This window comes from Papaver somniferum, chromosome 1 (genome assembly GCF_003573695.1).
Source record: "Papaver somniferum cultivar HN1 chromosome 1, ASM357369v1, whole genome shotgun sequence".
NCBI lineage: Eukaryota > Viridiplantae > Streptophyta > Magnoliopsida > Ranunculales > Papaveraceae > Papaver > Papaver somniferum.
This window is the reverse complement of record NC_039358.1, coordinates 93655696-93727784: the sequence shown is the minus strand read 5'-3', so window position 1 is coordinate 93727784 and position 72089 is coordinate 93655696. Positions and strand designations below refer to the sequence as shown.

The 72089-nt window shown below is 36.6% G+C and overlaps 1 protein-coding gene and 1 long non-coding RNA gene across 3 annotated transcripts; both read right to left on the bottom strand.

Annotated features, from left to right (window-relative positions):
• Nucleotides 1-43626: 43626 nt before the first annotated feature.
• Nucleotides 43627-46430, bottom strand: LOC113294678. 2 transcript variants are annotated; one of them, XR_003332675.1, is made up of 2 exons: nt 45348-46430; nt 43627-43886 (listed from the first exon to the last, which is right to left on the bottom strand). It is a non-coding gene; the product is annotated as an uncharacterized LOC113294678 (long non-coding RNA). The 2 variants fall into 2 exon arrangements; XR_003332674.1 differs by having other exon boundaries at nt 43627-43903; nt 45348-46429.
• A 4231-nt stretch (nt 46431-50661) lies between these two features.
• On the bottom strand, nt 50662-51243 carry LOC113347652 (nucleolar transcription factor 1-like). Its single transcript, XM_026591328.1, has 2 exons — nt 50905-51243; nt 50662-50808 (listed from the first exon to the last, which is right to left on the bottom strand). The coding sequence occupies exons 1-2, from the start codon at nt 51241-51243 to the stop codon at nt 50662-50664; spliced, it is 486 nt and encodes a 161-aa protein (XP_026447113.1).
• Nucleotides 51244-72089: the final 20846 nt, after the last annotated feature.

Sequence of the window (72089 nt, the reverse complement as noted above, 5' to 3'; positions counted from 1 at the left end):
CAGTGTTGATCACGGATGTGACGAAGAATCGATGTTTTAACGCATCCCCTACCATTATATCCATCCTGGCAATCATCAAATTTTTTGAAAGGGCAGTGCACCAACCTGTCATCAGGTGAATCTGTGCACGGTTCCACATTCTCCTCAGCATCTGATGGGTATTGTTCTCCGGAATATGATAGGCGTGTGTTTCTCGGCATTGCATAAACTTCAATAACTGCAATAACCGCTCGAAGAATTTCTGGGTGAACGTCAAAATAGGGAAAAATCGATATCAATCTGTTGGGAGAAAGATGGGGAATCGAATACTGAACAGATTGAAGGGATTGTAATGTGCTAGGATGAAAGGAGGAAGAAAAAGGAATTCTCGGCTTTCAATCGCCAGAATTATCGCCAGAGCCCCCTTATTATTATTATTATCATCATGCTATTTTGGAATTTAATGGTTCCAACTTCCAACAAGACCAAATCTACTAACCTTTTTTTTTCAAAATAAAAATTCATTAAAAAAAAAAAGACAACAACATGGAGAGATGTTAGATCCCTGTTCACTCGAACTCGCAAGGTTTGCTATCTCAAGCTTGTTATCAATGTTAGATGTACAAAACCATATCTTGATTTATAGTCTATTAAGTCAAGTCTTAGACTAGGATTAGAGCATGGTAGTTGAGTATCAGAAATTACCGAATTCCCTTGAAGATTGAAAATTGAATGACAACAAAGACATCAATGAGGGATTCATCAACAAATGTATGTGGAGACTGATTTCATTTGGAATTCTTGTTTAATTCTACCTTTCTAATCCATCAAAACAAGTGCTCACTCCATGAAGCAATTCCTATGATGGTATATATACATATATGTATAGACTCGAGGATGTTTGAGCCCAAGAATTTAGTGAAAATGACCTTTATCCCTGGAAAAGTCCCCATGTTATAGTGAATGAGCATATGAATTCAACGAGCGAAGAATCACTCAATTCCGAGTTATAATGAAGAAGTTTTTAGTGATTTATTAAAGCAACACTCATTATGTGTTTCAGTTCGTGAGTAGGAAAAAATCCATGAATTGTTTGTTACGGTTCACAGACTAAACCGTAAAAAAGTGACTATATGCCTTGAAATCCACACACGATTGATTATCATATAGTAAAGTGTGTTTGATGTTTTGAACTCCTTCCTAAGTTGAATTGTAATTTATTTACTAAATATACAATTTATGCTAAGTAATTATTTATTTAACTATTTATGCTAGAGCTGTAACTTAGGAAAAACTCTCAAAATAAGGAGAATCTTGTAAAAGGAAAATAGTTCACGAAGTTGCTTAGGATTCAAGCAACCATTCACTATAAATAAATGGTTCATTTAGGCTACACAAACCATCCCTTGGAAAATTTGCGTTTGTGCTTCATAAGGTTGTTTCCCACTATTTCGCGGTTCTTCAAGAACAAGAGTGAGACAATAAGATTTTGCTTGGGGATCGCGAAGCACAAGTTGGTAATGATCTTCTTAGATAATTACTGTTAGAGCAGTACTCGGTCAAACTCGCATACTTTGTTATCTCAAGCATGTTTGTCAATGTTAGTGATCAAAACTATATGTCTTGATTTCTAGTTTACTTATGACTAAGTCTCGGTCTAGGATAGTTAGGTATAGTTGAGCTCCAGACTCCATGGAGAGTATCTTATGAAGACGAAGAACTACTCAAGGAACCAGTGGAACTTCATCCTACCAAAAGGTATGTGGAGACTTGAACTCATTTGTCACTCAAAAGTCTATTTAATCTATCTCCTACTCTTGAGACAAAAGTCGTATAAGTATGATAGTTTTCATACATACACATTTGCTATCTCGAGCCGAGTTTACTCGCCTATCTTTTTCTCGAAATATGTGTTGGTAAGATTTTTCTTTAGCCATTTTCATATTTACCCGTGACGAAAGTCATGATGACGTTTCAATCATGAAAATAGCTTTGATGATGATAGTCGATTCTTTTTGTCTAACGACTATTATAACATTATAGAAGAATGTTTCAATGATTGAAATGTGGAGTTGAGATTACGTAACCAACTATAGATATAAGCATATATAGTGTGTTCACACATTAGTGTATAAATTCATGTGCCGGAAACCAAGTGCGTGCATATGTGTGCATGCGGTATTGGTGAAGGAGACAGGTTAGGTACGCGTACCTGTACGCGTACTGGCGGAAGTTTTCATACCGAAAATTTCTGTTGTAGTTTGTGAAGTTTGCAAACTGAAAACCAGTCATACAGGTATGCGTACCCGTACACGTACCCACAGAAGTTTTCAAACCGAAAATTTCTGTTGAGTTTCCAAACGCAAGTCAGGTAGCTATGGTACACGTACCCGTACGCGTACCTAAGATGGTTATATTTCTCAAATCGGAAGTTCATGAACTTAAACAATAAATCAATAAGGAATGCAATCTTGGAAAACCGTGGCTATATTGTTCATGAATTGATTCAAGTGAATCAAACCGATTTTGTTTCAATTGTGTCTATGTATAAAGACCTAAGCAGTTGAACAACTCTTAAACTAGTTCTTATGAGTCATTTGAACTAGTTATGAGAAAGATAAATACGTTTAATACGAAAGTGCTCATATGGATAACCATTGGTTAACTATTTGTGAACCAACCCAATGTACACGTTTAGGTACGATTACTCAAACCTAAATGAATACATTTCATTTGTGTGTGTGACAAGCTATGTTTTGATCTAACGGTTGAAAGATATTAGCTTGGATAAGTCAGGTTTTTCATCTAACAGTGAATATTGAATTCTTTGTTACCAAGGTAACTTAGATTGCAAACCCTGATTTGAAAACTATATAAGGGAGACGTCTAGCAACTGGAAAAACTAATCCCCACACCTCCTGTGTGTTACTATTTGGTTTTCTAGAGTCGATTCTCCTTTAACCGTAGGTTTCTTCTCGATACCCTGCCGGTTAACGACTTAAAGACTTCATTGGGATTGTGAAGCCAGACGAAACTACTTCTCTTGTAGTTGAGCGATCTGATCTTGCCACTTTCTAGCGTACGATTTAAATTTAATAATTGACTTGAGATTATATCTCCGATAGGGCAAGATAAAAAGAAATCACGTACGTTTTCGTTTCATCATTTGTGATTCCGCAATATCTAGTTTCGCTACCATACGATTTGGATTATTGTGAGGTGATTGATAATACTAGGTTGTTCTTCGGGAATATAAGTCTGGTTTATCAATTGGTTCTTGTTCACCTTAATTTCTATCAAAAGACGGAACAAACTTGTAGGTTTATCTGTGGGAGACAGATTTATCTATTATTGTAGACTTTTCTATGTGATACAGATTTGTTTATTAAAGTCTTCGACTTTGGGTCGTAGCAACTCTTGGTTGTGGGTGAGATCAGCTAAGGGAATCAAGTGCATAGTATACTGCTGGGATTAGAGACGTAAGGAGCGCAATTGTACCTTGAATCAGTGTGATATTGATTAGGGTTCAACTACAGTCCAGACCGAAGTAAGTTTGTAGTAGGCTAGTGTCTCTAGCGGCTTAATACAATGTAGTGTTCAATCTGGACTAGGTACCGGGGTTTTTCTGCATTTGCGGTTTCCTCGTTAACAAAACTTCTGGTGTCTGTGTTATTTTTATTCCGCATTATATTTTGTTATATAATTGAAATATCACAGGTTGTGCGTCGTATCGATCAACTGTGAAATCCAACCTTTGGTTGTTGATTGGGAATTGATTGATCCTTGGATAATGGTCTTAGGTACCATCCAAGTTTATATCTCTCTTGTATTTGATAAAAACTCGCAGATTTCTATTTGCTTGAGTATAGATCAAATCGAGAGATAGAGATATTAACTCCTCGATATACTTTTCTCTAGATTGAGTCTGACTGTCTAGTTGTTTCTCTAGAAGGTATATTGGAGTTAGTCCATACAAATTGTTAATCGAAATATTGGGTGTGGTTGTTAGACCCCCGCTTTTTCAATTACGAAACTTGTATCTAAGTTAATTCAATAATCCTTGTTTATTCTAAGGTCCTTCTCTTCTGATATAAGGTCATTCAAGGATTGTTGATCATAAATTCTAGACTTGACAGATTTCTATCTAAGATCGTATATTGACACAAGTTGGTCGAAATCTGGATTAGAAAGAAAACTTCATAAAGGCGTCGCATAAATTCTTTAAGAAGTTTTACAAGAAATATCTAGATGTATTCTTGTTGTTCTCGTTGTAGAATAGATTAGGTATCTCTGCAAGTTTTGAAGAGTGTAATCCTTAACTCTACAAATTTTTTGTTTTGCTTTTTACTTTTTACCTAGTAAATATTCAAAACAAACATAAGATTTCCAAAACCTTGATCTGGATCTAAAGAGAAATCAAATCGGTATTTTGTGGAAAAAAGTAATCAAAATGCCCTCACTTAGGCTGAAGCAACTCTTGAGATGTAAAGGACGCCAGCTAAGGGAATCAATTACGTAGAGCCTTGCGACGTTTAAGAGACATAATGAGCACGACTGCAGCTGAATTGTTTGGAGGGTGAATTCTATCTCAACTAGATTCCAGTCCGAAGTATGATAGTACGCTAGTGTCTGTAACGACTTAATACAGTTGGATGTTTAAATATGGAAGAGGTCTCGGGTTTTCTTTTGCAGGTGCAGTTTTCCTCGTTAACAAAACTGAACCTAACTATATATAGGAATCAAACCCAAGTGTTTGATTGACGTACAAATAAAATTAATTTATTATAATTAAAGCAATAATTATAATACGACAAGTAAAGTAAAATCACAACACTTAGATTTTTTTTAAGAGGAAATCCCAAACTCATAAAAACCCTGGGACCTAGTCCAGTTTTGAATACTCTTAGAATTAAGCCGTTATACAAAAAAAACTACCAACTTTGTATAGTTGAGACCAAGTAAACTAACTCCAAGTTACCTAATTCCTTCAGTATCCCTGCTCCTGCAACCAAAATAGACAATGCACATGAATCCTAAGATAGAATCTTTTATCTTAAGTTGCTTCACTTGTTGTGAAAACTTATTTCACTCAACTCTTTTGGACCGTATTCTGAAACTGCAAAGGACTAATCTGTATTCCGTAGCTTCTTTATCAATTTCAAGAATAATCAGAGATGTGTTGAGTTAAACAAAGGCTCTTTTATTTAAATAATAGAAACTTCTTTGTTTGGTTTAGATCAACCAAGATCTTAATTATCAAGATAATCAATTCTAGGTTCACAACCTATCAGATTCAGATCCTGAAGAAAACCACCAAATGATAGATCGTCGATTTATGCGACAAGCTATAAGATGTCTATCAAATATAAACAAAGCCATGTCGGATCCCAGCCAATCAAGTGTGTGCACGAATTAAATCACAAAGATTATAAACCAATAAGAAATCTTCTTGTCTTCAAATCTTCAGTCTTCAATGTACCCGCACAAACAACTTGATTTCCTTGTGATCGATCATGCACAAAATTAAGTTTGTTAACAATGGATGATCACAAGCCTATCGTGAGATATAAAGACATATCTGAATTTTGTAGATCCTTGATCTAGTTTGAGTAACCTAATGTCAGAAGAGAAGGATCTCAATAATAATCAAACTAGGTGCAATCAAGGTCAACCACCGTTATTCAATCAAATCAATAATCGAAAGCTAAACTAACAATACGTTTCTAGTTTCCCACATAGAGATTCTCGATCCCACAGAAGACTTTAAACTAGCAGACGTAAGAGATTTCGCCTAATTAGTATACTCTCCAAAATAGTATCACAAGTAATACTATTAGTCGGCTACTACTCTGACTAATTGAAGTACGAGTGTTAGGACACCAAAGAATTTTCATAAGCGAAAATATCAAAAGATATGTAATAAAAAAATTTGGATTTGTCTAGTTTCAGCTAATATGCAACTAACAAATCGAAATCCCTCATGGATAACAAATCAATATTAGCTAGCATGCCAGTATACTTTACTAATATATCTTCCAAAGATATGTTTTACTTATTAGGAAATAAAACATATTGTTAGAGTATTTCTCGGTCGAACTCACAAGTGTTGTTATCTCAAGCTTGACGTCAAATTTAGTTGTTAAAACTATATCTTGATTTCTAGTCTATAATTAGTTAAGTCTCGGACTAGGATAGAAATCTGGTTGAGAAACAGAGGATTACAACAGTCATCATTGCGTTCTACCGTTTGAAGGCGAAGATCAACCGAAGCTTTTGGAGAACTTCATCGACAAAAGGTAAGTGAAGAATGAACCACCTATATCTCAAGTTATATTCACTTTCTATCATTTGAGACGATGTCGCATAACTAATAGACTATTATGCATAAACAAGAATTTCGAGTCAAATTTATCTTGATAATTTCTCGAAATATAATGGCTAAGCTTAATGAACATTTGTTCATACTTGATGAATTTCGGTTTAGGATAATTTATTTTTCAGAATCAAAATTGTGAATCAAGTTTATCATTCGGAAATAGCGTGGAACTGTGACATGTGTCATTGATGTTATTCATGAATATTTTGAATTGATTTAGAGAAATATAGAACTACTATTGATTCAGATACAAGACAGTGGTATCAGTTTTACTGGGAAAACTGTTATAAGTCTGAACCCGTATTACATGTATTCGTACAAGTGGCGGAGTATCTATATACATATCGACTTACAGATTAATGGTAAACTTAAAAATTTGTGTGACTCGTGGACCAGATAGGTGTACATACTCGTATGCAAACCATTCTTGAACTGCGGTTGCGAACCAGGGGTGAGTATCCAAACCGGTACGCAAGCTAAAACAGTTATGTGTTCTGAAACTCGGTAGCGTTTCCAAACCGGTACGCAAACTGGTACAGTTCTGTGAACTCCGAAACCGGCAACAATCTTTGAGTTTCCAAACCGGTACGCAAACCTTAAAAGTTCTGTGAACTCCGGAACTTAGGTTTGGTGGAAAGTTTGCAAACTGGTACGCAATTCTAAAAAGTTCTGTGAAATCCGGAACTCGGTTTTGGTATAAAGTTTCCAAACCGGTCTGCGAACTGTGACTGAACCGACTCACGAACTACTATGTATTTGTATTCGTACATCTACTAATCATGTCGATTATACTTTCAAGTATGTTTAAATTATTTCTTCGAGATAATTAACATTTGATTAATTCTCTAAAAATACTAAACTTAATTGATCATATGTTTGTGACTCAGAGTTAATGTCTTATGTTTTCATGAAAATGAAGATTAAGTTTCTAAGCTCAAATAGGCTAGTTTCGGCTAACCATGTTGAACATAGTCTTTTTACACGGTTCGGTTACGGTCTCACCTAACCAGAGTGTATAGTTTGTTTATGCAAATCATATTCAAAGTTTCATCTAATGGTGAATATTGTTTGCTTGGTTCCAAAGATATCTTAGCTTAAACCTAAAGCAACCTATACTTTGAATGTCTATAAAAGGGAAACTCGAAGCAACTGGGATTTTTGAATCCTGACACTACTTTTTGGTATGTCCCAGTTGTATCTAGAGTCGTCCTCCCGAGAAACCCTTTTAGGGTTTTGCGACTATAAAGATTTCATTGGGATTCGTGAAGCCATGTCCAATTATTTTTCCTTGATAACTCGAGTATCCTGATCTTCGTTGTTTCTAGAGTTTGCTCCAATGATCAAGATAGATAGTGATCATAATAGTTCTCTTCGTATCAGACTTTGTTGATTCCACAAGTTTTATACTTGTGAGGTGAATAATAATCTAGGCTGCACTTCGGGTTGCATAAGTCCGGATTTTGAGGATAGCTAGACTTCTATCAAATTGCTAGCGATTTCCATCACCTTGATCATACGTTTCGATCATAATCAGGAAATCAATTATATAGGCTTAGTTTGTGGGAGGAAGATTTGGTTTAAAGTCTTCAATTGAGTTGAAGCAACTCTTAATTGGTGTGACGTCATCTAAGGGAATCAATTGTGCGGAGTCTTGCTGGGATTCCAGAGGCGTAAGGAGCACGACTGTACTTTAATCGGTGCGATACCTTTTAGGCTCAAATACATTCCAGTCCAAAGTTAATTGGTAGTAGGTTAGTGTCTGTAGCGGCTTAATACAGTTTGGTGTTCAATCTGGACTAGGTTTCGGGGGTTTTCTGCATTTGCGGTTTCCTCATTAATAAAACTTCTGGTGTTTGTGTTATTTCTTTTTCTGCATTATATTGTTTATCTTTATAATTGAAATATCACAGGTTCTGCGTTAATCAATCATAGTAGAGATGTCCGACCTAGTTTGTTGGATACGACTTGATTGATTCTTGGACATTGGTCTTTGGTACCGTCCAAGTTACCTATTTGTGATTAGGTTCACGAAATTGGTTATGTTAACGTTCTAAGCGCAAGAGATAGAGATACAACTCTTAATACTATTTCTTTATTGAGTTTTACTCTCGGAGTTGTATTGAGTTTGTCCATACAACTTGCCTAAGAAAAAAGTGGTGGTGTATTTTGGTACCCACGCGTTTTCACATATAAATTCGAAAACCCTAATTAAAAGATTCTCAAATATTTCGATTTGGGATCTCACATTGAGTATCAAGGAATATGTTTGATGTAGGACATCGATTATTTAGGTTTCTATTTTTATCATTAATTGAAGTATTTTTTATTTTTAGAATATGTTTAATTCAAGAAAATTGTTTATTCTAGGGATTTCTTATTTTCCAAGTTAGTGTCTTAGAGTTATTTTAGGAATATGAGTTTATTATTCTCTCTATAAATAAATGACAAGTCTATGTAATTTTATAGACTGTTAAAATTATTCAATCAAAACATCAGTTAATCTCAGTTATCCTTCTTTTCGACCCTACTTTGTTATCCACGCTTCCATTCTACACTAAATGGCATCTGAGATTTGGCTCCTAATCCTCTTATTCTTTTCGTCTAATTTTTCTTTACCCTTTCTTCTCCTCTACCTATCGAGATCTCCGCATATGTTCCTCAAAAATACCCATTATCAAGTTTAAAAGCGTTATTTGCTATCGTTAGTCATCTTTCTTGCTAATATCATCATTATTTAGATCTTGCTATCTTGAAGAATCTTATTATTGGGGCTGTAAAAAGGGTGGGAAATTTGGGGCTTTATAAGGTCATGAATTAGTAAATAAGGTTATCCCTTATCACATCATATTCCTAATGTCTGTTATACCCTAACATAAATTTCATTATTCATAAAAAAAAAAAAATCCTAAGTCTATAATCTTCTCCTTATCTTTTGATTGAAAAATCATGATGAAGATGATGATCATGATTTCATCATGATGAAGATCATAAAAAAAATAAAATAATAAATCTATTATCTTCTCCCAATCCTTCTCTTCTCATTCATAAATTGTGAAAAGATGATGATCATAATTTCATCATGATGAGGATGATGATCATCAAGAAAACCCAAAACTATTTTCTTCTCCTTCTCCTTCTCATTCAAAGATCATGATAAAGATGATGATCCTCATAGAAAGAAAAAACTAAGAAAAAACCCACCATTTATTTTTGTTTTAAATGGTTAGAAAAATCCAATTCGATGAATTTCGAGTAAAAGAAACAGCTTCTGAAAGTATTTACGGCTTGGAGTTCTTAGATTCCCAGCCGAAAGTACATGTGTTCGGCTAGGAAACGAGCCTAAACCTTAAACAAATGCACTGCACAGGAGTACTTTAGATTCGAGAGATCAATCTGTCCAATCCTGGCCTAAACCAAGAAATGGTCGTTCCAGGATTGCTTCGGTCACAAAGTGAAAGAAAAGGGTTGGTCTTAGGGAGGGAAGCGAAGAAGGTGTTGAGACCAGAATGGTTAATTCTGAAGGTGTGGCTATTTTATGACTTGTATCAGAATGTGGAACTGGCTTGTGGAATGTAAGCTATCAGTTCTTTGGTATTTTCTGGATACTGTGTTGTAGTTAACCAAACTGTTGTTGTTTGGTTGAAATAGGTAGAACCTATTTATACAAGTCATATTGAACGCACCCTGATTTCGTAGAAAGTGGGAATGATTGAGTGATGGAGAAGTGGGGTCGTGTGTAAATGCTAGAAAACCATGTTCTCATTATGAATGAGACAAGTTAGTTTACACCCACTACTTCTTTCCACTACCAACTTCCCTACTTTCTGACACTTTCTTATGATCGACGTGTTGCACGCCGCACGCTGTAAACTGCCATACCAATACCCTGATGAGCATCCCCCAGTTTGTGACATGTTTGATGTCTCGAGTGTTTTCGTAAAAAACGTGTAGAAGATTGCTACGTGTGGAAATTCAAAGTCAAGAGACTTTCCATAGGAAAATAGCATGTGATGCTATTAGGCTTGCCTTGGTTGGCCGCCTAAAACTTGTCACATGCCTGTCAATTCCATCGCGAATTTGGACGGCTGAGATTGTAGCTTATGAGAAAGGATGGCCATTGATTATGGCCACATATTTTTGTATAGTAAAGTGGCTCCATTGGAATGGTGGCGCCTGGCGTAGCCATGGTATAGCGGCATGCCAGTGGCGTAGCCGTGGCAGCTGTTTTGACATATTGGTGTTAGACCCAAATATGGCTCCGGCAACATTGGCCCTGTTGCTAAGTTAAACTTAAGGCCTTAGGAGAATCACTTGACCTAGTTGGCATGGCGACTTTAGCTAGATTAGGGTTTGGCGTATCGAAATCCTAATTAGCACGTGCGCTGCGGCACGATTGCGTGACTGACATAGTTAGCGCATGCCAGTGGCACGATGGTGCAAGTAGCGCCTGGCGTAGCCATGGCCGCTAGATTTTGGCACATTGGTGTTAGACCCAAATGTCGCGTGGCAACATTAACCTTGTTGCCACATCAATCCCAATGCTCTGGAAAACATTACTTGGCTTGGTTGGCGTAGCAACTTTGTCTAAATTAGGGTTTGGTGTGCCAAAACCCTAATTAGTGCATACGGCATGCGTCATGTAGCCGTGGCGCATCGACGTTTGTTCAAATGGTGCCATATCCACGCCAAAGGAACCATAGCTAGGCCATCATATGGAAACGGCCACAGGAGCAAGGATTGCCACGGGTGGCTATGATATGGCGTCTTTATTAGGGCTTCCTGGGTCCCGTACGGCTCGTGGCATGTTGTGGGGACCGAAGTGGCATAATTTGTGCCACAACTGGAAATTTGGGTTTCGACCATGCAAGGTCATGTTTCTGGTTAGGATAACCACATTGAAGTCCTTTACGGCGTTGGACACGAACAGAAAATGGGTTGGCACGTAAGTGCATTATTTATGGTATGTTACCACGTTCGGCATACTTCTGTGGCAAAGTGGCACGTCTGGCACGTTTGGCATGCCAGTTAGCGCATTGGAAACTTTGGAAAGCCAATTTGGTATTGGCGCAATTTTTCCTCTCTTTTCTAATATTGCGGCATGTTTAGAGCAACTTGATTGGTCGAAAAAGAGAGAGCCGATCAAACGCGGGCGTGATCACACTTCTGGTGTGGGTGTGGCAAGTTTAAAGCGACCTAATTGGTCGATGGGAAATAGGGCCGACAACTATGGGCCCAGCCACAACTTATGTGCGTGTGGCGGGTTTAAGGTGACCTGATTGGTCGAGGGAAATAGGGTCGGTTTAGGCAACATGGGGCGTGGCCAGTGGCAAATGGCGCCGGTTGGCCTAAGTCATGGCCACGCCTCCCTTTGCTGCTGCTCCTATTATGCGAATCATTTATTTCTTGTTTTCTGATTCTGGACAAGATTTTGCACCTACTAATCCATGGCGGATTAATTACCTAGTTTTCCTAGGCTTAATTTCGACAGGCAAGGTCTGATATACTACGGAAGGCGCAAAACCCTAGTTTTTGCAAATTAGTCAGGATAATATCTGAATCTTGTGAATTATCACAAAATTGATTGAATTCTATGTGTTGACACAAAGTTCTTTAAGTTCATTGCCAAAGAGCAGTATGTTTTCTGATTGAATACTTCATGCAAAGACCTTATCCTTGATACTTGGAAATTCGTGTTACTCTGCTGCGAGTGAACACAAATTGTCATGCCATATCAAAATTAAGGGTTCATGCGGGGACATAGCACAGAAAGCATTCAAAGAAACTTATAATAAAGGCAAGGCAAGTTGCCGAAATTTACAGAATCTCTGGGATTGTTGCTACATGCACCATTATGGATAAATTTCATATGAAAATATTGAATTGCTCAATAAATGCGGAATCACTCATCACTTTTATATGGCTTCGTTTCTTTGCAGAGTGACGGCATATTAAATGCAAGGTTTACAGTTTTAACCCTGAACTAAAAACCACAATCAACACCCCCTATCCATTTTTTGGCTACACATAGCATTTTAGCCCCCCAAAACTCATCCCCCTACATCCCCAATAATAGGATTCATCTTGAATGCCTAATTATCTCTTATTTCAAATGTTAATAATTTCATCATAGAAATTCGATGTCTAACGCTCTCTTGATCTTATCTTTTATTGATTAAATGATATGATGCAAATTTAGAGTTAATTGATAAAATATTTTATCGATTATCCATCTTTAAAGTTTTAAACCATAAAGCAGTTATCTTCCATAATTTTTAACCGACTTATGTTGCTAGAACAATATTTCTAGAAGTTTAAGAATCTGGCCGCAAAAATGGAAACATTATCATTATTATGCTGAAAATATAGATTATCTTATCGATCTAACATCTTTTGTCTATTTTCGAGCTACACTCATAAAAAATATCCAGATAAGACGAATCACAAACTAAAAGCATGTTAAATGCATAGTCCTGAGTTGAGACACTACTTCTTTTAAAGAGTTTTTCTTTTTTAGGCGAGAGTGACGATTTGAGATTGAAAGATCTAATAAATTGCATGATCAAACTACTCACGTGTTGTTTGTCATCTTGTGTAGTACAAGAAAAATGACATTGCAACCGAAAATAAAAGTCTTACCACCTCTGAAATGACGAGGGTACCGAAGTACACCACAATTTTTTCGTTCCAACCTATAAGTCTGATATCTCAAGTGATCGTCTATAGACAAAGTCGAGAAAATATAACTTCAATATATACACTTGATAATAGTTACAACCCAAAATCGATTTACTATAGGATCAATATCGAGTGATTAAGATTAACATACAAGTGTTATTTACTTTATTATAATGAAACAACTATAATGCGGAAGTAAAGTAAATGACACAACAAGATTTTGTTAACGAGGAAACCGCAAATACAGAAAAATCCCGGGACCTAATCCAGTTTTGAATACTCTCAGAATTAAGCCGCTATACAAATAACAAAGCCAACTTCGTATAGTTGAGACCAAGTAATCTAAACTCACGTGAATCCCAAGAAAAAAATCACTATTTTAAGTTGTTTTACCGATGTAAAGTCTTAAGCACTCAACTTATCTTGATCATCTTCAAAACAGTAAAGGAACAAAGTTATTTGGTAACTACTCCAATAATCTTTTAAGAAAAGATTCGTTGATTTTTGACAAAGGCTCTTCCATTTAAACTAGTAAACTCCTTTGTCGGATAAAATCAATCCAAATCCGAAAATCATATCTAGATTCACAACTATCAGATTCGGATACTGAAGAATACAACCAAATGATAGTTACCGATCTACGTGATCAAATTTATCAAAGATAAATTAGATTTAAGTTGAATCCCAGCCGATCAAGATGTGTGCACAAATTATGAGATACAAAAACCAACAAGAAAAATCTTCTTGTCTTCAAATCTTCAATTTTTTTTATTGTACTTGCACAACACAAACTTGATTCCACTTATGATCGATCACACACAGAACAGGGTCTGTTAACAATGGATGATAACAAGTTGTCTTCAGATCTAAAAACAGTTCTCAAGATCATGTTGATACTTTGATCTAGTTTGAGTGACCTTCTATCAGAAAAGAAGGTTCTCAAAAACCATAAAATGGGTGCAATCAAAGTTTCAACAACAGTTAGTCAATCAAATCGATAATCGAAAACTAAAATAACAATGCAATTACCTAGTTTCACACCAAAGGTACTCGTAGAGATTCTTGATCCCATATAAGTATTTAAACGAGCGGTTGCAAGAGATTTCTCCTAATTAGAGTACTTTTTCTCTCCGGATAGACGGCTCCACCAGAAACAAGACGAATGAAGTTTTCCTGGCTCTTAGGATAGTTTGCAAGAAATGCAAACGCAACTATTTATAGACCAAGGTTGTTTGGACAACAAGGAAATTCAAAAACCGAAATATTCTCAAGATATGCAATATGTACCTAATTTCGGTTTTCATATTTCCAACTATTATCCAACCTGTAATTCCGAAATCTCTCTTTAGAAAATATCTAATATTAGTTTAGTACTTAACTAATATATATTTTCAAGAGATATGTTTTGATTGTTGTAAAATCAATAACATATTATTCGAGAATCTTAATTAAAAGATTCTCAATATTTCGGCTTGGGATCACCTTGAGTATCAAGGAATATCTTTGAACAATTAAAGATAAGAATTATATACATGTCCAAATTATGGCGACATCTAGAACTTTCCTATTTAGCAAACCTTAATTCCAAACTCACACAAAATCGTAAGTAATATGTGAATGTTGAAATTCGGTTTTTCTATTGGGACCAGTTCTACCATGACTCTTAACATGGGTTAAGATCGGTTTTACCAAGTCTCCAAATATAGGTAGGGATTGGTTCTACCATGACTCCAAACATAATCTAGGATCGGATCTACCATGTATCCAAATATATGTAAGGATCGGTTCTACCAAGACTCTCAACAAAAGCTAGGATCGGTTCTACCATGTATCTCAATATAGGTAAGTACTGGTTCTACCGTAACTCTCAACATAAGTTAAGATTGGTTCTGAAAAGTAGAGGGTACCCAAATATACCTCAAGCTAAAACTTTTCTTACCTATAAGTCCTTTCTCCGAAAGTGATTGTCTATGGACAGAGTCGAGACAATGCAACTAATCGGTTCACACTTCGTGTGATCGTCTATGGATACGAGATCGAGACAATACAACAACGAAGTATGTTTACTTGATAAATAGGTTCGGACTTAACCAAACTCAATAGGATTGCTTATCAAGTAAATAGAAATAAACGTTTGTGTAATTTACTTTAATTATAATAAAACAATTATAATGCGGAAATATAAAGTAAATGACACAGCAAGATTTTGTTAACGAGGAAACCACAAATGCAGAAAAACCCCGGGACCTTGTCAAGAATTGAATACTCTCAGGATTAAGCCGCTACACAAAATTAAACCAACTTCGTATAGTTGAGACCAAGCAACTAAACCTATAGTTCACCTAGTTCCGTCTGTATTCCCACGCCTCCAACTTATGAATAAGTCACGTACTTGGAACAATTCCTTTGGTTCGTATTCCAAATAGTAAAGGAACAACAAATATGTTTGGTATCAACTCTCTTCAACCAAGTGACGTGAGTCGGACAAAGGATCTTCTGTTTATCTTAACATAAACTCCTTCCTCAGGTTCTTAGATCTATCTTATGTTCAACTATCGAAGTAATTGTTAAGATTTTGCAATCAATACTTCTAATCACAAAGAATTGTATTGATGTTGATCTACACAACTAATCAATCCAATCTACCACAAGGATAAACCGATTATAGTTGGATCCTCTTATACCGAAACAAGTATTGTGCACACCAAAGATTATGAACCCCAAATCAGAAATCTTCAATATCTTCTTTGTCTTCAAATCTTATTAGATCTTCAATAAACACATGCACGCACAGAACGGGAATCTCTTGTGATCAATCATGCACAGAACGGAGTCTGTTAACAATGTATTATCACAAGATCGTCTTTAGCACTAACAACAGTCTAAAGATCCCTGTCGAAACTTCGATCTAGTTTGAGTGAATCTTATATCAGAAGAGAAGATTCTCAAGTATAAACAAACTAGGTGCAATCAAATTTCAACCACCGTTAGTCAATCAAATCAATCGAAAACACAAGATAAACCGCAATTATCTAGTTTCCCACCAACGGTACTCGTAGAGATTCTCAATCCCAAAGAAGACTTTAAATTGAGCGGTCGTAAGAGATTTCGCCTAATTAGGTTACTCTCCTCTCCGAATAAGCGGCTTCACCAGTAACAACACAACCGAGGAAGTTTGCTGTCACGAAGGATTAGTTTGCTAGAAATGCAAACTTCAAGTATTTATAGACAAGGAAGTTTGGGTACCAAGGAATTTCCAAAACCGAAAATATTCTCAAAGATATTCAATATATTCCAAATCCGGTTTCCATAATTCCTGGAAATGCTCTGTCCAAAATAATGACCGGAAATCTCGTTGGAAAATCTCAACTAGTAAATGCACATTACTAATTCTCATTTTCCTAAAATAAACTTAAGACCTTAATTAAAAGATTCTTAAGTTATTTATGTTTCGATCCTGGGATTTTCTTCCTGTAGCTATTAAGGAATAACATTGAACAATAAAAGATAAACAATACTGCATGTGTTCAAAGTGTGTCCACATCCTTACTTTCTAAGTCCTCTTTCATACTTACACCCTTGAAACCGATTTGCCACACTTCCAAACAAGTTTAGAATTGTTTCATCTGACTTTCAAGAACTATGTGATTTATCAAGAACACTCAATCACAAATCATGGGTTTAACGGTTCTACCAAAACAAGTTTCGGTTCTACCTCCATGTGAGTATTGTGCATAGTCACACTAGCTTTCTAAAATTCGGTTGACTAGGTACTAGGATTGGTTCCCAACATATATATGGTATCTAACTTATATGTGTTGCACATGTCCATAGGATCGGTTCCCCTTTGCCTAAAAACATGTTGCGCATGTCCATAGGATCGGTTCCCCTTTCTACAATAAACCTTGCTGCAACTCATACAAGGATCGATTCCCCTTGTGATGTGCCTCTTACTGGGATCGGTTCCCCTTTACCCAGATTCAGTCAACCACAAATCACAAACTCGATCATACCATCTCAGGTGATTACTTAAGATCGGTTTCATTAATAAAAGTCATACCAATACATAATTCAGGCCTTTTTGAATAGTTTTACCAAGAACACAAACAAGTCGTGAGCGGTTATACCAAATCACACATACTGGATGTTCACTAGATATGCAATGAATAACAATCCCAATAATGCCTGGCGATTTCCTTTTCGATTCATAAATAATTTTATGAACTTACTTCCTTAAAACACATGTAAAACATTGTTTCCTAGGATTAAATCCACACCTCATACCCATACATAATCACAATAGCATTTAAACGATTATGTCGATGTCTTATCTACAAAGTTTAATGGTTAAGCAATAAACCTCGTATTGTATTCCTTAATACTATGTCTATCTAGAGTGTTCATGCTTCGCAGTTTTGTTTTCAATATGCACGACTTGAAAAATATGTTAGGGAATGAAACAGTTCAAGTCAAATATCACTAACCTCAAATGGAAGGATGATGTTGTCGTTGTAGCTTCTTACTTCTTCACTTCTTCAAGTCTTCTCAATACTTGTAATGTCTCATATCCTAATACTTTCAAGCTAACCTATACGAATTTGACTCTAGTACATAATCAATCGACTCTTAAATGAGTTTTGATTCACTAAAATATGACACCCTAACTTGACATACCAATGCTTGGTGAGTTCAACCGAGCTATCTCTAACAATCTCCCCCTTTGTCAATTTTAGTGACAAAACTCTTACAATCATATGGATAAACAAATTACAAGAATTCATTACACATAAGCTTGATTCCCGATTTCAACAACACAAACACCTGCATTCATTCAATCCTTAAATGTCGTTGTTGACATTATAATAACAAAGCTAATACTCCCCCTAAATGTGAGATAGGTAGATTTCATCAATCCGCACGTCTTTGTTATACCAATCAATATGATATTTTACTCCCCCTTAGTCTATGCTTTCACTCTTTCGTTAGATAAACGTTTAAGCACAATTGTTCTTTTCCTTAGTGATACCAATCAATATAAAATCAATGCCAGTATCACTTGTTTACTCCATATATTTTTCCCCCTTTTTGTCAGAAAATGGCAAAAAAACGAAAAAATAAAGGACAACACGAAAAGAATCTTACAAATCTCAAAATAGACTTGCAAACCTATAGAGTTAAGAACGAGGGTTCCACACACCATTTTTGATAACCAATATCAAAACCGAAACTAGAAAGTAATTTGTTTTGATATGTTATCAAGGAAACAATTGCCCGAAGCAATTTTCCCAATTTAGTTTAGCCACCAAAAATCAACTAAGCACTTTAGTTCCTTTGCTAAACCGATTGTACAAATACAATCTCTTCATTCGATAAGACCAAAATAAAGATAACTCTATTTTTCTCATCAGGTTCTAATTATCCATATAACTTAGACCTTTAAATTTTAAACAAGGCAAGTACTAGGTTAGTTAACTAGCAGTTCTTGTTAAGGAATTCGATTAGACTTGAATAACCGAAACCTCCACTTTGATAAGTCTAACTAAGATAAACTTAGATTCTCTTATCCGGAATCGAATTGGACTATGTATGGGATGTCGTAGGCACACCAAATTAATAAAGATATTTCCCACTAATTAACCGGTAATATAGCGGTAGTAAGAGATCGTTCCCACAGAGAGTTGTGTAATTGATAGGTTATTTGATCAGCAAGATAAAGTAAATAACAAAGGGGGTTTGGTTATAAGATAAATAGAAAGACAATGAAGAAAATAGATGATTAAGGAATCCTTCGTTGTTACCAAGCGATAGCTGGATTAATATACTTATTTATTGTTCGTAAGAACCATTCACCACCAACCGTAAAATAACAGCTAGCTCAGTGTTATCCCCAAAACTCCTTTTACCACGGATACAGAAGCTCTCCATATCAGATTATATTCAACCGAACCACCAAGTAGTATCTCACTCAAGGTATAATCCAATCGAACGCTTTAAGCTTTGTGAATTGGGTTAATCCCAGTAGTTAAACTCTTAGCTCAAGGTTTACTTGTTGGCGTTGTTTTCACACACGATTTCTCCACATAATCCCTCTGTAAGGTCTCGCGATTTCTACTTGTGTAGAGAGTTATTCGACGATTACTTATCTCCTAACTTCTACTAGCAATAGAACGATCAATAGATCAATCTAGCGTGCACTCCAAATCAATCTAAGAACCATTCATAAACCCTAGATATAGTAAAAACAAACGATGATGATAAAAACTCTCAATAGACTTGTATTATTAATAAATCTTCAATCTTAGAACATTGAATTCATCCTTAATCAATAAAGGATTAGTTTCTCATGATTACACAATTACCCGGTTTCCCCCTAAAAGGGTAAACCCTAAATATTAATGAATAACAAAAGTATAATATGAGATGCTCGATTCTATGACATAATACCTTTTTATAGGTTTACATTGCTTGGCCTTCAAGTATTTAGTTTGGTTCAAGAACCCGACCCAAAAATACGAAATAACGTTCCCAAACGTGCCCTTAGGCCTTCCAAGGAGTTTATAGACATTTTCCTACTTGCTAAGTCCGCGTACCTCAAATTCCAGTAGAAATTTTCGGAACTAGGGTATGCGTACCCTACTTGTAGGATCCGAATGTCGCAGCAATCATGCCTTAGCGAAATTATTAACAACACAACACAATAGTGTCGCAGAACAACTTCAAAAATGACATAATAAACGACGTCAGCTAAATCATGAGAAAAATGTGATGGTCCTGCGAAAATTAGGGAGTTTGCGAGATTAACATTTGTAAGGTTGCGAGAATGTCGCAAGCCATATCCGAAAATAAAGGACAGATTAGTTGTCATCCACTAGGTAATTCCCTATAAATAGTCGTTCAATTTTAAGGAAAGGAGAGAGATCTTTTTAGGAGAGTAGTAGCTAACAAACAGGAGAGAGAAAAATCAAGTGTGGTTGTTGTTCTTAACTCCTTTCTCTTTTCTTGTAAGATTTTTCTAAAGATTAATCAATAAAATTAAATTGTTAATCCAAAATGAGTTGAATGTTAATGAAATCTTGTGAGGGGTGTAGTGTAGGATTTCCTGCAACTACATAATGGCGCTAGAAACAGGGAACAAGAGTTGAAGATTGAAGATTGTTCTAGAAAAAATTGAAGATTAATATTGAGATTTGTGAAGATTTAGAGTAATTGGTTAAGAATTTTACATAATCTCTTGCAATTCATTAATATTGAATAAATGGCTAAGAAGAAGAAATACATCAGAATAACCAACTACTGTTAGAAGAAGCAATAGACTTGCTGGAAGGGAAAGAAGTGAAATGGGAGAATCTACTAAAATGAGAAATAATGGAGAAAATCAAATTCAACCACCAGTTCAACAAACACTAGTACAAGGAAGGAATATAGATTATGATAGGGTGAGTATATACACTTGGCAATCAAATTCAGCAGAAGAAGTAGAAGAAGATCAGCAAACCAGGAACCATAGACAGGTAGAGAGAAATCAAGAAGTAGATGAAGGAATAATTCATGGAGATGAGGAAATTGGAGCGTTAGAAACGTTGAGACGAAGAATACATGAAGAAAGAAGAGCTGAGGCAGAAGAACGTGCAAATTTAACAAGGCAAAATCACGAATTGAGGATGGAAAATATGAGACTACAGAGTAGAACATCGAGAAGTACTACAAGATCATATTCAAGATCGACTAGAAGAGAGATGAGGCGAAACTCACCGACAGTTAATGCTGGAAATAATATTCGAGAAGAAATACCAAATTCTAATGAAGAACATTGCGAAGATAGAGAAAGAACTGATGATCGCTACGTTCCACAAAATAAAACTTCTGGTGATAGGCAAAATGATAGAAATCAAGAGAATGGACAACATCAGGGACGAAATAATCAAGATGGCGAAGGGAATCGAGAGGAAGGAAGGAGAATTTTACATGAGAGAGAAGCTCAAAGAAATCAATAAACGATTGAAGAAGAAATTAAAAGACACTATGTTGAACAAGAACGTTTAATTCGCGAACGTGAAAGATTGAGAGCGGAAATGGAAGAACAAGAACTTCAGGAGACAATTCGCCAGAAAAATCACGACAATCGAGAAAGAAGGCGTACACAAAACCGGAATAACGGTGATCTCAATGAAGAGTATTATAGAGTACAGAGGATGGCTGAAAGACAGCGAATGGAATTGATAAGAAATGAACAAAATCATGGAGGGGAAATTGAGAGACATCATCATATGCGTCAAGATAGAGATAAGGAAGAGAATCGCAAGAGAAGACGAGATGGGGATGATGAAGAAGAAATGCAAAATTTCGCGAGAGAAGAAAGACATGAATGCAGAAGAAGGAGGCGAAATTAAAAAGACCAATGGATCAAAATTCAGGCGTAAATAAACAAATCTTAAAAGAATTGGAAGAAATGAGAGGAATTCTAAATAATAGAGGAGAAGTAGGAAGAAGACAATTAGATGAAGCTATAGAAGAAGCTACAAAACTCCATTTACAAGGGAAGTACAACTAGGAGGAATACCTCCGAAATGCAATTTGCCCGCATTAACCAGCATTTTTGATGGAACAAATTGTGCAATTCAACACATTAAAGCCTATGTGAGGTGCATGTTGCAATGGGAAAATCATGATGCTGTATTGTGCAAGTATTTTGCGTCCAGTCTAATAGGAGAGGCGTTAAAATAGTTCGAAGGTCTACCAAAAAATACAATGACATCTTTCAATCACTTGCAGACCACATTCTTGGGGGCATATATAAGTAACAATTCTTCGCGACCTGGTATTAAAGATGTGTTTGGATTAAAGCAAAGGATTGGCGAAAGTTTGAAACACCTAACTAAAATATGGAGGACTATGTGTAGTGAAATGGCTGGCCGTGTGGATGAGAGATATCTTATCTTATCATTTATCAATGCTATGTTTGCAAACAATCTATTGTATATCCAAATTTTCAGAGTCAAGAATACGATCACAATGACTGAATTGCGAGAACTTCAGGAAGAATATATTGTTCTAGAGGAAAGGAAAAATGAAATGGAATCATACCCGGTTGCGAACACCAATTCACAAACAACGAATGCAAGATTATTACCTAAACTAATAAACACAGTGGCGAGCACTTTGCAAGTACAACAAGAAAAAGTGACGGGCAACAATCAACAGAAACTGGTGGCTATGGGAAGCCGAGATCAAGAGGAGTATGAAAGAGTAAGAAATTTCTACAATCGTAGTGGAAATAACAAGATTCAAAGACTCGATCATCCGCAAGAAACTTATGGAGGTCAAAGACAAAATTATAATAGAGGACAAGGAGGTCACAAGGTAGTATGGGAAGAAATCAAGATGCCACCTCTAAATGCAAGTGTGGAGAAAATATGGAAATCTATAATTTTGATGGAGAATATACCAATACCCTGGAACATGGGAACGAAACCACATCGAAACCACATAAGTCATGAGTTCTGTTCTTATCATCATTTTCATGGACATACTACAAATGATTGCAGAAATATAAAAAGAATTATTCTGAGAATGATAGATCAAGAAAAAATAAACTACTTTTTGGTAGGCACCCACAATCTCAACCATTGCCACCACCACCACCAGAGATTCACAGAGTAAACACGGTGAAAAAGAAGGAAACATTCTTCATAGAAGTTGGTGCAAAAGCAAAGAATCTATTCTGTCACTTTAACGTACATTCATACAAGATAATTGAAGATTTTCATGACAATGTTTTGAGTAGAGTGTTCGCAAGAGACAATGATGGAAAAGAAATTATGAACATTACGAAAATCTCGCCACTAGAGGAATGGCAGAAACATACTATTTCTTATACCGCAGAAGAATTCCCTGAAGGTGGAGAGGTACATGATAATCCATTGGTGGTAAAATTAGAAATTAATCCAAAACCGAAAGAAGATGAGGATGATGAATCTGAAGATTCATGGGCAATCAATAAGATTCTAATCGATACTAGAAGCTCTGTGAACATCTTATTTTATCATACTTATAAAACTATAGCAGGAAGAGATGATGATCTTATACCATCAACATATAAGATATATGGTTTTAATGATACTGCCAACAAGCCTAAAGGGGAGGTTACGATGCGAATTCCATTGAAGGGAATATCTTCTGAAACATTGTTATGTGTCGTTGACGTAGAATCACCCTACAATGCATTAATTGGTCGACCTTGGCTACATGGGATTCTAGGTGTAGCTTCAACTTTCCACCAGTGCATAAAATTCCCTCACCCCAGTGGTGTAGGAATCATAAAGGGAGATTGGGTTGAAGGAAAGAAGTGTTACGAAATTGAGGTAGAATCCTGCGAAGGAAGAGCAAACAAGAAGGAAAGTTGGCGACACAAAATCAAAGAGACACAAAGAAGTGAGAGATTGATGGTGGATGCAATCGAACGAAAAGAAGAAGAAATGTTGCGAAACTAATGCTAGCTCAGAATAAGAAAAGGTGAACATACCACTACCAAGGAAGCAATATCATAAAATAACAAAGAAGCAAAGAATGGCAAAGGTAATAAAAATAAGAAATGTATGAATGATTGATTTGTTGCGACACTCTCGCAACAAATAAAATTCTCAAAAAAACATTTTATTGAATGATAAAATTGAGATTGCGAAATGCAAATACGATATGATGATGTGCGAGAATCTCGCAGAGATAATGAATTCTACAAAAGACAATCAGAGAACAATGACAAAAGAGAAAGGGGCGAACCTTTATGGCGTACACCCTAGTTCGCGAATACAATTTCGCAAGAGGTAAATGTAAGACCTAAAGTACGTCATATAAGGGGGTACCTGTTGCATGGCTCAGGGAAAGGCTACACCGCCATCGGAACCTGATTCATGGAGATTTGGGGTCAATAAAGCCCATCCGGGAGAGGCACCTTGGATTCTCAGCTTAAGCATATGACTTAGGTTGGGCGACTAAGGTAATAAGGACTCTCCCAAGAAGTGAAGAATCTGACCAAGGCGCCGAGGTACACGGTTGAGTCAAGAGTGCCAGGGGCGTCTGGAGCGTACCTTGCCATTCTTGACAAGTCTTGGCTTATACTGCACTCGGCCCGAAGAAAACCCCACTTAGGGTGCAGTCTCGTAACCATAATCCATATAGGTAAAAGGGATAAGAGGCTGCGAAAACAACTGGTTGTTGTTAAGACCGGATGGGAGGAGCCAACCTTGAATGGTAGAGGTACGCCTCCTTGAAGGGGGAAGATAAGGGCGGCACCCTCCATTAGGGAGCTGATAAGTGTCTTAAGACGCAAATGTCATGAGGCTTTTTACTCGCAAGGGTATTAAGGCTTGTCATATTTGTGCGACAATCCTGAAGAGGCAATAATACAAAAGAAAAAGATAAGACGAGATCAATGGGTTTTCGCATGAAAGTGCGACGACGTCCTGCGATTTCGTCGCAAGACGGCAATGTCATGGGGCTTTATTTTCGCAAGAATATTTAGGCATGTCATATTATCGCAACAATCCTGAAGAGGCAATAATACAAAAGAAATAGTTGAGGCAAGATCAATGGGTTTTTGCATGAAAGTGCAAGGACGTCCTGCGATTTTGTCGCAATGACAAGGGGTGGCATGAAAAGACCTTTAACTAGGAAGGAAAAATAAAACCACACAAAAATGAAATTTTGAAAAGAATCAAAATTCACCTCGCGTATGATTGCGAAATTATACAGAAACAACTGCGATGCTGAGGCACAAAATAAGAGAAATCTGCAAAATCTCTCATTTGGATACAAATAACAGAGGCAAGTATGGGAATGAATGAAATCAGAAAATGTTATTTGTCTCAACATGATAAATTTACGCAGAAAGTTAAAAATTAATGATTATGTTGATTAACCATATTGCAAGGAAGAATTGTATTAATCAATGCAGGTCAAAATAAAAGAAACTTATATATTAAGGAATATGGGGAACCAAGAGAATTCACAAATATACAAAAAGAAGGAATAAATGTACAAGTATTACAGAAGATCAAAGAAAGAAACAAAGACTACTTCTTAGTTGATCCATCATCATCTTCATCAGATTTGCTCTCTTCTTCGTCTGCATCAGAACCTTTATCTCCATCAGAACCTTCATCACCATCAGATTCTTCATCATCAGCTTCGTTATCAGAGACGATCAGACTAGGAATGTTCTTTGGGATCTCCTCCAAGAGACAAGGATAATCATAGTGAGGAATACTATGGTCATCGCAAACCATTTGAATAGCTTGATTGCGAAAATGCAGAGCGTCATTCTTAAAGTTCGCAACCGTGATCTTGATTTGATTCTTTAATCTAGAATATTTGTCGTTGCGAGAAGAAAGATTCTTTGCGAGTTCCTCTTTTTCAGCTTCAAGTTCCTCAACTTTTTGGCGATATCTACTTTCAGATCCTGCGAAGCATATAGCAATTAATCAGTAACTTGATAAAAATTCGTGAAAAACCAAAGATTAATAAAGGAAAACATTTAATGACCTTCTCTCTCAGAAATCATATCTCTAATCAAGACTGTATGCTCAACTTGGAGATTAACATTTACACCTAAATATTTTTTGGCGTTATCCAAAATTGTCGCGTCCCAAGCGAACTCATCATCACTATTTATGAGAAGACGAGAACGAACTTGGTTTTCTCTCTCGCTAAGCACAACATTTTGACGATTGGTTTCATCTCGTTCAAGTTGAACCTCAAGAAGAGTCTCTTAGAATTTCACCAAAGCGTTAACACCTTTATCAGAGATACGATCTTTATCATCTATAAGTTTGCTAATCTTGGTTCTTAATTCATTGATCTTCTCTTTAGAATTGAGATAAAAACGTTTAAATTGGTTGGCTAAACATAAACTAGATCTATGATCAATTTCTAAGAGGAGAAATTTGGATTTAAGTTCATTCAAAGGCAGAGATGAAATTTTATCATTAGAGAAACTATTCAAAGATTTATTAAGATGTTCAAGAAGAGTGTCATTATCTAGGGCATCGGGAAATGAACGTAGAAGAATGGCTTCTTCAGAAAGACCATAAATGTCTGCAAAAAGGATTGATCAAATAAGATAAGACAATAAGATGAATGAATGAAAGGAAAGGAGAAAAATTTCATACCATAGAGCTGATCATTAGCTTTTTGAAGAGTAGAAATTTTGTTCCTTTGCGAAGAAGTGTCAGTTTCCAGTTGTTTGTTCTTCTCGCGAAGACCTTTAACTTCAGCTTCTAATTGTTCGTTCTTCTCGCGAAGACCTTTAACTTCAGCTTCTAATTATCCGTTCTTCTCACAAAGACCTGTAGCTTCAGTTTCCAGTTCTTCATTCTTCGTACGAAATTGAAGATTCTTCTTTTCAAGAATTTCGCGTCTCCTCTCCAAATCTGAGGCAACAACAAAAGAAGTTTTTCCAGCCTACGAAGAAAATACAAAAAATAATTAAAATAAAAATAAATTTGGAGTCACAATAATGAAGAAGTAAAAAGAAAAATGCATACCAAACTATTGAGGTAATTTAGGAAGCTAGGAGTCACTGATCTGGAGACCCTCGAAGAGAACTATCACCATCCAACAAAGGAGTATCGCAAATAGTTGCGAGAGCTTTGCATATACTGGAGAGGCAATTATCTCCCATCCCTTGCCAAGAATTAGAGAAGATACCAGATAACTGTGCCATAGAGGATTCAGGTAGAGAATCTTTATTCGCAGCAGAGTCGTCATCATCATCTTTGTTGTGTTCATCATCTTCAGAACCATTAGGGAAATGAACATCTGAAGGAGGAGGAAAATTCCCTCTATTTCTTTTCTTTGAAGAGGATGCAGATGATTTTCCTTTGCGAAGAATATCCTTACCCTTATCACCAGCCGTCACAACTTTGATGGGTTCTTCTACTTCAGCAATAATCTTCACACACAAATGAAGATAAGAAATAGAGGAAACAATATATTGTTTAAAATCATAAAAGAATATTTCTTACCTCATATGTGTATGAGCGAAGAGCTAAAAAGGTATTGGCTTTCCCAGTCATGTGGTAGCTATCTTTCAGTTTTCGGATCTATAGATTAGTCGCAAGAATCAGCGAACAAAAGAGTAAAAATAAATAAAGAAATGTAAAGTGGGAGAAACTGGAAGAAGCATACCTCTTTCACTTTATCAGGCCAAGAGAATGATGGTTTTCAAATAGTGATTGTAGTTGTAGTGGTAAACAGGGTTCTTTAGGACTTGTGAAGAAAACAATTTTTCTAGATTTAAATTAAACATGCAAATAAATAAAATAGTTCAAAATTTTGGAGATAAATACCAAGACTAGGATTCCACCATTGATCCATTAATTGATAAACTCTAAATAAAAATCATGCAATTCTATCTTTAAAAATAATTCTAATATTTGCCTCAAATATATTCTTGAAGTAATAGTTGTAATCAACGAGTATAAAACATCAAAAGTATTTAAAACCCAGCATGTTTCATCAAATTAATTCACAACTATTCAATAAGAACTAATATTTCAATTCAATCCCATGCAAATAATCAAATAATAATAATATTGCAAATAAATAGTAAAATTAGAATTATACCAATTAATGTGGAACAATGGCTTCCTCCGTCGCCTTGGCTAATGGGGTTTAGCTCCTCATCCCAAAAACATGATCATAAGATGTATCCATGGCTTAATAATGTGTTTTTATTGATGAAAATGGTGTAAAAAGAAGTTTGCAACGCTGTATAAATGTTACAGCGTCACTGTTACAAAGTGGAAGGGTCTTAAAAACAACGATAGTAGCACTAACTGCTGTAAAAAAACGACAGTTGCTTGACTATTGAAAAACGACGGTTCAGAAGCGTCTGTTCTTCGTCTTCTTCAACTGTGCAGCAGCAGAAAATATTTTCTCTGAAAGTTTTTCTCACGCCTCTCCTGGTCTTTCTTTTGCTCCCAAATCTCTCCTGATGGTTTCTAACCCTTCTTCTGACTCGAAACAACGCTTATATAGCTATCAAACCCCCAAAAATCTCGAGTGAATCCGACTTCTTCTTTCTTCTCTCTTCTCTGCGCTGTTGAGAGAATATCTCTCCTGTCATCTCCCTGTACGCGTTTGTTGGCTATAAACTTTCCCCAAGACTCTCCCAGGACTTGAATAATACTATATAGAGTCTATCCAGCGTGAGACTCGCCCAAAACTCTCTCAAAAAATCTTTGAAACTTCAACAGAAAGTACGTGTCCCTGTTTGGACTTCGTGTGATTTTTCCGACTTATCCAGCCCAATTGGCTGGGTCTAGACGATTTAAACAGGCCCCTTATGTCTTGTAGAGTCCATACATACCAAATACACCCATTGAATCACTCTAAAACAACTCCAAGATCGAACACAAAATCTGCCAGTTCTTGCATGCATTTTCCCGCCATTTTTTAGTTTGAAACTATGAAGATGACCTCCCCTTATCCAGTTCTGGTGTCCCTTTAGCAGCTGCTTGGAAATGGGTCACCCCTTAGTAATTAGGTTACCCCTTATCCAAAGTGAGAGTCCGTATAGTAATTTTCTCCCACGAGCGCAAAAACCACTTTTTTAGCCAATTTCGCCGCAAAAGCTTATTTCTCCAGAAATACCTACAGGGACATAAAAAGCCATAATAAGTACAGAAATGAGTACTAACACAATATACAATTGGGCTATATTAGACACATAAATGCGTCTATCAAATACCCCCAAACTTATTATTTGCTAGTCCCGAGCAAATCAAAACTACAAAATAAAATCCTAACTCACTGTCGCAGGCATCGTCGATTGCATTTAGCGTATGCAATAAGCCTTTAAACCCCTAGGTGGCCCTAGTGGCCGAGTTATAGTCTCGGGTGGGCTTACAAGAGGTATACCCACAAAACCTGTACTCCAGACCTTAGCTATCTACGCAGAACCTTGGAAGGCACTAAAGAATCTCCTTGGTTGGCATACTTATTGACTATAGGAAGAAGTACCCTGATGCGAAATTCCAATTGCTGTACACGAGTTTGCACTCAAGCATACTAAAATTCATATAAAGTGACAGAGCTCTACTCAGATAGTTGCACTATGGACATCATATTCGGAGTCAAAACTAATCACATGGATAGATCAAGAAGATGGATATAGAAAAACATATATGGTTTTGATGTTTACTAAGTGAACGGCGTTTCCCATATCTGTCTGAAGGCCTCCGCCAAAATGAACCTATCCTAATGGATTGAGATACTAGTCTGACTAATATCAACACACTGGCATATACAAGGGTACCAGTGGTCGATAACCTAACTATCTAGGTCAACACAACTGGCATATACAAGGGTACCAGTGGTCGACTTTATTGAATTTATTCCTTTTGGTCAAATGGTCTGGTCTCAATTTCTTTCTTTCTTTCTTTCTTTTTTTTTTTTTTTTTCTTCTTTTTTTTTTTTTTTTTTATCTTTTTTGTTGTTTTTTTTTTCTTCTTTTTTTATCTTTTTTTTTTTTTTTTCAACTTTTTTTTTTTTTTTTTTGGTATCTCAATCACTTTAATTCACCCTAGCATTGGTAACAACTTGAATCGTGGGCCCCACCTATCACTTAGAGAAACATAGTTTAAAAAAAAATAAATAAAAATAGAAGTGAAAAGGACTCAACGAGATATGGTGAAACTATCATGTTATTTCTAACATCTGAGCTCTGTGCTTTTATGAATAGACTCTTTAGATGTTTCCATCTAATCAGATTGGTTCCTCAAACTCCTACAATCAAAATGCTTCCATCCACTTAGATTAGTTAGTGCAATCCTCAATAGGCATAAATTTCTAGGCTCTGGAGTTTATTTATTGCAACTAAAAGCTAACAAAAAGTGTTTCTTCCCCACCCCCAAACTTAAATCTTACATTGTCCTCAATGTTCTAAGGATGAAAATAAAAGCATGAACAAGGAGAAACTATTACCACTGGAGGGAAAAAAAATAAGGAAGGATATTACCGTATCACATGAACGCGGGAGCCTCCCAGGAAACGCTAAATTTATAGTCATTAGCTAGACATCAAATACCTCAAAAAGAATTTTCACCTTCCAAAGTCGTATACCAATAGTCGAAACAATTGTGGGTCCATAAGACCAAATAGAACTGCCACGAATAGGAGACAAATGCTCAAGATTAGAAAAATGAGCAGATAGAGCACAACCTGATCTAAAGTTTCTCGCAAGACAACTGGATTTATCTGAGGTGCCCACTTGGGATTCATATGAGTGTCTCGGCAAACAGATTCATCCGAAAAACGGGTCTCTAACATATGGATTTTCTCCTGGACATTATCAGGAGGATCAGGTTGTGGAATCTGAATACACTCCAGCGATACCTCAGATGCACTAGGCTTGAGTCCCAAGTTAGGGACTTCTATTGGGGATAATTTACAATCTCTACCCCCAAACTTAGAATTTTGGGTGCCTCTACAATGACTAGTCACAATTTTCCTAATTTCTAGACCATCGGGTTCTTTAAAAAGGTCAATTGCTTTCTCTAAGTCATAATCAGGTGGTTCATCCTCAGCTTGCTTCATATCTTCTATGGTCCACTCTAAGGCTTCCTTATTTTCTTGGAGCACGGTCTCTAGACTACTTTCCTGATCACTATCCAAATCGGAGGCTATACTCACAAGGAAAGACTCGGGTGGGCCTAAAAATGTATAATTAGACTCCAACTCAGGAGGCTCTTTTAAATAAGGTATTAAGATAGACTCAGAAGCTAGTAATGGTTCGAACCTATCTTTCCATATATCAATATCTAACATATGAACATAATCCAAAAGAGCATTTACTTGTTCAATGTTACTATCATCGTCGAAATCCAGGCTAAAATGGGATAAACAACTCTCCAATGTATTTTCTGATACGATGTTTGGTAATGACTCCTGAACTAAGGTTCCTATCATGTTCACCTCTTCAATACATGTGCTATCTAGCTCAGAATGTAGCTTGTTTACATTAAAAATATTCAGCTCAATAGTCATATTACCAAAAGATAGATTCATAATACCATTTCGACAGTTTATGATCGCATTAGACGTAGCTAAGAATGGGCGACCTAAAATCACAGGTATTTGGTTCTCTGGGTCGGGGACAGGTTGGGTATCTAGGACCACGAAATCCACTGGATAAATAAACTTGTCGACCTCAATAAGAACATCCTCGATCACACCACGAGGAATTTTAACGGACCTATCAGCTAACTGAAGTGTCATCTGGGTAGGTTTCATCTCACCAAATCCTAGCTTAAGGTACACATGGTATGGCAGTAAGTTCACACTGGCTCCTAAGTCAAGTAACGCTTTCTCAACACGGTACTTACCTATTGTACAAGAAATGGTAGGGGACCCTGGGTCTTTATACTTAGGAGTAGTGGTATTCTGAATAATAGAACTCACATGACTAGCTATGAAGGCTTTCTTCTGCACACTGAGCTTACGCTTTCGCGTATACAAGTCCTTAAGGAACTTGGCATAAGATGGAATCTGCCTAATTGCATCTAATAATGGAAGGTTGATATTAACCTGCTTAAAAACCTCCAATATATCATTAAAGTTGGACTCCCTCTTAGTCGGAACTAGCAGCTGGGGAAACGGGGCTCTGGGAACAAAGTGAGGCTCAACAGGACCCTCATTGGTCTCTTTGGAGACTCTATCAGTCTCCTCATTTTCTGGCTCAGCAGGGTGAACTACAGCATGTTCACTATCAGGCATGGCGACCTTGTTGTCAACTTTCTTTCCACTTCTTAGGGTTGTGACAGCATTCACATGATTGTACGATTTCTCTCCTCTAGGGTTAGGATCAGTATGACTAGGGAACCTTCCATTTTCTCTCTCACTTATAAACTTAGCTATTTGTCCTACTTGAAGTTCTAATTTGGCAAGACTCTGGGAATTATTCTTCAACTCTTGCCTAGTTTCTTGTTGAAAGCTAAGGTGGTTCTTTGATAGCATGTCATGGTTACTTACTAACATAGTGATAGCTTCCTCTAAGGTAGAGATCTTTTTCTCGGAAGTGTTCTGAAACTGGGTTTGACCTGAAGAGTTCTTAAAACCAAAACCTGGGGGAGGCTGAGAATTGCTAGACTGGCCTTGATTCTGGCCCTTAGACCAAGAGAAATTAGGATGGTTTCTCCAACCAGGGTTGTAGGTTTCTGAGTATGGGTCAAACTTCTGACGGTTCTCAAACCTAGAGTTGTTATAGACAGCATGTGCTTGTTCTTCACTAACTTGACCTTCCCAAAATGAATTATCGGGCTCTATTCCACAACTAGAGACTTGAGAGGCTCTATTAGGTTCAACAAGGGGCCTATTTTTAGACTGACCCATTTCTAAAGCTTCTAACCTTCTAGATAAAGCAGCAAACTTAGCATCTGACGCAAAACTCGTATCTACCATATTGGTGCTACTTCTATTGACCAAGAGTCTTTTAGGGGGTTCAACACAAGATTCCCACTGTTGGGATTTTTCAGCGATAGCTCCTAAGAAGGTAAAAGCATCATCAGCATTTTTACTAGTGAACTCACCAGCGCACATAGACTCAACCATGGCTTTGGTCGAATAGTCTAAACCATCATAAATAATCTGTACAAGTTTCATATTATCAAATCCATGGTGAGGACACTGAGATAGGAGATCATTGAATCGCTCTAAAAACCTATAAAGAGACTCTCCCTCTTGTTGCACACTAGCACTAATTTTCTGCCTAACAGCTGCAGTTTTATGCTTAGGGTAGAATTTCATATAGAAGGCAGCGATAAGTTCCTGCCATGTTTCTATGGATTCAGACGGTAGGTTGTTCAGCCAGGTCTTGGCTTTGTCTCTCAAAGAAAAGGGAAACATCTTAAGTTTCAAGACTTCATCGGTAAGGTCCTTTATCCTAATTGTCCCACAGATTTCCTCAAAGTCCCTAATATGAGAATAAGGGTTCTCATCATCTTTTCCCAAGAATATAGGGATCATCTGAAGAATACTAGGTTTTATCTCAAAATTAGCCGTAGTGGCTGGCAATTTAATGCATGAAGCTCGGTTGGTCCTAGTTGGGAACATGTAATCTTTCAAAGTTGCCATCGCTGGCACAACAGAAGTACTAGGGGTACTATCCTCACAAAGAGACAGATTCTCAAAACAGAAGTTTCCAAAAACAGGGCTCTCCAAAGAAAAGTCTTCGAGCTCCCTGCTTAAATCAGAAGAACTACTAGGTTTTTCGCTAATCAATCGACCTAGAGTATCTCTTTTCCAAACCCTAACAAAATCGGGCATACACTAAAAAGAATTCAAAAAGAAATAAAAATCCTAACAGAAAGGTTCTAGCAAACACACAGCAGGCTGACTCGACTTTACCACAGCAAACCTAAAGATTTCTAGCAAACAACAAGCATGATGGCTCCACTTAGATTGTTTCTAGACCAGCTTCTAATCCTTCGAAAGGGAATTCGTTACAATTTGAGCAAACCCCTCTGGAATCAATCCGAGTTAAAGCAAGTTGAATCGAGGCGAGGGAAGCTCAGTGGAGCTTTGATACCCAAAACCTCACCGATCCAATGCGGCGCAGTCACGCATTCAACTCGCAGAAACCGTCAAGAACTTCGAGGTGTGCTTAAAAGAGTAACCAATATTTTTCGAATGATTGTCCTGTTAAGCTCGATACCCTATAGGTCTCTTTCTAGTCCAAATTTTAGGCTTAGGTTCGCTTTAGGTTTCGTTTTCCTAAGGCGGGCAAGAAGGGAGCGGTGATGAAATCCGAACCCTTATCTTATATGGTCCAGTCCTTGCCCTTTACTAGGAATTTAAAAACAGTCCATATTCAAGTCCTCAGCATATATTCACCTTAAGGAGTCCAGTAACCCGCTTGCAGGAGATTCGCGGGTGTTTAGAATTTTACCTCCCGTACCAGACGGGCGAAGAACCGCTGAAGTCGACTCGGGCCACGACTCCTATGACGTGTGCGAACCCGAGGGGCCGAGACGATATTGTAATCGTCGTCCTTCCCTGCAAACAGTTTATATTTAAGGGTACCCTTCCGTAGGGTTTAAAAATAAAAATAAAAATGTCCCAAAATTAATGTCCAAAGTCCATAAAAAAAAAAAAAAATACAAAAGAAAAGAAAGTCTAAAAAAAATTACAAAAATAAAAATGTCTCTTTTTTTTCTCTCTTTTTAACAAAATAAAGAAAATCTTCTTCTTTTCGCTCCTTTAGCTTTGGTTTTCACTCCCAAACTTTAAGTAAATCACCACAAGCTTTGGCAAATTTATCTCTCGCTCCAACTTCAAAAATCTGCAAGGAAACAAAAAAAACCAAAAACGTAAAGAAGAACAAGAATAATAAAAAAAAAATCTAAAAAAAAAATGCTACCTAAACACAAATCCGCGTCGGCGGCGCCAAAAATTTGATGGTTTTCAAATAGTGATTGTAGTTGTAGTGGTAAACAGGGTTCTTTAGGACTTCTGAAGAAAACAATTTTTCTAGATTTAAATTAAACATGCAAATAAATAAAATAGTTCAAACTTTTGGAGATAAATACCAAGACTAGGATTCCACCATTGATCCATTAATTGATAAACTCTAAATAAAAATCATGCAATTCTATCTTTAAAAATAATTCTAATATTTGCCTCAAATATATTCTTGAAGTAATAGTTGTAATCAACGAGTATAAAACATCAAAAGTATTTAAAACCCAGCATGCTTCATCAAATTAATTCACAACTATTCAATAAGAACTAATATTTCAATTCAATCCCATGCAAATAATCAAATAATAATAATATTGCAAATAAATAGTAAAATTAGAATTATACCAATTAATGTGGAACAATGGCTTCCTCCGTCGCCTTGGCTAATGGGGTTTAGCTCCTCATCCCAAAAACATGATCATAAGATGTATCCATGGCTTAATAATGTGTTTTTATTGATGAAAATGGTGTAAAAAGAAGTTTGCAACGCTGTATAAATGTTACAGCGTCACTGTTACAAAGTGGAAGGGTCTTAAAAACAACGATAGTAGCACTAACTGCTGTAAAACAACGACAGTTGATGTGACTATTGAAAAACGACGGTTCAGAAGCGTCTGTTCTTCGTCTTCTTCAACTGTGCAGCAGCAGAAAATATTTTCTCTGAAAGTTTTTCTCACGCCTCTCCTGGTCTTTCTTTTGCTCCCAAATCTCTCCTGATGGTTTCTAACCCTTCTTCTGACTCGAAACAACGCTTATATAGCTATCAAACCCCCAAAAATCTCGAGTGAATCCGACTTCTTCTTTCTTCTCTCTTCTCTGCGCTGTTGAGAGAATATCTCTCCTGTCATCTCCCTGTACGCGTTTGTTGGCTATAAACTTTCCCCAAGACTCTCCCAGGACTTGAATAATACTATATAGAGTCTATCCAGCGTGAGACTCGCCCAAAACTCTCTCAAAAAATCTTTAAAACTTCAACAGAAAGTACGTGTCCCTGTTTGGACTTCGTGTGATTTTTCCGACTTATCCAGCCCAATTGGCTGGGTCTAGACGATTTAAACAGGCCCCTTATGTCTTGTAGAGTCCATACATACCAAATACACCCATTGAATCACTCTAAAACAACTCCAAGATCGAACACAAAATCTGCCAGTTCTTGCATGCATTTTCCCGCCATTTTTTAGTTTGAAACTATGAAGATGACCTCCCCTTATCCAGTTCTGGTGTCCCTTTAGCAGCTGCTTGGAAATGGGTCACCCCTTAGTAATTAGGTTACCCCTTATCCAAAGTGAGAGTCCGTATAGTAATTTTCTCCCACGAGCGCAAAAACCACTTTTTTAGCCAATTTCGCCGCAAAAGCTTATTTCTCCAGAAATACCTACAGGGACATAAAAAGCCATAACAAGTACAGAAATGAGTACTAACACAATATACAATTGGGCTATATTAGACACATAAATGCGTCTATCAGAGAATACCCAAGGTCGGTAAGCAGCGAGACTCGCAGGAATGACATTCGAACCAGCAATATAAGGTCCTTTCAGCATCAAGGGGAAGACGCACCATTTATCATCTTTGGATTGGTGAGGGGTTTTATTTATTCCAGAGTGCCAATCAATGTCATGCATGAGTATTTTATCTTCATCAATATTATCTTTTCTTTGCAAACGAACACCCCAGCGAGTATTCTCTTTCTTCATGGAGATCAATTCATAATTCTCAAAGAAATTCGCTACTGTGTATTTTTCAGCGATTATCTCCAAGTCTGCGAATTTAGGATCCCTAAGTTCTTTAGAGTAGAGAGATCCTTTACCAGCACCACGGTTAGCGAACTCCAACATTAGACGGGTGCAATCTCCACTTAATTGAAAGATAGATCGCGAGAAGTTTGGATGAGCGAGAATCTCATAAAATAAAGGAATGTCAGGATCATAAAGAGGAATGAGGAGACCTGCGAGAATTTGACCTAGCGAAACTATGATTATCTGATCATCACAGTGTTGATCAGAAAAAATTTTAATAGAAAGAATTGATTTGGCACTTTCACCAGGAATGGTAGAAAGTGTAAAACCTCTCTCGTTGAGATCTTTTTGGATTTCCTTAAAAGTTTTCTCATGCTTTTGACCGCTTGGAGGCATATCTGAATATAGGGTATGGGAATGAATGAAAAGTAAGAAGATTGAAGAGGGAAGAATTACAGTAGCAGAACTTACGGAAGAACAATAGAGTTGCAGAGATGAGAAAGTAAAAAGAAAATGGAAAGAAGAGTAAGAAGAATATATAGGGAAGATTTTTTTTTACTCGAAGAAATAAACACCATTAATGCGAAAAGACATGAGCGGTTGAAAATCAGCAGTTACAGAAGACGTGTCAAGAAATAGATGGAAGAAAGGATACGTGTGATAAATGCAGAATATGAAGAGATGGACAGTTGCGGCATTTCTCACATCGTTCTCTACTTCGCAGAGAAGATATGAGAAGAGGCAAGATGTATGAACAGAATCTCGCAGCAATGATGCATCAGCGAAATTATTAACAACACAACACAGTAGTGTCGCAGAACAACTTCAGAAATGACATAATAAACGACGTCAGCTAAATCATGAGAAAAATGTGATGGTCCTGCGAAAATTAGGGAGTTTGTGAGATTAAGATTTGTAAGGTTGCGAGAATGTCGCAAGCCATATCCGAAAATAAAGGACAGATTAGCTGTCATGCACTAGGTAATTCCCTATAAATAATCGTTGTAAGGAAAGGAGAGAGATCTTTTTGGGAGAGTAGTAGCTAACAAACAGGAGAGAGAAAATCAAGTGTGGTTGTTGTTCTTAACTCCTTTCTCTTTTCTTGTAAGATTGTTCTAAAGATTAATCAATAAAATTAAAATCGTTAATCTAAAATGAGTTGAATGTTAATGAAATCTTGTGAGGAGTGTAGTGTAGGATTTCCTGCAACTACACTATTGTCTTCGGTATTGGACAAAAGCTTGTTTTTGCTACAACTTCTTCGTCCGAACTCGGAATGACCTCATTATTTTTGCATTATTTTTATCTTTCAATTCTCTTCAAGATGGTGATTATAAATCCTTAATTTGAATGAGTTAAGATTGGCCTTTGGCCCTTCTCTTTATTTTGAGTGTTTTGCTCCTTTTCGTCGCGCTTTTTCCAATTTTCTTGGACTTGGACACTTGGATACTTGGAATATTTCTCTGCTTAGATTTTTTCAGCACTTTGTAGCTCCTTTTTGGATGATTCACCTAATTGAGACAAATAAGAGAAAACAAGAGTAATAATACGAAAACATACAAGAATAATAGCTAAAACAAGTATGGAATGGACATCAAAATCATATGAATTATGCACTTATCAAATTCCCCACACTTAGCTTTTGATAGTCCTCGAGAAGACTAAATAAAAACTAATGATAAATACAACAACTCCATGTCGTGAGGATACAGTTACTCTTAGCATGAATAACAGGCCTTTAAACCCCTAGGTGTCCCTAGTGGACGAGTTATAGTCTCGTGAGGGTTTACAAGAGGTATACCCACAAAACCTACTCCAATTTATTGCCTTGGAAGAACCGCTAATGATAGACACAAAGTAATAGCTAAATAATTAGCTTGCATGAGTTCTTTAGCTGCAAACATCCCACATAGATTCCAATCATCACACATAAGTAATTACTTAAGTGTGACATTCAACCTGACTGCAAAACTCTACTAAGATAGTCATCGTACTTGTTACAACTTTCGTCACAGCACTTACACATGGATAGATAAGAAAATGGAAATAGAAAAGTGAATTGTGCAAATGTTGACTAAAGTGAAAGATGTTACCCACAATACTTGTATGAATGTCGTCAAACGATTCTTATTTATAGCGCAATAGTTGAGAGAAGCACCCATTTAACTCGACCACATGATTAGATACTCTACGCGCATGTTCCTTTTCAGCAAGTATGTGACAGTTGCCTTGGATCATGCGTTCCACGCTTGTTTAGGCGACGGAGACAGGGACAACGTTTCACACATACTACTATCAAAGCGTCGAGAACCTCATCAACAGTCTTTTTGACTTGCTATATAATGATGAAATGGTTTTTGTTTTCATCGACTATGATTAGTCCGCAATTCTGGACCTATCATTTATTAGTATCGATAAATGAAGAGGAGCCTTATTTATTTATTTATTTATTTTCTCTTTTTTTTTCGGCTCACTCTTTATGAGTGTAAGAAAATTGTCTATGGGGCTTTTATATACTCAACCAATGATTACCTTGCTACAACATCCACGACAGTATCAGGATCCCACCAAATCACTTTAGAGAAACATATAACTGCAAAAATAAAAAGAAAGTGATTCTGTAGTGATTAATTGCGAGGATAAATCTTTCAAACGACTACCATAGCTTAGTTTCACAATCAATTATGAACGTATATATAATTAAGGATTGTAGAACGATAAAGTGGAACTCAATCTATATAGCCGTAAGAACTGTTTCAACCTTAAAAGGTTTAGAGTGTCATCCTAAATAGCTCATAATTAAATCCAAAAGATGAAGTCTCAATAACGCAAGAAATCAAAGAGTTTTTTTTTTTAATGTATGCAGGCCAAACATGCTTAACTACTCCCCCAAACTTAAACTCAACATTGTCCTCAATGTTCAAAATCGAAAATTCCGATTTCTGACATAACAGCCCTGAAAAACTCGAAAATTGTACCAATGGGTAGGGAACTAGGAAACAAATCCTAAACAAAAGCTGTTCTCCTATGTCTTTTCTATAAGGTGTCAAAATTTCATAGTGTTTCGATAAACGGTATGACTTTTACGTCCCCCGGACTAACTGACATGCAATCTGAAAAAGTTCTGGAAAAATACCGAAACTCAAATTTCCAGACCTATTGCTCCAATTTAACAGACTCCGAATTCAGATTTTATTTTTTTAAAATAAAGGTGAGTCTGTCATATTTAAAAGTTGGGATCAACCACTCAAATCGTACTTCGTATGAAGTCTCGAGAGCTATTTTCGTGACAAGTGCGCAGTCAGAATTTTCTGATGAGAATTCGTCAAAACTTTCATTATAGATATAGAACTTTGTAAAATCTAAGATGGGTGTTAGAGCATTGCTCGGTCGAACTCACATGCGTTGCTATCTCAAGCATGTTTGTCAATGTTAGTGATCAAAACTATATGTCTTGATTTCTAGTATACTTATGACTAAGTCTCGGTCTAGGATAGTTTGGAATAGTTGAGCTCCAGACTCCATGGCGATTATCTTACGAAGATGAGGAACTACTCAAGGAACCAGTGGAACTTCATCCGACCAAAAGGTATATGGAGACTTGAACTCATCTGTCACTCAAAAGTCTATCTACTCTATCTCATACTCTTGAGACAAAAGTCGTATAAGTATGATAGTTTTCATACATACACATTTGCTATTTCGAGCCGAGTTTACTCGCCAATATTTTTCTCGAAATATGTGTTGGTAAGCTTTTTTTTTTAACCATTTCCATCTTTACCTGTGACGAAAGTCATGATGATGTTTCAATATTGAAAATAGCTTTGATGACGATAGTCGATTCTTTATGTCTAACGACTATTATAGCATTATAGAAGAATGTTTCAATGATTGAAATGTAGAGTTGAGATTACGTAACCAACTATGGATATAAGCATATATAGTGTGTTCACACATTAGTGTATAAATCCATGTGTCGGAAACCAAGTGCGTGCATATGTGTGCATGTGGTATTGGTGAAGGAGACAGGTTAGGTATGCATACCCGTACGCGTACTGGCGAAAGTTTTCATGCCGAAAATTTCGGTTGTTGTTTGTGAAGTTTAAACTGAAAACCAGTCACCTAGGTATGCGTACCCGTACACGTACCCACGGAAGTTTTCAAACCGAAAATTTCTGATGAGTTTCCAAACTCAAGTCAGGCAGCTATGGTACACGTACCCGTATGCGTACCTAAGCTGGTTATATTTTTCAACTCGGTAGTTTCATGAACTTAAACAATAAATCAATAAGGAATGCAATCTTTGCAAACCGTGGATATATTGTTCATGAATTGATTCAAGTGAATCAAACCTATTTTGTTTCAATTGCGTCTATGTATAAAGATCTAAACAATTGAACAACTCTTGAACTAGTTCTTATGAGTCATTTGAACTAGTTATGAGAAAGATGAATACGGTTAATATGAAAGTGCTCATATGGCTAACCATTGGTTAACTATTTGTGTGAACCAACTAAGTGTACACGTTTAGGTACGGTTACTCAAACCTAAATGAATACATTTCATTTGTGTGTGTGACAAGCTAAGTTTCGATCTAACGGTTGAAAGATATTAGCTTGGATAAATCGGGTTTTTCATCTAACGGTGACTATTGAATGCTTTGTTACCAAGGTAACTTGGATTGCAAACCCTTATTTGAAAACTATATAAGGGAGATGTCTAGCAACTGGAAAAACTAATCCCCACACCTCATGTGTGATACTTCTCTTGTAGTTGAGCGATCTGATCTTGCCATTTTCTATCGTACGAGTTCAATTGTAAGATTGGATTGAGATTATATCTCCGACAGGGCAAGATAAAAAGAAATCACAAACATCTTCGTCTCATCGTTTGTGATTCCGCAATACCTAGTTTCGCTACCATACGATTTAGATTATTGTGAGGTGATTGATAATTCTAGGCTGTTCTTCGGGAATATAAGTTCGGGTTATCAATTGGTTCCTGTTCACCTTGATTTTATCAAAAGACGGAACAAAACTTGCAGGTTTATCTGTGGGAGACAGATTTATCTATTATCATAGACTTTTCTGTGTGATACAGATTTGTTTATTAAAGTCTTCGACTTTGGGTCGTAGCAACTCTTGGTTGTGGGTGAGATCAGCTAAGGGAATCAAGTGCATTGTATTCTGCTGGGATCATAGACGTAGGGAGCGAAACTGTACCTCGAATCAGTGTTATATTGATTAGGGTTCAACTACAGTCCAGACCTAAGTTAGTTTGTCGTATGCTAGTGTCTGTAGCGGCTTAATACAGTGTGGTGTTCAATCTGGACTAGGTCCCGGGGTTTTTCTGCATTTGCGTTTTCCTCGTTAACAAAATTTCTGGTGTCTGTGTTATTTCTATTCCGCATAATATTTTGTCATATAATTGAAATGTCACAGGTTGTGTGTTTGTGTCGATCAATTGTGAAATCCAACCTTTGGTTGTTGATTGGAAATTGATTGATCCTTGGATACTGGTCTTTGGTACCATCCAAGTTTATTATCCTTGTATTTGATAAAGACTCGCAAATTCTTATTTGCTTGAGTAAAGATCAAATCAAGTGAGAGAGATATTAACTACTCGATATACATTTCTTTAGATTGAGTCTGACTGTCTAGTTGATTCTCTAGAAAGTATATTGGAGTTAGTCCATACAGATTGCTAATCGAAATATTGGGTGTGGTTGTTAGACTCCCACTTTTTCAATGGGAATGCAAAATATGATATGCAAAACTAAGTAAACTAAAAACAAAAGGGATAGAGATACAAAACCGATGTGTTTCCTCCCATGTAGCGCTTGGTTTAACGTCGTCACCCCGACGTTATTCTTATCGTCCGTACACCAATAATCTGAAAATTTGGTAATCCTTCCAAATAACAATCTGCAATTCAAATAACAGATTCACAAAAACATTAGCACAAAATATAAATATTGAAGCTATCACTTTATTGAAGTTTCCCCCACACTTAGTACTTTCTAGAATCGGAAGTGGATAAAGAACATAGAATTCGGGAACTTCAAAAGGTTCCTCAGCTTGGTGAACCTGTAAAATCTTTGAATCAAACACATCAAGTGGTGGATACTTAGAAGCAAAATAATCCGTTAAAACTTTGGAAGCATACAACTCCAATCCTAAGCGAGGTATTTTCTTAAAATTTGGGTTAACAACTCTTTGAGAAGCTACTTCGATTAGAGGAAAAGGATCAATAGATATAGAATTATGCAAAGGATTAGACAAACCTTGTACGTGATCCTCATGTTTCTTAATTAACAGTGAATTATTTACCTCAAGTATCTCGTGGTCCTCTATCGAACTATTATTAACTTGCTCAATTGGGTCTTCCACAACTTCAACCAATTTGGTTTCATTCTCAATCTCCATGTCTTCAACACTCTCGTCATCCGAATCAAATTCCGCTCTCAGGAACTCTTCTTCAGTATAGATGTTGGGGTATTCTGTATGAGTATCCGTCGAGGGAATAATCGGGTCTACTTCTTGCAAATCAACCGTCCTAAAAACATTGTAATATGGGTGTTCATTATAACGTTGATATGCATTTGAGTATGTCACACCGTTCATAACAATGGTTCGGCCATACCAAGGCTCCTCCTTTTGAATAGGAGAATGATCATTATAAAGATCCGGAGCTTGAATAACTTCATCACTGTTACAAAGGCTTTCCAAAGGTTGCTCATCCTTCTCCATTTCCTCCTTAGTTTGATTTGTGTCCCTTCTTAAGTTTTTCATGCCCTCTTGAAGTTCTTGGAGCTGCTCATATCATTTTTGTTCAGTTGTATGGAGCGCTTGTTGATGTTGCGCCATCGCTTGGATTAATTAGTCAAGACGTTCATCATAACCAACACCTTCACTCGCAACACTATTTCCATACCAAGTCTCCCCTTTTTGAATAGGTGAATGATCATAAAAACTATCAGGAGTTTGGTTAGATATATTGAAGTGAGATTCGGTTGATGTGTTATTCTCCATGCTTAGTTGTTCATTAAGGGGTTCCGGCGTGGACAATTTGTCCTTGAACTGAAGAATCAACCAATCAAGCTTCTGTTCACTTTCATAAGGCAAACGATTAGAAACACAACTATCCTCCCATCCTTGTGATTGTTCACTTACATGCCCGTTTATAAGGTTGTTGACATGTATGAGAATATCCGTAAGGTTCCGTGGGATATTGATCATAGACAAAAAAAATTGGTTTTGATTATACCCACTAGTATAACACGCATGCGCGATGCGCTTGCCATCCCTTTTCCTTTCTAACTAAAATAGAACGTTTTAGTCGATAATTTTTCATTCAGAAATATCCATGTAGACAATGTGTATCCATAAATCATTTCATCAATTAACACAGTTCAAATTGGAAAAGTAATGAAGCCATAAGCCGCAATTTCAAATACAAATAAGATGCAACCTCGATAATCTCCTGTAGAATTTATGGAACTCATATGACAACCAATTTTTTGGTTAGATGTAATCCGCAATCTTGATTTCTACTTTAATAAACTTGCACCACCCGTTGCTAAACAGAGCCTCCACTTGTGCCTAGGGATAAATGTTCACTAAACCATAAATTCAAACTAATATAAGTTATTTGGTATGAACCGTAAACAAAGCAAATATGTAGACGAATACAAAGGCATAAGATGCACAACTAGAAATGAAAAAGACACGCGCTATGTGCCTGCTATTCCGTTAAAAAATAAATTCAAACTCTTCATTCAATGATATTTTAATCAATAATATCCATTTATAAGTACAAAGAGAGTAACAAAAGGGAAATGCGAAAAATATCAATAAAAGTATCCTCAAGGGTATTTCTCAGTGAATCGACACACCAAATTAGAAGTCCAATTGGTCTTTCTTGTTGCAGAAATTGAATAACGGCACAACATTTGCTTATGTGGATTTAATGATTCTTGATGTTGGGCCAACTCTATCGATAGGGGGCTCCTACGGAGGTTAATCATAGGAGCCGCATTGCGCTTTAATGCGAAAAATTTGATGCAAAACAATTAGAAAAAAAAAGAACTTATAATTTATGTTGATATATTGAACACACATAGTTTTGAATCAAAAAGACTGATCCTAAAGAGAAAAGAAAAATGCATTTAAATCTGTAATTTGGCAGTCCAAACACAGATAAGAAGATGCTGGATTACTGGCCAAAGAAGACTTGAACCTCCGAGAAAAATGAAATGCATCCACATTAAAATTCTAGTACAAACTTACTAAGTGGACATTTCATCCAAATTTCTCTGCAAAGGAGATCTTCAAACTTGAAACTTGAAAGCAGTATCTATTTCCCACTAAATAAATCAATCAACAAACATGTGGCGTTGTAGCACTCAACATCAGCCATCTTACATGACCTGTATTTGGTAAAATTTACTGTTAAGACCCGATAAAGCCTTCTCTTGTAAAACCTAGCTTTAGGTTTCTGAACTGTCGGCATAGTTTTCAGTTAACAGTTTGGAACACGAATTGCTTTTAAAAGGTAATCATATAGGGAGATCACCAGCATGATGTCCCTAAGCTTATACCATGACAGATAATATTACCTTTTAAACTGTTGGATCGAATTACATTTTCAACTACTAATTTGGGGTGAATGTTTCAGCTCTAACAACTTATGCATTATATAAGAATGCTATGTTTCTAACTCCACCTAGAATGGGTTAACTTAGGGTAACGTAATCAGTAATGCAAGATACCCCATAAGTGTTCTAAGTCATCACCCAAACTTTAAATGTGCAGAACCACACATATCCAATCAATCCCAATTATATTGCACAAAATTGGCATACGTTGGGGGTCAAACAGACAAATACACATATCAAGTCAATCCCATTTTGTTGCATCAAACAAAAAAAAAAAACTCAATCCCATTTCATTTTTGTATCTAATAACAGTAGAACTAACACAATCGATACTGAAAGCAATCGTTTAAGCATGTTATGCCCAATAAAGAACTGAAAATACTAATTGAATTAGGTTACTGCTAACCTTGAAAAGGAAACTCGTCGTCCTGCACAATTTTTCCACTGCTGCTATTTTGTGTTTGTCACCATGGCTTGTCATGTCTCTCTCTTGCAAGAACGCTGCTGATCTTTTTCCATCATGGATTCACTTTCTTCGAAATAGATACAGAAAATACAATTCTATCCATCCATGGATTCAATTGAAACTAAACAATAAGATTGTAACTTAGGCATTTTCACAAACAGATAAAGTTCACAAAAGAGAAAGAATTATAGGTAGAATACTGTCATGATCACTCAATTTTGGTATTTAAAAAAAATCTTCCAATTACAATAATGAACTAATTAGGACGAATTGAATGTTACCAATCAAGTTTTTATCACTCAAAACAATAACGTTTTTATCACTAAAAACTATTAGGTTCAAACCTTCGATTTTGGAATCGATTTCGAATCACGACACACAGTCGGAGACCAACAAAATTTCGAAAGAGATAAAGTAAAAGAAAAAGGAGGAATCACCGATACATTCCACGAAAAGAGAAGAAATCAAAGAGAGTTTGCTTTGCAGTTTGCTTGGATTCGACATTTTCTGAATAGGGAGAAAATTAAATACCAAATTACCATCAGGCTCCGTTTCTAAACCCAAACATGCAGCTACAAATTGGGATTATTTTTGTGGAAACCCTAAATTGCACGAAAGAAAATTGACATTCCATTCTGAATAGGTAATTAGATCGCACTTACTTGAAGAACTCTGATTTGGAGAGTATGTTGAATCCAGTCAATTTAAGCTTGATGGAGATTGAAATTGATGCGGAGTGTTTGATTTTGTCTACTGCTACTTCCATTACAAACTTCTTCTTAAGATGAATAAGAGAGAGCGATAACAAATTACTCATTTGAAGGCTGAAGCTCTGATGGGATTTGATCTTTCTTCAAAACCCCAAAATTGTGAATCATTGAAAATCTAATCGAAGCGTAAATCCAAAGTTAGTAACAAAATCAGGTGAAACAAACCCCTAATTTGTAAAGTAAATCAGGTGAAACATTCTAGTAATGATTTTTGTTTCTCGTCGATACAGATTTTAGAACGAAGAAGTAAAAAGAATGGACGGCTTCAGCGAATTCCGTGTTTTTAAATTCATCTGATCGAACGAACCATATTAAAAATACACACGGAAATTTGAGGTCGTACCAAAAAACCCTCTTTTCTTCATATTAGTAAGATAAGATAGGATGGTTGGTAGTTGGTTGGTAGTTTTCATATGAATGAGATTGAAATCCATATTAATTACCACTGTTGTATTTGTAATCTTGTGCTTCGTACATGTTATTTTCGTAAGAAAACATGACGACTCACAAGAACAAAATAGAAAATAAAAACAAAACTCTAAAAAAAAATACAAGCTAAACAAATAACAAACTAAATAGCGACTGCTCCCCGGTAGCGGCGCCAAAATTTGTATAGGCTGTCGTAGGCACAACAAATTAATAAAGATATTTCCCACTAACTAACTGGTAATATAGCAGTAGTAAGAGATCGTTTCCACAGAGAGCTGTGTAATTGATAGGTTATTTGATCAGTAAGGTCTGATTGTAAGATAAATAGAAAGACAATGAAGAAAAGAGATGATTAAGGAATCCTTCGCCATTACCAAGCGATAGATGGATTAATATACTTATCTATTGTTCGTAAGAACCATTTATCACCAACCGTAGAACAACAGCTAGCTCAGTGTTATCCCCAAAAATCCTTTTACCACGGATACGGAAGCTCTCCAATATCAGATTCTATTCAACCGAACCACCAAGTAGTAGCTCACTCAAGGTGTAATCCAATCGAACGCTTTAAGCTTTGTGAATTAGGTTAATCCTAGTAGTTAAACTCTTAGCTCAAGGTTTACTTGCTGGTGTTGTTTTCACACACGATTTCTCCACAGAGTCCCTCTGTAAGGTTTCACGATTTCTACTTGTGTAGAGAGTTATTTGATGATTACTTATCTCCTAACTTCTACTAGCGATAGAACGATCAATAGATCAATCTAGCGTGCACTCCAAATCAATCTAAGAACCATTCATAAACCCTAGATATAGTAAAAACAAACGATGATGATAAAAAATCTCAATAGACTTGTATTATTAATAAAGATTCAAGTTTAGAACATTGAATTCATCGAGTGCAAATTTGTGCACCCCTCCAAAACCTGGGTGCACGTTCCTGCTGTTGTGATTGGTCCACGTCTTTAAGTGGTTTCTGGTTTTCCTATTTTGTTTGAATTTTTTATTTTAAAAGTATATTAACAAATTATTAAAAGCCGTACATAGTCATCCATATCTCCATTAACATCCTTTTACCCTTTTTTTTTAATCTTCTCTCCCAGAGGCCAGAAGAAAGAAAAAGAAAAACATCAATGGTGACTGGTTTTCCTCTCCTTTTCAAAAACCCATATGAACAGTATGGCGTTGGAGGGATTTTATGAAGTCAATGGTGATATTGATCGAGCTCATGAAGACTCAATAATGGAGGCAAAATTATATGGGATTTATTGTTTGCTTTGTAATATTTTGAATTTCATTTCACTAATCCTGGTAAGTGAGTCGTGGAACAAAACGTTACCAAATAAGAGGTTATAATGATAGGATTCTCGGTAGCTTGTTTATACTCATTGTGCAACACAATATATACAAGTACAACTACACCATTTAATCAATGAAACTATTCACCGAACAAAATGAATGAATTAATACAATCCATAGATTCAAGTAACAAATCAATAAAATTACAATTCGTCTATTGAAAGATCCTGATTTAATTAGATCCTAGTTAGATCCTAGTTAAAATTACAAGTCATGTTAGCCTCTTTGAGTTGAACGGTGTTCTTTTGCTACCTAAATTGCAGCTTGCAATGAATATTTTTCAATTGGTTCTTCAGATTAAAAAAAGAATGTTTCTTATCCCAACTAAACATGTAACTGAACACTCCTCTATTTATTGATCAAATAATCTTCAAGAATCAAATCCCAAACCCAAGTAAATCAATCCATTACCACCACTGTAAATATTCGAAAAAGTATCTCTATATGATTCGACAGAGATCAAAATCTTCTCTTCCATTTGAGTCTCTGCCATTCTAATTAAGAGATTAATACCTTCAATCGATTACATATCAATTTTGAGGATTGTATCTGTTTCGGTTTGGTTAATACAGAAAAAAGACTCGATCTTGGAGAGAGAAAAAAAAAGCTAAAAAGTATCGACGGAGAACTAGAGATAGAGCTAAAAGGCGTGACAACCTTTTAATTCTCTAATATTAAATATAATTATTATTAAATGGAATATTAAAAGAAAACAAAGGGAAACCCAGAAACCACTTAGGAAACGCGGACAAATCATAACAGCCAGAACGTGCACCCCGGTTTTGGAGGGGTGCACAAATTTACACTCGAATTCATCCTTAATCAACAAAGGATTAGTTTCTCATGATTACACAATTACCCGGTTTCCCCTTAAAGGGGTAAACCCTAAAATATTAATGAAGAACAAAAGTATAATATGAGATGCTCGATTCTATGACCTAATACCTTTTTATAGGTTTACATTGCTTGGCCTTCAAGTATTTAGTTCGGTTCAAGAACCCGACCCAAAAATACGAAATAACGTTCCCAAACGTGCCCTTAGGCCTTTCAAGGAGTTTATACACGTTTTCCTACTTTCTAAGTACGTATACCAGTACTCGTACCTCAAATTCCAGCAGAAATTTTCGGAACTAGGGTATGCGTACCCGTATGTCTTCGGTATTCGATAAAAGCTTGTTTTTGCCACAACTTATTCGTCCGAATTCGGAATGACCTATTATTTTTGCATTCTTTTTATCTTTCAATTCTCTTCAATATGGTGATGAGAAATCCTTAATTTGAATGAGTTAAGATCGGTCTTTGGCCCTTCTCTTGATTTTGAGCGTTTTGCTCCTTTTCGTCGCGCTTTTTCCACTTCTCTTGGACTTGGGCACTTGAATACTTGGAATACTTCTCTTCTTAGCTCTTTTCAGCACTTTGTAGCTCCTTTTTGGATGATTCACCTAATTGAGACAAATAAGAGAAAACAAGAGTAATAATACGAAAACATGCAAAAATAATAGCTAAAACAAGTATGGAATGGACACTAAAATCATATGAATTATGCACTTATCAGACTAAAAAATCCATTCCGTAGACTTTTTATTTCGTTAAGCCATAAATAATTCATACAAAGCAAAATAAATCAACTTGCATAATTTTTCACCTCAACCGGAAGCAATTGAATCAACATAAGCATTAAAACACCGCAATTGCACCGAAATTTTGTAAGCCTAAACAATTGATATCATACAATAAAGTAAGATAACAATAGTTTTTCTTAACCAGAACCAATTGAATCACACACACATCCATACACACATAATGGAATAAAATCACCAATTGTACCGAAATTTTTCTAAGCAAAAGCAAAATATATGAAATAAAATCAGGCTTTTCTTAAACAGGAAAACAATTAACTAAAAAAAATTTTACCTCAAATTTCGCATCCACTTCTCCAATATGTTTGCATCTTCTTCCATCTTCAGCACGAGCCGACCTGTACCGGGCGGGGAGCCTTAACAGTTCGCTTGGGTCTCAAATCACAAGAAGAAGGCCGATTCCTCTGATTATCCTGCAACAAATCATTTCCTTTGATCAGTCATCCTGATCAAATGAAGATAAAGAAAAAACGTGCGACTCACCTAGACGGACACTTCCATATCATGCTTCGTCTGAGATTCATTTCGAGAAGAAACACTACTTCCAGGCATGGTGATGAGAGGTATGATTGTGATCAAAATTTCTTCTGATAATACACAAGGGCAGGAGACGATGTCCCGTTTAAATGTAAAACCCTAAGCATTGAGGGTCAATACGCGGATACTTATCCTATAACGGGTAGTCAAATCCGTTGCGGTTTCTACTGAAACCCTAAATCTCGAATCAGAGTACATAGTGATGTGGGAGAAACGTAGCAACACTGGGGTCTGACAGTTCAGGCGGTCAATATTACGATGGATGGATCATCTGGGAGATCACGTGTCTGCTTGTGCAATCACATTGAGTGGTCAATTTGCATTTATATGGACATCGGTCCATTTCATCCAATTAGAGGCGTGAAGAAGATTTGGCAGGAAATGCGATAAGAGATTATTGTTCAAAAAAAAAAAAAACTAATGATGATCTCTGACGCAACATCTCTATAGTCAAACTGCTCAGCCAAAACAATATCTACTTCAACGGAAAATAAATAATCTCAAAAAAACTCGCGAGCAATACTAATCGTCGGATTCGTCGGACTCGTCATCACCATCATCGTCTTCCGTGGAATCCTCTTCAATCTCTTCCTCAGAATCACTGTTAGAATCGTCACCAAAGTCCTCTCTCTCATCAGGATCGACGTACATTGCATCCCAGTACTCTTCCTTTTTGTGTTCAGCTTCAAGATCAGCCTCAACTAATCACTCAATCTCCCTGGTAAGCAGGTGTGGCTTAATTTTGCGCTCCCTTGGATCCCATACAGGTTCTTCTTCTTCAACATCTGAATCCGAGGCTATACCATCAGGATGAGAGCGAAGCTTTTCCTCGGCGGCTAACCGTCTGCGCTTAATTCGAAGCCTCTTCTCCCGGTACTCAGCTACTATCTCATCCTCGGCTTTCCTCTTCGAGAATCTATCACGGGCAGTCTTCAGCTGATCAAGATACAAGCCGTTTATGGCTTCCTTAGCCTTCTTTAATGGTTGGTCCATCTTGGCGCGAGATTCTGCTGCAAAAATCTTCATCTCTGGAGCCTTGGAATCCTCGTCGGAAGAGCTAGAGGAATAATCATAATCATAATCACTGCTGCTGGAAGTCACCATCATCTGGAACCAGAAGCACACAATTGAAGATATGCTAATATCGAATTCATGACAAAAATGGTAATCCTCAACTCTTACCTATTTACAGTTTCACGAACTTAGTGATAATAATGTAAAACTCCGAAAACTTGCTCGTCCTTTCAAACCTACAAATCCGAGCAAAAATCATCATCTAAAAGTCAACACTTGACTTTTCAAGAGAATAACTCACATGACCCTTCATGTGCACATGCGCCGATTTTCTGTGTACATACACTACGAATTCATGAATTCATGAAAATATTGTTTGTTTCCAACAATTATTTATAAACCAAAATTTTATTTTTCAAACAAAACGTGAATAAGTCACGTAATTTAAAAAAAAATCCCGTGAGCTGATAACTCACGTAAGTTTTAAAAATATATATATATATAATAAATTATTTTGCTCAAACGAGCATTTGTCTACGAAACGAAGGTCTTTTCTATTTTTGCAAAAATCCACGTATTCCAAATAAAATTTTGAAATCTCACAAATAAATTTTATCATGGATTACAGGTCTTTTCAAAAATTCCTCTAACTCTAAGGATCATTATTTATTACTTCTATTACGAACGAATCTACGTTCCTAAAAGTATTTGTGAAAGTTCGTGCTTTGAAAATAAATTTTGGTTTTCATGAAACCTCATAAACAAAATTTTCTCTACTGCAACTAAACCATGTCTATTCAAGAATTTATGCATCTCTTTCATATTAGGGATTTTTGCTCGTTTCTTAAACTAACGAACGAACGGGCATGTATACGTTTTCTAAACAAAATTCTTCATGAAACCTACACATGCATACAAATATGGGATTCTTGTTTTGAATAATTCATGGAAACTCATGAATTCACAGCAAAAAAAAAAAAAAAAAAAAAAGGGCGTACATGTCGGTGTCGGTCGGAATTTGGCCGGACGGTCGTCGTCGGCGACTGTTTTCCCGGCGTGAGATTTTTCTCCTCCTGCTGCTCGGACGTGGGAGTGATGAAGAGAGTTGGTCGGTCAAATCAAAGAGAAATAAAAAAAAAATAGGGTTACTTACCTTTTATATCAATTTTATTTCCAAAACCTAATAAAACATGGGTTTCTCTTTTGGGCTTGGGCCCGCGAACGCTAAACCGACCAAAACCGGACTTTTAACCGACCAAAACAGCAGTGACTCATTTCTCCGTGTTCACGAGATGACGCTCTATCATACTTTCAGGGTCTTCACCTGAACATTTGCTCGTACATGACAACATTGGAGCAAATCGGGGATTCTGAAAATACCTTTGTACAACTGAGTTCAACCATTGATCTCGTCGACTGAAAATCACCATTTAATGCTTACCATGGAACATGACTGTCCCTTACTAAGTAGGGGACTTAATGTAGATGGTGGATTTTCAACAAAGGTCAAAACCGTAAAATCATCACACTGCATGTTTCTGACACGGCTTTCAGGCATGTGACAGTTCATATTTTACGAGCCATGATGAATATGTTTCTCGAAAATCCTCCACTAGATGAGCGTTCGACACCTCGCATTTCATCATAACCTCTATGTAGAATAACATAATTGGGCAGTTCTCCGTACGATTGAGAATTTAACGCCTTCAGGACGTCGGTGATACTCGTTGTTCCATGACTACATGAGAGAGACCCACCTCTATATAAAAGAACGATTGGGCGGTTCTCCGTAAGATTGAGAGCATTAACGCCTTCAGGGTACCAGCAACACTTGCTGCTTCCTGACTATGCACTTTTCAGAATGGATATGACGCTTTAACTGGCTAATATCCCTTCTGAAATTTATTTATTCTACTGTGACATTCACCACCGAATTCCTATAAGATAATATATTTTATCTCATTACTCCGATTTCATGATCGAATCCACGGTTGATCTCATGGAATGGTAATAAACAATTTTATTACTTCGATTTTGTAGTCGAATCCATGACCTACAGGATGGTAATACTCATTTTATTATTCCGAATCCATAATCGAATCCACAGTTGATCTTATGGATTGATAATAAATAACTACTCATTTTTATTACTCAGTTTCATGAACCATTCTCCATTGAATTTCATAAATTAGTAATAAATACTCAATAACCGGGCATCTGGACCATCACTGAGGAAGCCCCAAGAAAATGGTGCAAGTGTAATCAACAATGATGCACAAACGAGCACCCAAATGCCAAACGAGCATTCAAAAATATGGACAAATGAGGAATCCTACACAAAAACAAGAGAGAGAAATAATAATTAAAAATAAAAGAGGCGCCTAGGGAGGACCGGCCCCACCGGCCGACCGGTCACGCCGCCATGCCCGGTCCCCCACGCCTTTCACATTATTTTTCCTATTTTTATTATTTTCATGAACTCATGAAAACTCTCTCATTTCATCATATTTCCTTGTTTGAGCAAAACTCACGGTTTCTTCATATTTTCATGGTTTCACGAAAAATAATAAAATAAGAAAAGGTGTCGTGGGACTGGGCCACCTAGCCGGCCGGCTATGCCCTAGCCATGGCCGGTCCCACACCTTACAATTCTTATTTTTATTATTCATAACTTATAAAGACTCCTTCATTCAAGCAACTTTCCTGGATTGAGCAAAATTCAGGGTTTCTTCATATTTTCATGGTTTCATGAAAAATAATAAAATAAGGAAAGGTGTGCGGGACCGGGCCACCTAGACGGCCGGCCATTCCCTAGCCGTGGACGGTCCCACACCTTGCAATCCTTATTTGTATAAATATTATTTTCATAAACTCATGAAAACTCCTTGAAAAGTGGGCGTACAACAACCACACCCAACAATTCGATTAACAATATGTATGGACAAACTCCAATATACTTTCTAGAGAATCAACTAGACAGTCAGACTCAATCTAGGTAAAAGTATATCAAAGAGTTTATATCTCAATCTCTCGATCTGATCTTCACTCAAGCAAATAGAAATTTGCGAGTCTTTATCAAAGAGAGATAACTTGATGGTACCAAAGACCAATATCCAAGTGTCAATTAATTTAAATCAACAACCAAAAGGTTGGATATTCTAATTGATTGAACAACGCATAACCTGTGATATTTCAATTATATAAACAAATATAATGCGGAATAGAAATAATACAGACACCAGAATTTTGCTAACGAGGAAACCGCAAATGCAGAAAAACCCCGGGACCTAGTCCATATTGAACACACACTGTATTAAGCCGCTACTGACACTAGCCTACTCCAAATTAACTTCGGTCTGGACTGTAGTTGAACCCCAATAAATCTCACACTGATCCAAGGTACAGTTATGCTCCTACGCCTTTGATCCCAGCAGGATGCTACGTACTTGATTCCCTTAGCTGATCTCACCCACAACTAAGAGTTGTTACGACCCAAAGTCGAAGACTTTAATAAACAAATATGTATCACACAGAAAAGTCTACGGTAATAGATTAATTCGTCTCCCACGAATATACCTATGAGTTTTGTTCCGTCTTTTGATAAATCAAGGTGAACAGGAACCAATCAATAAACTGGTCTTATATTTCCGAAGAACAGCCTAGTACTATTGATCACCTCACAATAATCTTAATCGACGCAGCGAAAAAAGTTATTGTGGAATCACAAACGATGAGACGAAGTGTTTGTGATTACTTTTCTATCTTGCCTATCGGAGATATAAAATTTCAAGCCAATTATTTCAATAGTACTCGTACGATGGAAATAGCAAGATCAGATCACACAACTACAAGAAAAGTAGTATCGATCTGGCTTCACAATCCCAATGAAGTCTTTAAGTCGTTAGTTTAGAAGAAGAAACCAAAGGTTAAAGGAGAATCGACTCTACCTATGCAACTAGTATCACACGTAAGGTGTGGGGATTAGGTTTCCCAGTTTCTAGAGTTCTCCCTTATATAGTTTTCAAATCAGGGTTTGCAATCATTGTTAGCTTGGTAACAAAGCATTCAATATTCACCGTTAGATGAAAGCCTGATTAGATTCAAGCTAATATTTCTCAACCGTTGGATCGAAAACTTAGCTTGTTACACAAATGAAATGTCCAATTTTGGGTTTACGAGCCGTTCCCAAACATTAACATTTGTTGGTTCAACAATAGTTAACCAAATGGTTAGCCATATGATTACTTTCATATCAACCATATTCATCTTCACCATAACTAGTTCAAATGACTCAAATGAACTAGTTAGAGAGTTGTTCAATTGCTTAGATCTTATGTAACTACACAAGACACAATTGAAGCAAAAACGATTTGATTCACTCGAATCGGTTCATGAACTTTATAGCCACGGTTTGCAAAAGCATTCCTTAGTTTAAATAAACATGAGTTCAAGAACAACTGGTTTTAGATATAACCTGCTCAAGTTCGCGGACTGGTTCGCATACTTATGCTCATGGAAGGAGTTCACAAACTCAAGCAAAAATTCTCGGGTCGAGAACTTCCGTCAGTTCGCGGACTGAGTTCGCGGACTTGGCTCACGCCACTTCCATTTCTCTTGATCAACAAAGTTCGCAAACTTTGGTTCAAGGAATAAAAACTTATACATATATGTGTTTCCATAACGATGCTTATATCCTACCAATGGTTATGTAATCTAAACTCTCATTTCAATCATTGAAACATTCTTAGAGGACAGATATAGCCGTTATCCACAGACCATTTTTCGTCAGAGCAATTTTCAAAGTGATTGAAACATAACATGACTTTCGTCACTAGGTAAAGATGAATTCGGTTAAAGCGAAAGCTTACCAACACATATTTCGAGAAATAGATAGGCGAGATAAACTCGACTCGAAATAGAAAATGTGCATAATGAAAGTGTATATATCAAAACGAGTTTTGTCTCAAGAGTAGGAGATAAAATAGATAGACTTTTGAGTGACAGATAAGTTCAAGTCTCCACATACCTTTTAGTTGATGAAGATCCACCAGTTCCTTGAGTAGTCCTTCGTCTTGTATGATGATTGCCATGGAGTTCTTGAGCTCAACTACACTTTCTATCCTAGTCCGAGACTTTTAGCTATGTAGGCTAGAAATCAAGACTTGTAGTTTTGATCACTAACATTGAAAAACATGCTTGAGATAGCAACGTATGCGAGTTCGACCGAGTAATGCTCTAACACTCCTCACTTGAGCAAAAATCATGGTTTCTTCGTATTTTCTCAAATATTGCTCAAACCATGAAAAAATCCAAAAGAAGACATGGTCACACGACCGGCTAGCTACTCACGACAATATTAAATGTTAAAATATCCTTATTTTAATATTTACAAAATATTGATCAAATGAGCACACATGCTCATTCGAGCGAAAATCAAGAATTTCAGTCAAGACCAAACTCTTCTGAAAATCCACAATATTGCTCAAACTCACATCAGAAAATACCAAAAATCTCAGGATTGGGACACAGACATCATGGTGCCCCGGGCATGCTTCCTTGACCGACCAAGGCAGGCCCTAGGGCTTATATAGAGCCGGTCCCACACATATGCTCAATTCTTGACCTAATTTGCTCAATTACACATATACTGAGCCCAAACTCTTTCTAACCAACTTGGAGTTTGCTCAAACGGCCATCAGCTGGTCCCACGACCACTAAGGGAGGTCTCATGACCTCTTGGCCGGTCCCCCACTTTTCCATAATTAGGTTTTATCACCTAATGCTCAATTGAGCACTATTTCAATAAATGATGAAACCAGCATTTAATCACCATTCTTTCACAAACTGGCCAACTAAGAACCTGGTGCACGCTCACTCGAGCACTTGGAGCCACATTGACTCCATCATCTCATGTGGTCGGTCCCTCTCTTACTCATAATCTATTTTCAGCAATTTATCAATTGACGAACAATTGATCAAAATTAGGGTTTCGAACAAACGCTCCACAAATCATCATTCTGAGCAAGTTCAAACACTAATAAATTTATGTTGATCTAGCAATCAACATCTGGATTAATTATATAATATTCGGTAGTCTACCAATATTTTAATTAATATTTTATTGGGTCATGTCACTAATAAATAATTCGTCAAATTGAGCAATACTTGCTCAGTTACTCGAATATTGATCCGACTATCAATACTCAGTAATTTATCAGTAATTCATGGAATTGAGCAATACTTGCTCCGTTGCTCAAGTATTGATCCAACTATCGATATTCAGATGCTCAGTTGCTCGAATTTACAATATTTGCTCAGACGAGCAATATCTAAGAACGTCAAACATGTTCAATCCATGAATCATCGAGCAATCGATCACTCATTCTCAATTCAACAAAACTTAGACTCATTGTCTAATTAGTCAACAACTGACTAATAAAATACACGTCTGTCATGCAGACTCTACGATTCATGAGAAATCAATCATGTCACATGGGGGGATATCAATTAGGGTTTTGGTATGGCGGCCTACGGCAAGTGGATTCATCCACGATGAGAAATGTGAGTAAGTCGTGCAAGCGGTTGAGGTAATTAGCAAAGTAGTGGGTGGACGGTTAACCAAGTCTCCGCATGACCTGGAACTGGTTTCACCACGATCTTCCACTTTCCCACTCTTTCACTCAAGAAACCGTCACACTTACAGGGATCAAGGTGTTTGCTATTCTGACAATATAAATAAGTCTCTGAATCCATGATTGGAAAACAACATTCGTCTACACAGAATTTCTCAAGAAATTACTCTCAAGAATTCGTCAATCTCCCAGAACTTATTTGAACTCATCAGTTCACAGAAAACTTGCAGAATCCTTCAACAATCCTTGATCATCATTGAAAACTTCCCTCCTACAGATCAACCCATCTCTCTCTTTGCGACCGAATTGACTCTGGAACGGCCATTGACTTGGTTTAGGCCGGAGTCCTACAGATTGATCTCTCGAATCTAAGCACTCCCTTTGCAGTGTATTTGTGTGAGGTTGAACATTTTGCTCGGTTGAGGAGTCTCGACAACACGCTTGTCTCTTCAATAATCTGAAAAACCAGCAAATCGTTTTCCCCATCTACACGTACGAGTTCAATTGTAAGATTGGCTTGATATTATATCTCCGATAGGGCAAGATAAAAATAAATCACAAACATCTTCGTCTCATCGTTTGTTATTCTGCAATATCTAGTTTCTCTACCATACAATTTAGATTATTGTGAGGTGATTGATAATTCTAGGCTGTTCTTCGGGAATATAAGTCCGGGTTACCAATTGGTTCCTGTTCACCTTGAATTTATCAAAAGACGAAACAAAACTTGTAGATTTACCTGTGGGAGAAAGATTTATCTATTATCATAGACTTTTCTGTGTGATACAGATTTGTTTATTAAAGTCTTCGACTTTGGGTCGTAGCAACTCTTGGTTGTGGGTGAGATCAGCTAAGGGAATCAAGTGTGTCGTATCCTGCTGGGATCAGAGACGTAAGGAGTGCAACTGTACCTTGAATCAGTGTGATATTGATTATGGTTCAACTACAGTCCAGACCGAAGTTAGTTTGTAGTAGGCTAGTGTCTGTAGCGGCTTAATACAGTGTGGTGTTCAATCTAGAATCAGAAGTGGATAAAGAACATAGAATTCGGGAACTTCAAAAGGTTCCTCAGCTTGGTGAACCTGTAAAATCTTTGAATCAAACACATCAAGTGGTGGATACTTAGAAGCAAAATAATCCGTTAAAACTTTGTAAGCACACAACTCCAATCCTAAGTGAGGTATTTTCTTAAAAGTTGGGTTAAAAACTCTTTGAGAAGATACTTCTATTAGAGAAAAAGGATCAATAGATATAGAATTATGCAAAGGATTAGACAAACCTTGTACGTGATCCTTATCTTTCTTAATTAACAGTGAATTATTTACCTCAAGTATCTCGTGGTCCTCTATCGAACTATTTTTAACTTGCTCAATTGGGTCTTCCACAACTTCAATCAATTTGGTTTCATTCTCAATCTCCATGTCTTCAACACTCTCGTCATCAGAATCAAATTCCGCTCTCAGGAACTCTTCTTCAGTATAGATTTTGGGGTATTCTGTATGAGTATCCGTCGAGGGAATAATTAGGTCTACTTCTTGCAAATCAACCGGCCTAAAAACATTGTAATATGGGTGTTCATTGTAACGTTGATATGCATTTGAGTATGTCACACCGTTCATAACAATGGTTCGGTCATACCAAGGCTCCTCCTTTTGAATAAGAGAATGATCATTATGAAGATCCGGAGCTTGAATAACTTCATCACTGTTACAAAGGCTTTCCAAAGGTTGCTCATCCTTCTCCGTTTCCTCCTTAATTTTATTCATGTCCCTTCTTAAGTTTTTCATGCCCTCTTGAAGTTCTTGGAGTTTCACATTCGTTTCTGTTCAGTTGAATGGAGCGTTTGTTGATGTTGCGCCATCGCTTGGATTAATTGGTAAAGACGTTCATCATAACCAACACCTTCACTCACCATACTATTTCCAGATCAAGTTTTCCCTTTTCGAATAGGTGAATGATCATAAAAACGATCAGGAGTTTGGTTAGATATATTGAAGTGAGATTCGGTTGATGTGTTATTCTCCATGCTTAGTTGTTCATTAAGGGGTTCCGGCGTTGACAATTTGGCCTTGAACTGAAGAATCAACCAATCAAGCTTCTGTTCACTTTCATAAAACAAATGATTAGAAGCACAACTATCCTCCCATCCTTGTGATTTTTCACTTACATGCCCGTTTATAAGGTTGTTGACATGTATGAGAATATACGTAAGGTTCCATGGGATATTGATCATAGCCAAAAAATAGGTTTTGATTATACTCATAGGATGGTTGGTAATTTTCATATGAATGAGATTGAAATCCATATTGATTACCACTGTTGTATTTATAATCTTGTGCTCCATACATGTTATTTTCGTAAGGAAACATGACGAGACACAAGAACAAAATAGAAAATAAACACAAAACTCTAAAAAAAAATACAAGCTAAACAAATAACAAATCAATTAGCGACTGCTCCCCGGCAGCGGCGCCAAAATTTGTATGGGCTGTCGTAGGCACAACAAATTAATAAAGATATTTCCCACTAATTAACTGGTAATATAGCGGTAGTAAGAGATCGTTCCCACAGAGAGTTGTGTAATTGATAGGTTATTTGATCAACAAGATAAAGTAAATAACAAAAGGGGTTTGGTTGTAAGATAAATAGAAAGACAATGAAGAAAAGAGATGATTAAGGAATCCTTCGCCGCTACCAAGCGATAGCTGGATTAATATACTTATCTATTGTTCGTAAGAACCATTCATCACCAACCGTAGAATAACAGCTAGCTCAGTGTTATCCCCAAAACTCCTTTTATCACGGATACGAAAGATCTCCAATATCAGATTCTATTCAACCGAACCACCAAGTAGTATCTCACTCAAGGTGTAATCCAATCGAACGCTTTAAGCTTTGTGAATTAGGTTAATCCCAGTAGTTAAACTCTTAACTCAAGGTTTACTTGCTGGTGTTGTTTTCACACACGATTTCTCCACAGAATCCCTGCACTCCAAATCAATCTAAGAACCATTCATAAACCCTAGATATAGTAAAATCAAATGATGATGATAAAAACTCTCAATTGACTTGTATTATTAATAAAGCTTCAAGGTTAGAACATTGAATTCATCCTTAATCAACAAAGGATCAGTTTCTCATGATTACACAATTACCCGGTTTCCCCATAAAGGGTAAATTCTAAAATATTAATGAAGAACAAAATTATAATATGACATGCTCGATTCTATGACCTAATACCTTTTTATATGTTTACATTGCTTGGCCTTCAAGTATTTAGTTCGGTTCAAAAACCCGACCCAAAAATACGAAATGACATTCCCAAACGTGCCCTTAGGCCCTCCAAGGAGTTTATACACATTTTCCTACTTGCTAAGTACGCGCAGAAGTACACGTACCTCAAATTCCAGCAGAAATTTTCGGAACTAGGGTATGCGTACCCTACTGTCTTCGGTATTCGATAAAAGCTTGTTTTGGCCACAACTTCTTCGTCTGAATTCAGAATGATCTCATTGTTTTTGTATTCTTTTTATATTTTAATTATCTTCAAGATGGTGATGAGAAATCCTTAATTTGAATGAGTTAACATCGGTCTTTGGCCCTTCTCTTGATTTTGAGCGTTTTGCCCCTCTTCGTCGCACTTTTTCCACTTTTCTTGGACTTAGGCACTTGGATACTTGGAATACTTCTCTTCTTAGCCATTTTCAGCACTTTGTAGCTCCTTTTTGGATGATTCACCTAATTGAGACAAATAAGAGAAAACAAGAGTAATAATACGAAAACATGCAAGAATAATAACTAAAACAAGTATGGAATGGACTCTAAAATCATATGAATTATGAAATTATCGGACTAAACAATCCATTCCATAGACTTTTTCTTTCGTTAAGCCGTAAATAATTCTTACAAACTGTTAGAGCATATCTTTGTCAACCTCGCATGCTTTGCTATCTCAAGCATGTTTGTCAATGTTAGTGATCAAAACTATAAGTCTTGATTTCTAGCCTACATAGATAAGTCTCGGACTAGGATAGAAAATTATATTTGAGCTCAAGGACTTCATGGAAATTCATCATACAACGACGAAGATATATACAAGGAACCGTGGAACTTCATCAACAAAAAGGTATGTGGAGACTTGAACTTATCTATCACTCAAAAGTCTATCTCTTCTATCTCCTACTTCTTATGAGACAAAAGTCGTATGCTATATAGACTAGATAATTCTAGGATGTTCTTCGGGAATATAAGTCCGGGTTACCAATTGGTTCCTGTTCACCTTGAATTTATCAAAAGACGAAACAAAACTTGTAGATTTACCTGTGGGAGAAAGATTTATCTATTATCATAGACTTTTCTGTGTGATACAGATTTGTTTATTAAAGTATTCGACTTTGGGTCGTAGCAACTCTTGGTTGTGGGTGAGATCAGCTAAGGGAATCAAGTGCGTCGTATCCTGCTGGGATCAGAGACGTAAGGAGTGCAACTGTACCTTGAATCAGTGTGATATTGATTAGGGTTCAACTACAGTCCAGACCGAAGTTAGTTTGTAGTAGGCTAGTGTCTGTAGCGGCTTAATACAGTGTGGTGTTCAATCTATAATCGGAAGTGTATAAAGAACATAGAATTCGGGAACTTCAAAAGGTTCCTCAGCTTGGTGAACCTGTAAAATCTTTGAATCAAACACATCAAGTGGTGGATACTTAGAAGCAAAATAATCCGTTAAAACTTTGTAAGCACACAACTCCAATCCTAAGTGAGGTATTTTCTTAAAAGTTGGGTTAACAACTCTTTGAGAAGATACTTCGATTAGAGAAAAAGGATCAAAAGATATAGAATTATGCAAAGTATTAGACAAACCTTGTACGTGATCCTTATCTTTCTTAATTAACAGTGAATTATTTACCTCAAGTATCTCGTGGTCCTCTATCGAACTATTTTTAACTTGCTCAATTGGGTATTCCACAACTTCAATCAATTTGGTTTCATTCTCAATCTCCATGTCTTCAACACTCTCGTCATCCGAATCAAATTCCGCTCTCAGGAACTCTTCTTCAGTATAGATTTTGGGGTATTCTGTATGAGTATCCGTCGAGGGAATAATTAGGTCTACTTCTTGCAAATCAACCGGCCTAAAAACATTGTAATATGGGTGTTCATTGTAACGTTGATATGCATTTGAGTATGTCACACCGTTCATAACAATGGTTCGGTCATACCAAGGCTCCTCCTTTTGAATAAGAGAATGATCATTATGAAGATCCGGAGCTTGAATAACTTCATCACTGTTACAAAGGCTTTCCAAAGGTTGCTCATCCTTCTCCGTTTACTCCTTAATTTTATTCATGTCCCTTCTTAAGTTTTTCATGCCCTCTTGAAGTTCTTGGAGCTGCTCATTCGTTTCTTTTCAGTTGAATGGAGCGTTTGTTGATGTTGCGCCATCGCTTGGATTAATTGGTAAAGACGTTCATCATAACCAACACCTTCACTCACCACACTATTTCCAGATCAAGTTTTCCCTTTTCGAATAGGTGAATGATCATAAAAACGATCAGGAGTTTGGTTAGATATATTGAAGTGAGATTCGGTTGATGTGTTATTCTCCATGCTTAGTTGTTCATTAAGGGGTTCCGGCGTGGACAATTTGGCCTTGAACTGAAGAATCAACCAATCAAGCTTCTGTTCACTTTCATAAAACAAACGATTAGAAGCACAAGTATCCTCCCATCCTTGTGATTATTCACTTACATGCCCGTTTATAAGGTTGTTGACATGTATGAGAATATACGTAAGGTTCCATGGGATATTGATCATAGCCAAAAAATAGGTTTTGATTATACTCATAGGATAGTTGGTAATTTTCATATGAATGAGATTGAAATCCATATTGATTACCACTGTTGTATTTATAATCTTGTGCTCCGTACATGTTATTTTCGTAAGGAAACATGACGAGACACAAGAACAAAATAGAAAATAAACACAAAACTATAAAAAAAAATACAAGCTAAACAAATAACAAATCAATTAGCGACTGCTCCCCGGCAGCGGCGCCAAAATTTGTATGGGCTGTCGTAGGCACAACAAATTAATAAATATATTTCCCACTAATTAACTGGTAATATAGCGGTAGTAAGAGATCGTTCCCACAGAGAGTTGTGTAATTGATAGGTTATTTGATCAACAAGATAAAGTAAATAACAAAGGGGGTTTGGTTGTAAGATAAATAGAAAGACAATGAAGAAAAGAGATGATTTAGGAATCCTTCGCCGCTACCAAGCGATAGCTGGATTAATATACTTATCTATTGTTCGTAAGAACCATTCATCACCAACCGTAGAATAACAGCTAGCTCAGTGTTATCCCCAAAACTCCTTTTATCACGGATACGAAAGATCTCCAATATCAGATTCTATTCAACCGAACCACCAAGTAGTATCTCACTCAAGGTGTAATCCAATCGAACGCTTTAAGCTTTGTGAATTAGGTTAATCCCAGTAGTTAAACTCTTGGCTCAAGGTTTACTTGCTGGTGTTGTTTTCACACACGATTTCTCCACAGAATCCCTGCACTCCAAATCAATCTAAGAACCATTCATAAACCCTAGATATAGTAAAAACAAATGATGATGATAAAAACTCTCAATAGACTTGTATTATTAATAAAGCTTCAAGGTTAGAACATTGAATTCATCCTTAATCAACAAAGGATTAGTTTCTCATGATTACACAATTACCCGGTTTCCCCATAAAGGGTAAATTCTAAAATATTAATGAAGAACAAAATTATAATATGACATGCTCGATTCTATGACCTAATACCTTTTTATAGGTTTACATTGCTTGGCCTTCAAGTATTTAGTTCGGTTCAAGAACCCGACCCAAAAATACGAAATAACGTTCCCAAACGTGCCCTTAGGCCTTCCAAGGAGTTTATACACATTTTACTACTTGCTAAGTACGTGCAGAAGTACACGTACCTCAAATTCCAGCAGAAATTTTCGGAACTAGGGTATGCGTACCCTACTGTCTTCGGTATTCGATAAAAGCTTGTTTTGGCCACAACTTCTTCGTCCAAATTCAGAATGACCTCATTGTTTTTGTATTCTTTTTATATTTCAATTATCTTCAAGATGGTGATGATAAATCCTTAATTTGAATGAGTTAACATCGGTCTTTGGCCCTTCTCTTGATTTTTAGCGTTTTGCCCCTCTTCGTCGCACTTTTTCCACTTTTCTTGGACTTAGGCACTTGGATACTTGGAATACTTCTCTTCTTAGCCATTTTCAGAACTTTGTAGCTCCTTTTTGGATGATTCACCTAATTGAGACAAATAAGAGAAAACAAGAGTAATAATACGAAAACATGCAAGAATAATAACTAAAACAAGTATGAAATGGACTCTAAAATCATATGAATTATGCAATTATCGGACTAAACAATCCATTCAATAGACTTTTTCTTTCGTTAAGCCGTAAATAATTCTTACAAACTGTTAGAGCATATCTTTGTCAACCTCGCATGCTTTGCTATCTCAAGCATGTTTGTCAATGTTAGTGATCAAAACTATAAGTCTTGATTTCTAGCCTACATAGCTAAGTCTCGGACTAGGATAGAAAATTATATTTGAGCTCAAGGACTTCATGGAAATTCATCATACAACGACGAAGATATATACAAGGAACCGTGGAACTTCATCAATAAAAAGGTATGTGGAGACTTGAACTTATCTATCACTCAAAAGTCTATCTCTTCTATCTGCTACTTCTTATGAGACAAAAGTCGTATGCTATATAGACTAGATAATTCTAGGCTGTTCTTCGGGAATATAAGTCCGGGTTACCAATTGGTTCCTGTTCACCTTGAATTTATCAAAAGACGAAACAAAACTTGTAGATTTACCTGTGGGAGAAAGATTTATCTATTATCATAGACTTTTCTGTGTGATACAGATTTGTTTATTAAAGTCTTCGACTTTGGGTCGTAGCAACTCTTGGTTGTGGGTGAGATCAGCTAAGGGAATCAAGTGTGTCGTATCCTGCTGGGATCAGAGACGTAAGGAGTGCAACTGTACCTTGAATCAGTGTGATATTGATTATGGTTCAACTACAGTCCAGACCGAAGTTAGTTTGTAGTAGGCTAGTGTCTGTAGCGGCTTAATACAGTGTGGTGTTCAATCTAGAATCAGAAGTGGATAAAGAACATAGAATTCGGGAACTTCAAAAGGTTCCTCAGCTTGGTGAACCTGTAAAATCTTTGAATCAAACACATCAAGTGGTGGATACTTAGAAGCAAAATAATCCGTTAAAACTTTGTAAGCACACAACTCCAATCCTAAGTGAGGTATTTTCTTAAAAGTTGGGTTAACAACTCTTTGAGAAGATACTTCGATTAGAGAAAAAGGATCAAAAGATATAGAATTATGCAAAGTATTAGACAAACCTTGTACGTGATCCTTATCTTTCTTAATTAACAGTGAATTATTTACCTCAAGTATCTCGTGGTCCTCTATCGAACTATTTTTAACTTGCTCAATTGGGTATTCCACAACTTCAATCAATTTGGTTTCATTCTCAATCTCCATGTCTTCAACACTCTCGTCATCCGAATCAAATTCCGCTCTCAGGAACTCTTCTTCAGTATAGATTTTGGGGTATTCTGTATGAGTATCCGTCGAGGGAATAATTAGGTCTACTTCTTGCAAATCAACCGGCCTAAAAACATTGTAATATGGGTGTTCATTGTAACGTTGATATGCATTTGAGTATGTCACACCGTTCATAACAATGGTTCGGTCATACCAAGGCTCCTCCTTTTGAATAAGAGAATGATCATTATGAAGATCCGGAGCTTGAATAACTTCATCACTGTTACAAAGGCTTTCCAAAGGTTGCTCATCCTTCTCCGTTTCCTCCTTAATTTTATTCATGTCCCTTCTTAAGTTTTTCATGCCCTCTTGAAGTTCTTGGAGTTTCACATTCGTTTCTGTTCAGTTGAATGGAGCGTTTGTTGATGTTGCGCCATCGCTTGGATTAATTGGTAAAGACGTTCATCATAACCAACACCTTCACTCACCATACTATTTCCAGATCAAGTTTTCCCTTTTCGAATAGGTGAATGATCATAAAAACGATCAGGAGTTTGGTTAGATATATTGAAGTGAGATTCGGTTGATGTGTTATTCTCCATGCTTAGTTGTTCATTAAGGGGTTCCGGCGTTGACAATTTGGCCTTGAACTGAAGAATCAACCAATCAAGCTTCTGTTCACTTTCATAAAACAAATGATTAGAAGCACAACTATCCTCCCATCCTTGTGATTTTTCACTTACATGCCCGTTTATAAGGTTGTTGACATGTATGAGAATATACGTAAGGTTCCATGGGATATTGATCATAGCCAAAAAATAGGTTTTGATTATACTCATAGGATGGTTGGTAATTTTCATATGAATGAGATTGAAATCCGTATTGATTACCACTGTTGTATTTATAATCTTGTGCTCCGTACATGTTATTTTTGTAAGGAAACATGACGAGACACAAGAACAAAATAGAAAATAAACACAAAACTCTAAAAAAAATACAAGCTAAACAAATAACAAATCAATTAGCGACTGCTCCCCGGCAGCGGCGCCAAAATTTGTATGGGCTGTCGTAGGCACAACAAATTAATAAAGATATTTCCCACTAATTAACTGGTAATATAGCGGTAGTAAGAGATCGTTCCCACAGAGAGTTGTGTAATTGATAGGTTATTTGATCAACAAGATAAAGTAAATAACAAAGGGGGTTTGGTTGTAAGATAAATAGAAAGACAATGAAGAAAAGAGATGATTAAGGAATCCTTCGCCGCTACCAAGCGATAGCTGGATTAATATACTTATCTATTGTTCGTAAGAACCATTCATCACCAACCGTAGAATAACAGCTAGCTCAGTGTTATCCCCAAAACTCCTTTTATCACGGATACGAAAGATCTCCAATATCAGATTCTATTCAACCGAACCACCAAGTAGTATCTCACTCAAGGTGTAATCCAATCGAACGCTTTAAGCTTTGTGAATTAGGTTAATCCCAGTAGTTAAACTCTTGGCTCAAGGTTTACTTGCTGGTGTTGTTTTCACACACGATTTCTCCACAGAATCCCTGCACTCCAAATCAATCTAAGAACCATTCATAAACCCTAGATATAGTAAAAACAAATGATGATGATAAAAACTCTCAATAGACTTGTATTATTAATAAAGCTTCAAGGTTAGAACATTGAATTCATCCTTAATCAACAAAGGATTAGTTTCTCATGATTACACAATTACCCGGTTTCCCCATAAAGGGTAAATTCTAAAATATTAATGAAGAACAAAATTATAATATGACATGCTCGATTCTATGACTTAATACCTTTTTATAGGTTTACATTGCTTGGCCTTCAAGTATTTAGTTCGGTTCAAGAACCCGACCCAAAAATACGAAATAACGTTCCCAAACGTGCCCTTAGGCCTTCCAAGGAGTTTATACACATTTTACTACTTGCTAAGTACGTGCAGAAGTACACGTACCTCAAATTCCAGCAGAAATTTTCGGAACTAGGGTATGCGTACCCTACTGTCTTCGGTATTCGATAAAAGCTTGTTTTGGCCACAACTTCTTCGTCCAAATTCAGAATGACCTCATTGTTTTTGTATTCTTTTTATATTTCAATTATCTTCAAGATGGTGATGATAAATCCTTAATTTGAATGAGTTAACATCGGTCTTTGGCCCTTCTCTTGATTTTTAGCGTTTTGCCCCTCTTCGTCGCACTTTTTCCACTTTTCTTGGACTTAGGCACTTGGATACTTGGAATACTTCTCTTCTTAGCCATTTTCAGAACTTTGTAGCTCCTTTTTGGATGATTCACCTAATTGAGACAAATAAGAGAAAACAAGAGTAATAATACGAAAACATGCAAGAATAATAACTAAAACAAGTATGAAATGGACTCTAAAATCATATGAATTATGCAATTATCGGACTAAACAATCCATTCAATAGACTTTTTCTTTCGTTAAGCCGTAAATAATTCTTACAAACTGTTAGAGCATATCTTTGTCAACCTCGCATGCTTTGCTATCTCAAGCATGTTTGTCAATGTTAGTGATCAAAACTATAAGTCTTGATTTCTAGCCTACATAGCTAAGTCTCGGACTAGGATAGAAAATTATATTTGAGCTCAAGGACTTCATGGAAATTCATCATACAACGACGAAGATATATACAAGGAACCGTGGAACTTCATCAATAAAAAGGTATGTGGAGACTTGAACTTATCTATCACTCAAAAGTCTATCTCTTCTATCTGCTACTTCTTATGAGACAAAAGTCGTATGCTATATAGACTAGATAATTCTAGGCTGTTCTTCGGGAATATAAGTCCGGGTTACCAATTGGTTCCTGTTCACCTTGAATTTATCAAAAGACGAAACAAAACTTGTAGATTTACCTGTGGGAGAAAGATTTATCTATTATCATAGACTTTTCTGTGTGATACAGATTTGTTTATTAAAGTCTTCGACTTTGGGTCGTAGAAACTCTTGGTTGTGGGTGACATCAGCTAAGGGAATCAAGTGCGTCGTATCCTGCTGGGATCAGAGACGTAAGGAGTGCAACTGTACCTTGAATCAGTGTGATATTGATTAGGGTTCAACTACAGTCCAGACCGAAGTTAGTTTGTAGTAGGCTAGTGTCTGTAGCGGCTTAATACAGTGTGGTGTTCAATCTAGAATCGGAAGTGGATAAAGAACATAGAATTCGGGAACTTCAAAAGGTTCCTCAGCTTGGTGAACCTGTAAAATCTTTGAATCAAACACATCAAGTGGTGGATACTTAGAAGCAAAATAATCCGTTAAAACTTTGTAAGCACACAACTCCAATCCTAAGTGAGGTATTTTCTTAAAAGTTGGGTTAACAACTCTTTGAGAAGATACTTCGATTAGAGAAAAAGGATCAATATATATAGAATTATGCAAAGGATTAGACAAACCTTGTACGTGATCCTTATCTTTCTTAATTAACAGTGAATTATTTACCTCAAGTATCTCGTGGTCCTCTATCGAACTATTTTTAACTTGCTCAATTGGGTCTTCCACAACTTCAATCAATTTGGTTTCATTCTCAATCTCCATGTCTTCAAAACTCTCGTCATCCGAATCAAATTCCGCTCTCAGGAACTCTTCTTCAGTATAGATTTTGGGGTATTCTGTATGAGTATCCGTCGAGGGAATAATTAGGTCTACTTCTTGCAAATCAACTGGCAAAAAAACATTGTAATATGGGTGTTCATTGTAACGTTGATATGCATTTGAGTATGTCACACCGTTCATAACAATGGTTCGGTCATACCAAGGCTCCTCCTTTTGAATAAGAGAATGATCATTATGAAGATCCGGAGCTTGAATAACTTCATCACTGTTACAAAGGCTTTCCAAAGGTTGCTCATCCTTCTCCGTTTCCTCCTTAATTTTATTCATGTCCCTTCTTAAGTTTTTCATGCCCTCTTGAAGTTCTTGGAGCTGCTCATTCGTTTCTGTTCAGTTGAATGGAGCGTTTGTTGATGTTGCGCCATCGCTTGGATTAATTGGTAAAGACGTTCATCATAACCAACACCTTCACTCACCACACTATTTCCAGATCAAGTTTTCCCTTTTCGAATAGGTGAATGATCATAAAAACGATCAGGAGTTTGGTTAGATATATTGAAGTGAGATTCGGTTGATGTGTTATTCTCCATGCTTAGTTGTTCATTAAGGGGTTCCGGCGTGGACAATTTGGCCTTGAACTGAAGAATCAACCAATCAAGCTTCTGTTCACTTTCATAAAACAAACGATTAGAAGCACAAGTATCCTCCCATCCTTGTGATTATTCACTTACATGCCCATTTATAAGGTTGTTGACATGTATGAGAATATACGTAAGGTTCCATGGGATATTGATCATAGCCAAAAAATAGGTTTTGATTATACTCATAGGATAGTTGGTAATTTTCATATGAATGAGATTGAAATCCATATTGATTACCACTGTTGTATTTATAATCTTGTGCTCCGTACATGTTATTTTCGTAAGGAAACATGACGAGACACAAGAACAAAATAGAAAATAAACACAAAACTATAAAAAAAATACAAGCTAAACAAATAACAAATCAATTAGCGACTGCTCCCCGGCAGCGGCGCCAAAATTTGTATGGGCTGTCGTAGGCACAACAAATTAATAATAATATTTCCCACTAATTAACTGGTAATATAGCGGTAGTAAGAGATCGTTCCCACAGAGAGTTGTGTAATTGATAGGTTATTTGATCAACAAGATAAAGTAAATAACAAAGGGGGTTTGGTTGTAAGATAAATAGAAAGACAATGAAGAAAAGAGATGATTAAGGAATCCTTCGCCGCTACCAAGCGATAGCTGGATATAATTACTCTATTGTTCGTAAGAACCATTCATCACCAACCGTAGAATAACAGCTAGCTCAGTGTTATCCCCAAAACTCCTTTTATCACGGATACGAAAGATCTCCAATATCAGATTCTATTCAACCGAACCACCAAGTAGTATCTCACTCAAGGTGTAATCCAATCGAACGCTTTAAGCTTTGTGAATTAGGTTAATCCCAGTAGTTAAACTCTTGGCTCAAGGTTTACTTGCTGGTGTTGTTTTCACACACGATTTCTCCACAGAATCCCTGCACTCCAAATCAATCTAAGAACCATTCAAACCCTAGATATAGTAAAAACAAATGATGATGATAAAAACTCTCAATAGACTTGTATTAATAAAGCTTCAAGGTTAGAACATTGAATTCATCCTTAATCAACAAAGGATTAGTTTCTCATGATTACACAATTACCCGGTTTCCCCATAAAGGGTAAATTCTAAAATATTAATGAAGAACAAAATTATAATATGACATGCTCGATTCTATGACTTAATACCTTTTTATAGGTTTACATTGCTTGGCCTTCAAGTATTTAGTTCGGTTCAAGAACCCGACCCAAAAATACGAAATAACGTTCCCAAACGTGCCCTTAGGCCTTCCAAGGAGTTTATACACATTTTCCTACTTGCTAAGTACGCGCAGAAGTACACGTACCTCAAATTCCATCAGAAATTTTCGGAACTAGGGTATGCGTACCCTACTGTCTTCGGTATTCGATAAAAGCTTGTTTTGGCCACAACTTCTTCGTCCGAATTCAGAATGACCTCATTGTTTTTGTATTCTTTTTATATTTCAATTATCTTCAATATGGTGATGAGAAATCCTTA

Bases quoted from the DNA above. Each gene is read 5' to 3' on its own strand.
- LOC113347652 (XM_026591328.1), bottom strand. From the start codon at position 51,243: ATGGTGACTTCCAGCAGCAGTGATTATGATTATGATTATTCCTCTAGC. The intron at 50,809-50,904 runs GTATGGGATCCA...GAACACAAAAAG, and splicing joins ATGTTGAAGAAGAAGAACCT to GAAGAGTACTGGGATGCAAT.